This window comes from Ascaphus truei, chromosome 4 (assembly GCF_040206685.1).
Source record: "Ascaphus truei isolate aAscTru1 chromosome 4, aAscTru1.hap1, whole genome shotgun sequence".
In the NCBI taxonomy this organism is placed as follows: domain Eukaryota; kingdom Metazoa; phylum Chordata; class Amphibia; order Anura; family Ascaphidae; genus Ascaphus; species Ascaphus truei.
This window is the reverse complement of record NC_134486.1, coordinates 91,945,189-92,017,277: the sequence shown is the minus strand read 5'-3', so window position 1 is coordinate 92,017,277 and position 72,089 is coordinate 91,945,189.

Below are 72,089 nucleotides of genomic sequence, written 5' to 3'. Positions count from 1 at the left end.
TTAATGGGATTATTGAGTCCTTTGTCATTCCAGGTAACTATTTTGACTGGCATTGTTGTTTTGTTTTTTCTGTTACTTTATGTGGCTTTTACCTTTTTTGGTATGATAGCTGTTGTCTCCAGCTGCTACTTCTTTTATTTTGAGTCAATCTTGAGCTAACCAATGCTATCCTGAGAATTCTGGGTATTCTCAGAAGCCTTAACATTAACCTGAACAAAAATAATAACATAATATTAACATTTATATAAACAATAACTTTGTTAAACTTATCCTTATGCTGAACTTCACTTATTTCCAGAGGAGCGGCCTTCAGGGCCATTTTCCCATTGTCTATGTTTATTAATATTTTTAATGCCGTGCTCCTTTGGAGAATTGTTTACCTTGACTTATCCCATTGGTTCTGTTTATTATGGGTACTGAAATCGTACTGGTTTTTATTATTATTATTTTTTTTTTTTACATGTTGGCCCTTAGTATGGCGATTCATCTCACTGATATGTTATAACGATCTACAAATATGACCCCCACCCCCCAGCCCGCCGGCATCAAAATATCTCATATCTAAATTGAAAAGTTATTTCTACCTAGTCATACAGTATATCTGGCTGTGATTCCTACAGATGAATGTGTATCACCGCTGTTCCCTCAGGGTTCCTCCGGTTGAGCACTTCTCCAACCTCATCCGAGAACCTAACTAGGGGATTTTTGGACTGTTATTTATTTGTCTGGTAACTATCATTTTATTATTCAGCTCATGGGGAGAAGGGAGTAGGAGGGGGAAAGGGGAGGAGGGGGTTGAGGAGGGGAAGAGGAGGAGGAGGGAGATGAGAAAAGGGGAGGAGGCAGAGGGGGAGGAGGAAGGGGATAGGGGGAGGAGGATTTTTTTGCTATTTCAGAATTCTCCTTAGGAGCCAGCAGACCTACAGTACTCAGAAGCCTGCTTCACTGCTCTGGCGTCATCCCGGTAGTCCAATAAATAAAGTTTTACAGAAAATGTTTTTCACTAAGTACTTTACTGTAGTTATTGTTTAATTATTTTTTTAATTCTTGTGTTGCAGGTTGGTGGGCTGATGACAACACCGTGTTCATGCAGGAACCACACCCATCTATACTGCCAGGCAATGTCTGACACTTCTCCCTAAGGGGAGTAAGAGGGCTATGAGCCTTCCCCATTGCGGGGCAAGCATGCCGTTCTAAGCCGCTGGCCTAGACCATATCCAGAAAGAGTGCCCCAAGAGATGGAGTCTGCACCATCCCGAAGCCCGGCACTACGGGAGACTAAGAGGAGAAGTGTGGAGACAGAATGACAATAAAAGCTGCTTATTCATCAGACCTCTGCCTGGGTGTTGGTTACTGGGAAGGAGGATTATATGGGGCAGGGATGGGAGCTGACATCACACAGCCTTGGATCCTGTCACAGCTGGAGGTGCTGAACACTGGAGATCAACCCACGAATGCTACCCTTAAACTGGTCTTATGCCCTTACCACCGCGGTCACTCAGCCCTCCTGGAACCAACAATTATGCTAGTAACACACAAAGAGTAGTAACCAGAGCAGTTTTCCCCAAAGAAGCCATAGATGAGATTGGGAGGAGTGAAACAGGGTTACAATTGGAGGCGCTGTTGAGATCTGAGATAATCAGGACAGGCTTTTGGGTAGTATACAGCACAGCATGCAGAAAGGGGCCAGGGTCCTGAGGCTAAACCAGGGACCTTGGACACCCAGTTGTGTTAAGGAAGGGGGAGTCTCTCCAGTAGCTATACCAGGGAGGGGATCAGCCTAGACCCTTACCGAGAGAGACAGTGTTGGGGCATACCCTGAGGTGACACCAGGGCATGTGGTTACCCTTCTATAACCAGTTTGTACACAGTGGGACAGTCTATTAGACTGGGGTTAGTAGATGTTCCAGGCAGAGCGCTAGCCAGGGGTTAGTGTCTGTTCCAGATTCTATAGAGTTCATGCACACAAAGGGGGGCAGTGTATTAGCCAGGTGTTGGTACATGTCTCAGGGGTAGAGCATTAGCCCGGGGTTAGTGCTTACATCAGATTCTCTAAAATGGCTTCCACAGTGCAGGTGGGGGCATGTGCGTGAACTGCTGTCCAAGATGGTGTTCCCGCCAAGCGGGCGGGACCGCATGAGCTGTGGTGCAAAGGGTGCAGAGGTTTGCAAAAGAAAGTTGCAAGCTTCTGGCACCAAGCGACGGGCACCGACCAGTGAACTGATTGGTCAAGGACAAAGCCAAGTCACGCTGATGTAGTTCCAACCCCACTTCTGAGTTTCAACCAGGGATGAGCTGGAGAGTAAAAGCCAATGAGCAAGGCTGAACAGAATATGAGGAGTCTAAAGAGCAGACCGCACAGCTCATTCTGACTTGAGCCTGCCATGAGAGAAGAGCTATTGTGTTGTGAGGCTTCAGTGACATAGCTGCTCCTACTATTGATGAGAGTGCTGATTTGGAGGTGTCCAACTATGCCCTCCCAGGCGGATGCCTGGTGGGGAAGGTTGAAGGAAGGTATCACCTGAGATGCCTATATGCACACTGCAGCCTGCGGCCTGGAAGCGCAGATGATGTTGTGGCTGTCCGGATGTCGCCATGGGAGACAACGCTGGGCGTCCCTTACCTTGATTTGGGTGACCCATCCTGTTCTCCTGTTGCAGCAGTTCCGGTTGTGGCTTACTTGCCTGATGCTCCGGGCGTGGCCTCGTCCGGTGTGCAGCTCGGTGACGAACTTCCAGTCTCACTGGAAGTGATGTCATGAATGGCGCCGGGCGGTGGTTATACCAGATGTCTAGTGAGAATGGCGACCGGAAGTGACATCACAAACATGGCGCCTGCGGAGCTGGTTGCACCACCTCTGGGCTCTGAAGCGGTGCGTGTGGACCTGGCTCCACCAGAGATCGCCAGTCGAGTGAAAGGCCTCTCAAAAGGGAAGAAGAAAGTTCCTGCTCCAGTGCCCCCTCCTGCTGGACTGGGAAGGGGACACAGAGTAGAAGCCGCCATAAGTTCAAGAGGAAGAGGACATTCCCCAGTTACAATGGAGGTAAAACCTTGATGTTTGTGTAAATAAAAGTGTTTTTGAGCCCCATTTTTCGGCCCTAGTATTAAGTGACCCAACTGTCGCAGCCCCAGTACTGGACATTCAGGACTTTGCCCACATACATTCAGCCCTGGCCACTGCCTTATCTTCTGCTGGTAGTGTTCGCAGTGAGAAAAGGATTGATCCCCCTGTTTATGGGTTCGTACTAACAAAATTTCCTTCCAAGGGTTATTCTAGTAGGTGGTTGAGTGAGAGCTCAGAATCAGACGGGGAAGTACCTGTTTCCAGATGCATTAAGAGTCCAGGTAGTAGAGGCTCTGTTCAATCTTTCAGGAGTCCTCGGGGACGCCATCAGAGGCCTCCCTAGTGTTGTCACCATCTGGTTCAGCAACTGTAATGTCTCCAGTGCCGGTTGGATCAGAAAATACCGGATCTGAGTCCATGTCACTTGAGCCGTGTCCGTGGTGGTACCCTTTATCCCAGGGGTATGGCCCTGAGATGAAGTACACCTGCTTCATTTTACGCAGTGGCCCCATTGTAGATCATTGGTGGGAGGAAGGCAAATTCACTGTAAAGGAGTCTGCAGAAGCTCTCTTTAAGAGAGAGAGTGAGATTAAGATGAGGGTTCACATCCCTAACGGTTCCCCTAGTCTCAATCGCAAGGCCAATCCAAACAACCCTGGGTTTTGGGTGTTACCTGGAGAAGGAAAACAATACGGGGTAGTGAAGTTAAGTACGACTGACTGGTTTATCAGAATCAGGTTCCGGAAGTCCCATGGTTATTATTTCCCCTACGTTCCAGAGCCAATTTTCAACAGATAGATGAACATAGGCAGGAGTGGTTAAGATTAGAAGTAACAGGCTACCTAGAAAGGAAGACCAGTTATAAGGAGTTAATAACTGAATCTTGTATCTGCTCCATTATGGGTGAATGGATGATAGTTACGTGTATCTTCATGGATAGGTTGGAGATACGCCAGGAGTATGGTGTGCCTAAAGTTTACTCGGTATGGGTAAAGGATCGTGACGGCAGACCAGTTAAGAAGCCAAATCCCCGTTACTATAATTAGTTATTGGGTTTGCTGTGTTAATTTGTTATCATCACTGTTAACAGTGGATGGTACGTTCTGATATCTATGTATTATCATTGTATACTGATTGTGAATGTATTTGCTTTCGGTCATTCTGCAGGTGTCAGGATGACGGATGGTGCAACAAATTCGGACGCAAGCGGGATCGCTAGGATTTCCACCAAGGGGAGGAACAGGGTATGTCCCATCTTACCTGTTTTTCCCCACATAGGAAAACTACTACAATGTAAGCCCTGATAAATTCCAGGCAGTAGTGGGTTAATCTATAGGCAGTGACCCCCCCTCTTTTCTTTCCTAGAAGAGGAAGGAAGGAAGGTGTTGTCTCATGGCCTGTGTACAGCCCCTTGAAGGTGGAAACAGTCCATGAGCCCGCCCTTTCTAGATTCTTCTGGGGAGGATCTAAGTCAGTCTAGCTCTACCCTCCAAAGGGTGAGGAAGCAAAAGAGCCTTGAGCTATCCTCTGAAGAGAGAAGACATCTTGCTCTACCCTCCAGAGGGAGAGGGTGTGAAGTGAGTGGAAGAATGATGTCTGGCTCTTCTCCCTAAGGGGAGTAAGAGGGCTATGAGCCTTCCCCATTGTGGGGCAAGCATGCCATTCTAAGCCGGCTGGTTTAGACCATATCCAAACAAAACAAAGACAGGTGCATACTCTATAAAGAGATGGAAAGGGAGGATGATGGAACACAATCACTCAAACAATATTACCGTGTGTGATGGAAGCTCGTCACCCCACAAGGAGGTGACACGTACTGGAACATAGATTCCTACTGCTCAGACACCAATTTGGATCTATCCAAGATCCTTAGAACATGTGGAAAAAAGAGGAGAAAGGGGGAGCAAAGGACAAATCAGTAAATTCATCTGAGCTCACACTCAGTCTATAAACGTCTAGTGTAAGTACACCTTGATAAAAATAAACTCATGGGGCTATTCCCTGAAATAAAACCAGGGGATGTGTAGCAAGTGCTGATGGATATATAAAATAAAGGTATACGTATTACTTACACGGCCATGTGTAAGCACAGACACATAAGAAGTTCTTTAAGGTTAAATAGTTACATAGTTACATAGTAGATGAGGTTGAAAAAAGATGTACTGTAGGTCCATCAAGTTCAACCTATGCTAAATTTAAACAACAGATACTTTATCCTACTGCACCGACACACTTTATTCGAGCAAATACCCAGTATGTACCTGGCAGATACCTGGAATGCGCTGCTCCTCACCTCTGACAAGCCCCGTTGCATTTGCCTTCCCAGCCTGGGTTCATGCCTGGCTGACGGGCGGCTGATCTGTTAAATGATAATGATTAGGATTTAATAGGCTGCAATGCTTCGCGTGTCTACCAGATGGCATAAATTCATGAATTGTAATGCAGTATATATATATATATATATACTGTGCAGTATTGCAGCCAGCGGTAATAAAATGCTTCAATCCCTGCCTGGAAAATAACCCAATGCACTCAGGCAGAAAACAGTCATAAACCTCAATACACCCGGGTATACCCGAATTCGTGGGACTAGCCGAGCTCGAATAAAGTGTGTCGCCAGTGTATATCTGTTCTTACTTATTGATCCAGAGGAAGGCAAACAAAAAACCCCAGAGTCATATCCAATGATATCTCATAAGGGGAAAAATAAATTCCTTCCTGACTCCAAGAATTTGCAATCGAATTAATCCCTGGATCAACATCCTTCCCATGTATACTTATTTGGTATATCCCTGTATACCTTTCCCATCTAAAAAGATGTCCAACCTTTTTTTGAACAAATCTATTGTATCTGCCATCACAGTCTCCATGGGTAATGAATTCCACATTTTAACTGCCCTTACTGTAAAGAACCCTTTCCTTTGTGGCTGGTGAAATCTCCTTTCCTCCAACCTTAAGGGATGGCCCCGAGTCCTTTGTACTGCCCGTGGGATGAATAGTTCTTTTGAAAACTCCTTGTACTGTCCCCAAATATATTTGTATATAGTTATCATATCCCCTCTTAGACGCCTCTTTTCTAATGTAAATAAATCTAATTTAGCTAGCCTCTCCTCATAAGTTAGATTGTCCATCCCCTTTATTAATTTGGTGGCTCTTCTCTGCACTCTCTCTAGTTCCATAATGTCTTTTCTTAGGATTGGTGCCCAAAATTGTACTCCATATTCAAGGTGTGGTCTTACTAATGCTTTGTAAAGGGGCATAATTATGTTTACTTCCCTTCCATCCGTTGCCCGTTTGATGCAAGATAAGATCTTGTTTGCCTTTGCAGCTACTGCATGACATTGGGTACTATAGCTAAGCTTGCTGTCTACAAGCACTCCTAAATGCTTCTCCATCAAGGATTCCCTCAATATATCTCCATTTAGTTTGTAAGTCGCCTTTTTATTCTTGCATCCCAAATGCATAACCTTACATTATCTGTATTAAACCTCATCTGCCATTTACCTGCCCACATTTCCAGTCTCTCCAAGTCCTTCTGAAGAGAAATGACATCCTGCTCTGATTCTATTACCTTACACAATTTAGTATCATCAGAAAAGATGGAGACTTTGCTCTCGGCCCCAACCTCAAGGTCATTAATAAACAAGTTAAAAAGCAGGGGTCCCAGTACCTTTCCCTGATGTACTCCACTCACGACTTTAGCCCAACCTGAAAAAGTTCCATTTATGACAACCCTCTGTTGTCTGACCTTTAACAGTTTTCAATCCAGGTGCATTTATTATTACTGAGTCCAATTTGCTTTATTTTGTACACCAACCTCTTGTGTGAAACTGTATCAAAAGCCTTTGCAAAATCTAAGTAGACCACATCAGCTCCATTACTCTGGTCTAAATTCCTACTTACCTCCTCAAAGAAACAAATAAGGTTAGTTTGGCATGATCTATCCTTCATAAATCCATGCTGACTATTACTAATAATTTTATTTTCCATGAGGTATTCCTGAATATTATCCCGTATTAAACCTTCAAGAAGTTTCCCCACTATTGAAGTCAGGCTTACAGGTCTGTAATTCCCCGGTTGTGATCTAGCTCCCTTTTTAAATATAGGCACCACATCTGCTTTACGCCAATCTTGTGGTACTGAGTCTGTGAAAATGGAGTCCTTGAATATTAAATATAATGGTTTGGCTACTACTGAGCTTATCTCCTCGAGAACTCTTGGATGTATGCCATCGGGGCCAGGTGCCTAATTTACTTTAATTTTTTCAAGTCGCTTATGAACTTCTTCCTCAGTTAACCAATTGTTCATTAATATGGAGGTTGTGGCTTCCTCCTGTGGCACTACTATTGAACTTGATTCTTCCCTGGTAAACACAGAGGCAAAGAATTTGTTTAATACCTCTGCTTTTTCCTTATCTCCAATAATCTGCCTATCCATCTCACACTGAAAGGGTCCTATATTTTCTTTTCTCATTTTTTTGTTATTAAGGTACTTAAAGAACTTTTTAGGGTTGACCTTACTTTCTATTGCAATCCTTTTTTCATTATCCATTTTGCTAATTTGATTGCCCTTTTGCAATTTTTGTTACTTTCCTTATAATTCTGATACGATGTCTCTGTCCCTTCTGACTTAAAGAATCTAAACTCCTTCCTCTTCTTGTCCATTTCCTCCCCTACCTGTTTATTTAGCTACATTGGTTTTGACTTATTTCTTTTATACTTATTACCCAATGGTATACATTGATAAGTGTGCTTTTCTAGTAATGTTTTAAAGACTGCCCATTTATCTTCTACATTTTTTTCCTGCAAAAACATCATCCCAGTGTATTACCTGTAGATTAGACCTCAGTTTATTAAAAACGCGTTGGTGGGGGGCTCTGTACCCTGTAATGCTGCTGTTTTTTTGTAGTTTCCATTAAATTCATTTTTTAATGGGCACACGCTCCCTTGGATATCCCTCATTTTTTTGTTTCCTGAGTTACTGGTGCCTGCTTTTTCCTACTGTTTCTCTTACTTATAGATTAGACCTCAGTTTATTAAAATCTGCCTTTCTAAAGTTTAAGGTCTTTGTTGAACCCAAGTAATCTGTTTTTTGATCATTTATTTCAATTGAGACCATATTATGATCACTGTTACCCAAATGTTCCAGGACTTGAATATTTGTTATTACTTCTACATTGTTTGATATGACCAAATCCAGAACTGCCCCTCTCCTTGTTGGTTCCTCAATCATTTGGGTCATATAATTGTATTTAGGCACCCCCAAAAACTTGTTTCCTTTTGTTGTAATGCTAATCTCCTTGCCCCAGTCTATGTCTGGATAATTAAAATCCCCCATTATGCAAACATGACCCAGTTTTGATGCCTTCTCCATTTGCAAAAGTATTTTAGCTTCCTCAATCTCACAGATATTTGGTGGTCTATAGCATATTCCCACAAACATTTTCTTTATACTTTTACCTCCACTGCTAATTTCTATCCACAAAGTCTCTGCATTTTCATCATTCCCTTCATAGACATCATCCCTTATAATAGGTTTTAGATCCAGTTTAACATATAAACATACTCCACCTCCCCTTCTATTTGTTCGATCCTTCCGAAAAAGGGAATATCCCTCTAAATTAACTGTCCAGTCATGAGTTTCATCGCACCATGTTTCAGTAATGCCTATGATATACTGATACCTTGCAGCTATTAATTCAAGCTCCCCCATTTTATCTGTCAGGCTTCTTGCGTTAGCAAGCATGCATTTAAGTTTTTTTTCAGCCTGTACTATTATCTTATCTGCTCCTTCCTTTCTGTGCCCAGTTCGTTTGGTCTTTAGAAGTTTTCTAGTATTATCTGTATTTACTATGGGTGCCTCACTGCTTGTCAAACTCACACTTGCTCCCATTCTACCTCCATACCACCTTCTATCCTCCTCTATTCCATTTAGTTAATTATCTGTTTCATTCCCCTCCCCCCTCCATCCTAGTACCCACTGTGCTGGAGGAACTATTCCCCTGGCTGCTAGAGGAATTAGTCTCCCCCAGGCTTGCCATTTCTGCCCCAACTTTCCAATATCTTCAATCAACATAGCAAATCTTTTGGGATGTGTCAGCTCAGAAACGACCTGCCTCTCCCTATTGCCCCTGCTTCCCCTTCTAACTGTCACCAAGCTACCTACCTGCTCCTCACTAACAGCAACCAAGCTACCTACCTGCTCCTCACTAACAGCGCCACCATCTGCACAACTAGTTGAAGCAAGGGCCTGCTCAGTGAGCTCTAAACCCCTTTCAAGATTGCCAATGTCCCTCAATATTGCAAATTGCCTCTTCATATCAGCAATCTCTGACTCTAAAGAGACCACACGCTCACACTTCCCACAGCGGTATGCTCCTTGGAACAGCTGCTCCAAGTGCACATACATGTGTTAAGATCTGCATTGAGTGGCATTTTCAATCCTGCTCATTCTAGCAACTATGAAGTTTATAAGTACCAACAGTAAACTGTACTTCAATAAACTATACCTTGTTTAACCACTTCCTTGTTCAAACTGCTTCTGGTTCTAACTGCACACACTTTAAACAACCAGCACTTCAATTCAACCACACAGATCAGTCAGTATACACCTTCTGTTTTGTTTGCAAAGCTGATTTTGATACTATCCGTAGAACTTGATGTTCAAATAACGTGACATCAGGATGGCCTCACTCCCACGCAGTTCCCACAGCGTCAGAATAGGTATAAGGAGCGTGTTGTAGATTAACAGTAAAACATTTATTTATAATAATAACTTTTCCACTCACATATAGGAAAAGTCCTTGTCAGCAACAGAAGACATCCATGTATACTCACTCCCGCAGTAGACTTTCTCTGCTACCGCTTCTGGTGAAGAGAAATTGCGCAGCTGGTTCACGAGTAACACCAGGTATCAACGGAAGCCTCCACAGGACAATTTCTAAAACGATACGAGCAACGTGTTTCTTGTCTATGCGGCTTCTTCAGGCTCAATGATGTATCTTAGATATTGGTCCTCAGAATACAGTATTTAGGCAGTTAGCAATCATGTGATCAAAAACATGTTGTCCATAAAATGCAGAGTCCAGCTCAACAATTCAATGTTCTTGCCCGTGATAGGTTGGATTGCATGGTGACGTCACTCGAACATATAAATAAGTGGAAGAAATTGTAAACAAAAATTTCAATATAATAATTGCCAACATAGAGAATATGCATAACATATCCCAAAAATTATATGAAAAAATTACATGAACAATATATATATAATATATATTTTATATATTTTATGACTTTGTCTGAATTGAATTGTATTGCTCTTAACTTTGTTTATCTACCCATCAAGTCACATACAGATGAGGGCTGGTTATAATTTACATTTTATTAGTTGGACAGCCAATTTATACATAGCCTAGTGGTGTATAGAGCCCTATGGGGTATCCATCTGGGTTAGGACTTATTGTTTGTATATATATATATATATATATACAAACAATAAGTCCTAACCCAGATGGATACCCCATAGGGCTCTATACACCACTAGGCTATGTATAAATTGGCTGTCCAACTAATAAAATGTAAATTATAACCAGCCCTCATCTGTATGTGACTTGATGGGTAGATAAACAAAGTTAAGAGCAATACAATTCAATTCAGACAAAGTCATAAAATCCAATATTTACTATATAAAATAGCATATAAAAATAGCAAATAACGAATAACCAGACTAAATAAGGGAATAAAATCTTATGTATACACATAAATAATAAAGCTATAATATGGATATAACTAAACGAATCCTGATAAAATAATTATACCTAACTGATATTCTCAAATGACATCATAATGACATAATAACATAATGGTAGCTAAAATCCAAAATATAAAATATCATGGAAACCTCACACAAATAAGTCTAAAAAATGCATACTTAAACATACATAAAATTAAAATTAAATAAAAGCACAGATATCAATGTCAGTGTTCAATCCGTTTGGATCCAATGTTTTTAATTTATATATCCAATAGGTTTCCCTTTGGCAGAGTTTCCTAAGCCTGTCTCCCCCTCTCCAGTTCGCAGCGACGGCCTCAATCCCTCTATAAGTCAAATTCATTTGTTACCGTCATGTACTAAACTGAAATGTTTTGACACATTGTGTGTGGGGAAATGTTTTCTAATATTGCCCATGTGCTCCAGAATGCGGACTCTCAAAAGTCTTAAGGTGCGTCCAACATACTGAAGTCCACATGGGCATTCCAAAAGATAAACAACGAAGGACAACCTACAGTCTATGAACTTATTCAATTATAAACATTTCCTTTGTTTTATTAGATCAGAAACTTGTCTTGTCTTTCGCTGCCTGCTTACAGGCTTTACATGAAAAACAAAAAGCCCAATTGGTTTAGGCAGCCACTGTTGGGGACATTCCTCTCGTTCCTTTCGGAAAACATTGGGAGCTAGTTTTCCTTTGATGCTAGCTGCTATTTTTAAAAAGATCCTAGGGGCATCTGGATGGTGACCTTTAAATACTGGGTCTTTTTGTAATATGTGCCAATGCCGTCTTAGAATTTTGCCAATCTTCTGTGACACTCGGTTATATTGAGTCACAAATGGAACCACTTATTCACTATTCTCTATGGCCACCTTAGGTACCAGCAGCTCATTCCTCGTTAGTCTTGTAGTTTTACTTAATGCTTTTTCCAAGACCTCAGCATCATAGTTCTTTTCTAGAAATCTATCTTTTAATACTTCTGCTTGGTCTCTAAACACAGTGGAAGTGGGTGAATAGTTATCACAATACGGCACTCAAAATAATTAGTGCACTTTACGTGATTATAATAAAGCTTAAAGCAATATTCATTGCTTGTGAAAAGTATATTAAATGATTGGTGTTGATGATAGAAACAAATAGTTGAATACTGCTGTGACCCAATGGTGGATTGCTTTTTCAATCCGGTAAAGTATCAGAATTTTACATTCTAATCTGTTATGTAATCGGCAATATGTTGTAATTCAAATGCTATTAAAATTAACTTTTTGGGCCACCACATATGTGTATGTGGAGGTATTAGTTTGCATCATTTTAATTATATCCTATATACATCATAATTAAATGATTGTATTCACCCTGACTAATCTTAAATGAATGATGTCATTTTAAACCAATCCCTAGCAAGATTAGGGTATATAGCTTTGTCCAATTGCTAATGTCGGCACTCCTGATGAAGCCAGCTGTGGTGAAACGCGTAGAATGACGCTTCACGCTATGCACCGGAAACCCCTTGGATCTGCAGACGCCAAACATCCGGAGCCCTATAGACGGAGCAGTGAGGCGTGTGTCCAGCGGGAAGACAAAACCGAGGAGGTTAAACACTGCTTCAAGTTCCAGCAGCCGGTGTCGATCGCGTAGATCAAACTGCTTATATTACATTTTTACCATGTGAGTGTAATTTTCCATATACTTCCCATCATAAAGTTTTATTAGTCTGCATCATGTCCGGTCCTCTCTCTCATTCCTAAAGGGTAAAAGTGGATCTACACAATCCGGTTCCACCCTCAGCTAGATTGCGGTCTTAAAATCTACTATCCAAAGATAACTTTACGTGTATTTAGATCATCTTTCACTTGTGAGTACCCCACTCATAAGAATTAACGAGTCAACATCCATTTACACATTAGACAATACTGCACTATTGGATATCTGTTTTCTTGTTTCCACATGTGTTTGCCCTTCCCTACAATTTTGGACTCTTGGTCTCTAAACACCTCATTATCAGTACAGTTTCATCGAATTTGACTAAACTGTCCATAAGGTATGTTGTTCAGCCAGCTAGGATGATGGCAACTACTGTTAAGTAGAAAATTATTGGCATCGACTTCTTTAAAACAGGTCTTTATTTTAAAAACATTTTCCTCAATATAAATAGTCAAATCTAAAAAATTGATACTGTTTTTGCTTTCTTAGACGTAAACTCTAGATTCAAATCATTACAATTGATATACAAAAGAAACGATTCTAGTTCCGCGTCACTGCCTCGCCAAATAAAAAGCACATCATCGATGTACCTTTCCAGAGGACTAGGCCGGCGCCAAAGGGATTGCCCGACCAAATGTTCTCAGCTTCCCAGTCTGCCATGAACACATTGGCATGACTCGGCGTGAACCTAGTCCCCATCGTGGTCCCACATATCTGTAAGAACAGTGTACCTTCAAACCAGAAGACGTTATGAGTGAGGACAAACTTTATTGCTTTCTAATAAAAAAATCTTTCTGTTGTTTTAAAATTAATGGATCTCCCTCAAGAGCTTTCCTAGCTGCTTTATAGCCATCTTCATGTTCAATGCCGGTGTACTATGATGTAACATCCAAGTGACTAAAGTGTATTCCTCCTGCCACACTAAATTCGAAAGGATATTCAGGATTTGAGTCGTATCACTTAAATAAGATTTGGCAATAAGATTTATCGCATATTTTTGTAGGTATATATCTATATACTCAGAAAGATTCTGATTCAGGGAGCCGATCCCCAAAATGATCGGTCTCCCTGGGGGATTGGACAAATTTTTATGGACCTTAGGTAAAAAATAAAATACGGCCATCATTGGCTTACTATTCATAAGATATCCAAACTCCTTATCATCTAAAATACCCAGCTCCCTGCCTCTAGTATGTATATCCATTAGCTCGTCCATAAACTGTGATGGATCTCTTAGTAATTTCTGGTATGTCTGTTCATCATTCAGGATCCTCCCTGACTCTTTGAGGTAGTAGCTTCTCGTGGAAGGTGGAGGAGTGGTGGAAATGGATACCAGCAATTCATATCCAGACAGAGTGCTCCAAGAGATTGAGCCTGCACCATCCCTGACCTGTACTGCGGGAGACTAAGAGGAAAAGTGTGGAGGGAGAATGACAACAAAAGCTGCTTATTCATCAGACCTCTGCCTGGGTGTCAGTTACTGGGCAGGAGGATTATATTGTGCAGTGTTGGGTGCTGACATCCCATAGCCTGGGATCCTGTCACAGCTGGAGGCGCTGAACACTGGAGATCAACCACAAATGCTACCCTTAAACTGGTCCTATGCCCTTACCACCACGGCCATTCAGCCCTCCAGGAACCAACAGGTATGCTAGCACCACACAAAGAGTCATAACCAGAGTAGTTTTCCCCAAAGAAGTCCTAGATGAGATTGGGAGGGGGGGAACCGGGTTACATTAGTATTATAAAAATGCAAAAATTCCTATTGCGTCATTGTTTAATTCTTGTGTTCATTTATGTTTTGCAGGTTTAGCGTGCCGATTACAACATCGTCTTCATGCAGGAAATGCATCCAGCGACAGTGTCAGGTAATGTACAGCACTGTAATACATGCATCTACAGTATGTCAGGGGGTGGTTAAAGAAGATTGTATTATTGTAGAATTTCAAAATGCAAAGATGCATGTTGTAGTCATTGATGAATTCAATGATATGTACATGCGTTTTAACCAGGTTCCATAGAAACACGTATGCACACAACTTCAATTACATGAATTGAAACACATGCTTACTGTATCACACATGTAATTCATGCACTACACTACTGTAGTTCTTCGCAATTATTAATATAAAACATTCTCTCTTTACAGGTGAATATGTACAAGAGAAAAACAGACCAAAGAATATGCTCATTGAAGAAAATTGTACTTGGAAGAAGAGTGACGACATTTGTATTATTGTATTTTTCATAAAGTCATTTGCTGTAATTTAATTTAAAAAAATCATATTTTTAAATACTTGTTAGTCATCTGAAGTTTTTGGGGGAATAAGTGATGTCTTTCATTTAAATACCATTACATATCATATCGTATTGTACAAAATGAACAGGAATAAGGGACAGCTACATTGCATTTAGATTTTGAATATTTTGAACACACGCTAGTACACTAGTGACTACTATCATTTCTGTGGCGTATTGCAAGATATACTAAAAAGTAATTTTCCAGGCTGTGACGCATTAGCATGTCAGCCGCGTGCAGCCAAAAAATGTGCAGGGGGTGCATACACAACCCGCAAAGACAAATGTGCCAGTAAATCATTGTCCATCTGTATTTCATGGTTCTAGATTTCCGTTAGTATCATCAAAGATTATTTAAATTATTCCCGTATAACTGGAAAACTGTGACTAAGCTGCAACTTGTGTTGTGAAATAAAAAGGGACAATTTTGCAAGGTTCGGGAACTTGGGCAAAACTTGGTTGAACGCTTTACACACCTCTACTGCTGAACACTCTCTACTCCTTCAGATTCTAATTGTACACACTCTTGATATAAATAACATAGCTCTAGCCTGGTTATTTTCTTACAGTACCTTTCCTATTACTCATTTTAAGTTAGCCAAGGATGAGGTGTGGACAACAAAGCTTGGCGGTTGATAAAAAAAAATCACACTTTGAGGCCTATTCTAATAGCTTCAATGAGTTTGCTGCTACATCGCATGTTCCTGCTGAACAGTTTGTCATTTGTGTTATCACGGTATTCAGAAAAAATCTGAACTCCTCTTAAACCGTGCAGTAGGAAAATGCCAAAACCGTGTGTCATGGAAGCAAAGTCATCTGAGATTTTTTCCAAGTTCTCTCCAATGAGAGTTTATTGCAATCTGACCTGCACAGGGAGACCCGCCTCTCCCTGCACAGATCTCACAGGTGAACGCAGTGTTTTAACTTGAACACTAGTGTGCGGGATCAGGGCGTCTCCAAAGCAGAACAGCGTTGATTTCAGGTCTGTGGACCCCCTGATTCCCAAGATACAGGCACTTGTATGGGGTGCCAGTATCTCCTATGCATTGAAATGTCCCGGTCACGTGACGCGGGCAAATTAAACATTTCATGGATATACAGGCACCCAAAAATGGGGCCTGTATCTCGGGATGCAGGCGGTCCCCGGACCTGAAATTAACACGGTTCTGCTCCGGAGACCCTTTTCTAACACACTAGTATTAACATTTTAATAAAAATAGCTTTATTACCTTAGTGGTTAGCTGCTAATGCAATAAAGGGGTGAAACCTGAATAACCTGTTTATTGGGAGCAGACAGGGTGGATGAAGGGGGTAGATGGGGGATACCCCAGGATGGGTGGTTACGCCTAACGGGAAATTTGTAGGAGTGGTTAACCCCTTCACTACCATAGCCGTGGGAACTGCTATGGTAATGATGATGTTAACCACTCCCGCTAAACACCGGTTGGCCTAACCACCCACCCTTTGGGGCAAATACCCCTTCACTCAATTCCTGCAATAAACATTAAAAAACACAGCAACCTTAATACCCAACTCCTCTACCCCAACAACCCTCCCAACACATACAGTACAGTAATGGGCAAAATTACTATTATCCAGATCTGGCTAATTGCTCATTTGCCCATTCAAAATAAAACATTATCCATCAAGCATCAAGTAAATAAAACTTGCACTTACCTCTGCCAGGATGAAGGCCACCCTCATCACTATTCTCCATATCCATGTCCTCCGTTGACAGGAACACAACAATAACAAATACAATCTTATGGCCTTAACTCCTTTATCACCTTAGCAGTTAGTAACCGCTAATGTAGTTAAAGGGTTAACCCCCCTTCCCTGCTATCCACTCGGGCGCCTAACCACCCACCCCAGGGCAACTACCCCACCCTCTACCCATTGTGCATCATGCCCATATACTATGGGCATGACTAGCCACAATAGCAGTTAATGGGCAACCTAACAGAAATAACTGCACCAAAAAGACACAACAATAAAAAATACCCAAGCACCTAAACACCAGAACAATAAAATAAATCAAACCACTAAACAACACAACATTAAAAGAAATCAAACACCAAAACAACACAACATTAAAAGAAATAAAACACTAAAACACCAAAAGAATAAAAGTAATGAAAAGCCTAAACACCAGAACAATAAAATATGTAAACACCTAAACATTCCAATAATTTAATAAAAACAAGCCCTACAAATACATAATAATTAACTCCAAACAATAAACATAAAAAAAATACATAACCATTACTGTAATTAAAAACAGCCATTTGCCAAAAAATGCATTGCCTGTCACTGTATTTATCTATACCCTAAAGGGGCACAGATTACATTAGCAAACAATGGGCAAGCTCAAAAATAAAATTGATAAAATACAATTAAAAAAAACAGAAAAATGTAAATTACATACATTCAATGTTGTTCTTACCTTTAGATGTCTTCACCCTCCGAATCCCGGTGTATCAGGAAACTCGATTTGCGATGCCCTCCTCTGCGATCCTCAGCATTAGGTAAAAATCATCTTTCTTCAATCTTCTTTACTTGTAATCCATAGGGATATGTTGTCTCATCGGTTTCTTAATCTGGTCTCCATAGCTGATATTAATGTGTATCAGTTTCGGAGACTCCCAGCATCAATCCGATGCAGAAAAAAATGCATTTATCTTTCCAAGTCCTGCTCTCAGATCCCATCTCACCACCCTTGGGCTGGTGAGATAAATCTTTGACAAACAACACACAGAACCCTAGCAAGCTCATTTTAGGAACCCCTGACCCCCCACAAAATATATATGTATATAAGTGTCAAAAAGGAGAGCTATTGAGCGTGGCAAATGTATACAACAAGCAACAGAGAAGCCCAATGCTACATCCAATATAACAAAAAATACACAGTAAAATACTTATATATTCTCTTGAAAAAGGTAATTTATTTTAACCCTTTGGCCAAAGCATTGTAAGCCTGTGAGCCACGACAAGGCAGACCCTGTTCACAGGTCCTAACACTACCACATAAAACACTAATATATGTCTATTAGGATTAAAATTCTTTTTTACCTCTATTAGGAGGGAGAAAGACCAACATTGGATCTATATCCAGAAGAATGTAAAAGACCTGATGACTTGGGAAGTGGGGAGGGGTGAGCTTAAAACCTTGGGAAGGAGGAACCACTAACCTCCAACAGCTGAGACAACTGAAAATAAGTTAACAAACAACACAGAACTCCAGCAAGCTCATTTTAGGAAGCCCTGAGCCCCCACAAAATATATACTGTATGTATATAAGTGTCAAAAAGGAGAGCTGTTGAGCGTGGCAAATGTATACAACAAGCAACAGAGAAGCCCAATGCTACATCCAATATGACAAAAATACACAGTAAAATACTTATATATTCTTTTGAAAAATAGAAATAAATCTTTGATAAACTTGCAATTCTAGAGCTCTGATAATCTCATCGGAGCCACTAGAATACACTACCGACACACTTTATTAAAGTGTGGCCGGTACCGCAAGCCGGGAGATTTCCCGGCTTGCTAGTGGCCGCCCCTCGGCGTGCCGCGCGTCATAGACGCGCGGTCACGCGTCTTCGGGAGCCTGCGCCCCCTGCACGCGCGTCCAGGGCTCCCCGAGGGAGCCCTGGTGTCCCGCAATCGCGGGACGGCAGCAGGGGGTTCCGGGGGACCCGGCGGACCCGGCAGCGGTAGGGAGAGCGCCCCGATCGGAGGGCGCTCTTCCGCTGCTTCGGCGCGCGCCCGTCACCCTCGGGCGCGCGCCAGGCTACTGCTGCGGCCAAGAACGGGCAAATGCTCGAATAAACTTGGCCGCAGCAGTAGGTACTCTTGTGAAAAAAATGTGTGTCAGCTTTTTTGCAGCTCCCGTGCGATGTGTTTGGCCTGGAACCTGAACGGGAAAAACTCAGAGGCTTCCTGAATAGCTACCTACTGTAGCAAAATTTTGTGACAGTTGCTCAAAATCCTACATGAGTTTGTTATCGAAGCTACTAGAATAGGTCCCTTTATCTGTAAATGTACTACTGCAGATTCAAGAATGTGAAATACACAATCAATGGACTTCTACGGCATTAGAGGACTGTGTAATGGACTAATCAGTGAATTAAACTGATGACTGAAACATATATATTTTTAATACATACAGATTTTAATACAGTAATGTATTCTTTGTCATTGTTTAATAATTATTTTCATCTTTTTTGCAGGCTGTTCAACATCAACAACTTTTTAGTGTAGGAATCACATCCGTCGATAATGGATAATTAAAGTAATGTCAATTGGCAATGACAAATCTTACAACTATTTAACATTTTGTTTTTTGTCATTGTTTAGTCCTTGTTTTTATCCTTTTTTGCACATTCGACAGGCTGATCAACGTCAACAACTTGTTCTTGTAGGGAACACATCCTGCGATACTAGATAAATAAGGTAATGTATGCATTCCATGTAATTGGCAATATCTTGCATTTAGATTAAAGACACACTAGCACACTACCACCTAGTAGCATTACCGCAGAGTACTACACCGCAGCAAAATGCCATTTTGCCGCAGTGGCACAGTTGCAGTTATGGTGCCGCAACATGCAAATAAAAGCCAGGGATTTACAATTGGTTTTGCATGACACCAAAACCAGTAAGTCTTACTACAGTACTGTACTGTACATATGTATAAAGTGGGGAGAGGGATTGGAAAAAAGATGCGACCTAATACAAAAATGAATATTTCTTGTCATTGTAGCATATTGAAAATGTAATACCTTATCAACCTTTTATTTAGGATTTTATGGATTTCATAACATTTAAACTGCTATGGAAACTTTTGAAGTGTCATACAATACTGCAACAACAAAATGATATTTATTACCATCTCTATGAAACTTTATTGTTTGGTATTTTTTCAGGGTTCAAGCCACATAGGAAAACAGTGAACACATGTAGTTTTTATGGGTATTTAAAACCAAGTTTAAATTGGGAGAACACAGCAAACAAAAATACACATAACACAATAAACAATATGTATAGGTTTCTGTAGGAGCTCAAATGCTTGGTCCCTTATTGTCAATTCATGTATATAGTGTAAGGGCTAACTTACTTCCCCAGTGCCTCTCTGCAAGGCTGGGGGGTGGGGGAGAGGGGGAATCTCCTTACCCCTTCAGGTCAGTGGTGTCCGGGTAGGTGTCTGTTTGAGGGTCCAGGCATAGAGTTCTGGTCCCCTTTTGCTTTCTCTCAGAACACAGCCCTCCTTTTCCTTACGGCAGCTCCTTTGTGAGCTAAGGAACCTATTTTCTGTGTCTCGCATGACACTCTTTCACAGAGCTCTCATTAGGCAGGCAGAGTCTGGTCAATTGCCTGGCTGCACTTAACCAGCTCCCTGCTGGATTTAGAGGCAGTTTTTTCAACAGAGATAAGTCCCTGTTACACAGGTACTGTATATTATCTTTTTTGATACTGATGCAAAAAGACAGGGACATACAGTATTTTCATATAATGCAATATGGAATCAGTATTATCCTGATTATACTAAACCATACAAATATGATCTCTGTCTCTCAATTTCATATTGTAGAGTGATAACTTTCAGTTCAGAAGATTTAATATTCAAGCTGAAATATAAAGAAAGGTTACAATATTATTTTAATTTGTGCAGTCAGCAAAGTCTCTTAATAATTGATCATAATTGATTTAACCTGGTCAAAAAAGCATAACCAATCTTTTTTGTCCAGTAGGGATAACAGAACCTGCCCCCAACATACATCTTTTAAAACTCAAACATGAAAAGTAGATTAAATATTTAGTCTGCAAAAGCTGTGACCTCCTAATTGTAGCCAGTTTTGAACTTGAATTGATTTCCAACATGGCATCTGGGAGATGATTACAACAAAATGCACTATACTATACAATACTTTTATTTTAATATCCAGCAGCTTAACCTTTGGATAACAACAATTGTTTTAGATAAAATACAATTTTTACAGACTCCACACATGAATAACGGATGCATAGCCGATGCAGCTACAGTATACCGTACACACTTGAAACATTTTGATGTTTGCCAAACTTAATATAGAATACATTTCCAGGTTTGAATATATATTTTGTGGCCTGAAATTTTCAAAATAAAGTCAGTGATTGTGAACTCATCCCACTGTTACATATAAATTCCTCTCCTTTACAAGCAGCCCTCGTCAATAATGTGAATATACTGTATTTTAAATACTGATAGATTCAACGATTTTAATTATTTAAAAACCTACAAACTTAAGTCTTTTAATTGTTCAGCAAAATATGTGGTATATGGTGACGTACTTGTAGGATAAAATATATTGGAATTACTATTTGGATGTTTTAACAAGATATTTATGATAATGTGCATTCAATTAATGAAAACAATTGTGCATATGCTATAGCTGCACATACAGTATTGTATATGGTAAAAATATAATGGAGACTTAGGTTTTCTTAAATGTATTACTTTGGAAGGAGTATCAGGTGGCCCAAGAGGAGGCAACAGACTGAAAAAATATTACAGAGAAACCTTATGAATCATAATTTTAGATGTTTGAGATAAAAAGGGGCATAACAGAGAAATATAATTACCATCCATCTTAGATGAAGTATACATACCTCTATAACTAGAATACATGAATTATTTTAAATCACGTTACTTTTTTTGATTAGTATATTATTTACATGTGTAACAGGGTATGTCCCATAATACATCGCTTTCCCCATTGTATATCTGTTATGTAAGCCCCTAGTAAGTTCAGGGAATTAACAGGTTAATCTGTGCGCTATTAACCCCCCTTGTGCTCCTCCTTTGATGGACAGGAGTGTTGTGATGACTAATGGCCTGTGCGTAGCCTATCAGGGAAAGGTGCAGTCCATGGGCCCGCTCCTGCTTCCTGAGGAAGAGGAATATCCAAAAGTTAGTTTTGGCAGTCTTGCTCTGGAGAGAAAGGAGAGATCATGGGCTATCACCTGCGTGGACCACCCAGGGACACCTGTGGGGCCCCCTAAACACCGACAGGGACCACCCGAGGGCCCACAAACACCTACAGGGACCACCCGAGGGCCAACAGACACCCGTGTGGATGATATGGGGACCCCCAGAAACCCTTGGGGACCACTCGGGACCCTGTTTTGGCCCATGGACACCCGCAGGGACCACCTGGAGACTGACAGAGCCTAGAGGGACCACCTGAAGGCCCCAAACACCCATGGGAACACCCCCAGGTTGTACTGTGGAGCATGCGGACACCCGTGGGGACCCCTGATGGCCTATGGTATTAATCCTGGGTCTACAAATATAAATAATGGCTTTATGTGGGGGCACAGGGGCTGGGTTGTGTATGGGTGTTTATTATATATTGTTATGGTTATTGGGGGCCTAGGAGGTGGGTAGTAAGGCTATTGTGTGTGTTTGTGTTTATTGTGGGTAGCGGGGTGGGTGAAGGGGGTATTAGCCCCAAGAATAGGTGTTTAGGCCTACTGGGTGGTAGCGGGAGAGGTTACCCCTTCATTATGTTAGCGGTATTAACTGCTAAGGTTTTGAAGGGGTTAAGACATCCCGCAATCCCCCCGCAAGGCCTAAACACCCACCAAGGGCAAAATACCACCTTCACCCACCCCCGACACCCACAATAAGCATGGCAAGGATGTGATGTACCTCCCTTGCAGATGATGTCACATCCTTAACCAAAAAAAAAAGGCGGGCACACAACACAGCGTCCAATCTGATAGGAGCTGTACCATCTGACCTGAAAATGAGACGTCACAGGCCATATATAAGGCCTTGACGTCTCATTTACCTCAAGAAGTCGACAAGACAACATCGTGTTGTGAATTCACTATGGGGCTATGGATTGACAGATGAAGATAGAAGAAGATAAAAGAAAGAATGCCAGTTTTCTCATCTTTGTACCCTACTCAATATGGAGGGAAGTGGGGTAAGATGCAGTTAACAGGGCTCATATGCTCTCTGTCTTGTCTGCAAAGCAAAGTTGGAGGAAAAATAGTGAACTTTAGATAAAGGACTCAGAAATAAAGCTTTCCTTGTGTGATCGGATTCAGAAAGAGGGAATGTGGTGTGCAGCCTGCTCATCAGGTTTGGTAGAGCAGTAGAAATATTGTATTGTATTGTATGTCTTTATTTATATACCGCCATTAATGTACATAACGCTTCACAGTAGTAATACATGTGGTAATCAAATAAATGACAGATAATATAAATAACAGATCATGGGAATAAGTGCTTCAGACATAAAAGTAACATTAAGGAAGAGGAGTCCCTGCTCCGAGGAGCTTACAGTCTAATTGGTAGGTAGGGAAAACGTACAGAAACAGTAGGAGGGAGTTCTGGTAAGTGCGTCTGCAGGTGCCAAACTTTATGTATCATGTGTTCAGAATATCCACAGTGCTATTCATATGCTTCTTTAAGCAAGTGTGTCTTAAGGTGGGTCTTAAAGGTGGATAGAGAGGGTGCTAGTCGGGTACTGAGGGGAAGGGCATTCCAGAGGTGTGGGGCAGTCAGTGAAAAAGGTTTAAGGCGGGAGAGGGCTTTAGATACAAGGGGGTAGAAAGAAGACATCCTTGAGAAGAATGCAAGAGTCTGGATGGTGCATAACGAGAAATTAGGGCTGAGATGTAAGGAGGGGCAGAAGAGTGTAAAGCTTTAAAAGTGAGGAGAAAAATGGAGAGTGAGATGCGGGATTTGATCGGAAGTCAGGAGAGGGATTTCATGAGGGGAGATGCTGAGACGGATCTAGGAAAGAGTAGAGTGATTCTGGCAGCAGCGTTTAGGATAGATTGTAGGTGAAACAGGTGATAGGCAGGAAGGCCAGACAGCAGGAGGTTACAGTAATCAAGACATTAAGTAATGTGTACTGTAGACAACAGGACTTGTTTGACATTCATGGACCCTAAAATACTGGTTACTGGAAAGCATTAGCAGTCATCATCAGCCTCGTGCTTGAAAAAAATTGGCAAAAACATCCTCTGTGTCCAAAAAATGTAACTTATGGAGAGTGATATAGATGAATGTTTGTACTTTCTTTAATTTCTTATTTAAATATAAACTCAAGTAAAAGGCCAAATAACTCTAGTTACAAGGAGACAAAAAGGCAAACATTTTAATTGTCCATCACATATTGTACAGTATAAATTGTTACTGTTTTATCTCCACATTGTATGACCATCACAGGGATGGTAAGACTAAGAAGTCAGCAATGTATATATGAACGACGCCACAAAATTAATTTTTTGCCTTTTTGCTTTAGATCATTGGAAGGTATGCTCAATTCATTTGATCTTGTTCATGCATGGATTAGAAGGAGTTTGCTAGAGTCAGGACAAGAATCATTCACGATGTGCACTTGTACTTGTGTTGGGTTTTGGTACCTGTAGTTTTGGTCCTAAAAATGTCATTTAAGTGACATCACATCCTTTTGAACTAATGTAACATATCACATGGCACAGCAACCAATATGATTGTCTTCATTGGCTGCAATACCATGTGATAGAGCCATGTGGTTTTAATGATTTTATTTACCCCCCTTGGAGATGACATCACATCCTTAAAAAAAATTAAAAGAGGCGGGCACATGATACAGTATCCAATCATATTGAAACTGTCACATCTGACCTGAAAATGTGATGTCACAGTCCCTATATAAGGCCTGGACGCCTCATTTAACAGGAAGAAGATGACGAGACAACATCCGTTGGGACTTACCATGGGGTTGGAATGACAGATGAAGAAAGAAGATAGAAGATTAAAGAAAAGAACGAAATAATGACAGAAGAGGATAGAAAAAGTTGATAGAAGAATTTTGTTACGGATCTTCAAGGTGGATGGCGTTGGATTGACTTTGATGACGTCGCGGTATGAGAGCTTGCAGAATCACTGGGATTCGGAGGTTCAATGCTTCTAAAGGTAAAAAAAATATTGAATGTATGTAAATATCTTTTTTCAGGTTTTTTTATTGTATTTTTTTTTATATAGGTTTTTCAATGCACATTGACTGATAATATATTAATCTGTGGCCGTTTAGGGTACAGATAAATACAGTGACAGACAATGCATTTTTTGGTAAATGCGTTTTTTCTACTGTGTTATTTTTTATTTTTCTGTTTATTGTTTGACTTAAATTGTTTGTAATTTGGTGGTCTTGTTTTAATCTTATTTTCCGATTGTTTAGAGTTTTCATTTAATAATTTCTTTTGTTGGCTACTGGTTTTAATTGATGTGTTGCCTAGTGGTTTATTAATTAATTGATTTGTTGGCTAGGGGATTAAATGCATTCATTGTTTTGTTGGCTAGTGTTTACAATTGATTAATTGATTGGTTGGCTAGTGCTTTTATTTATTTAATTGGTTGGCTAGTGCTTTTATTTATTTAATTGGTTGGCTAGTGCTTTTATTTATTTAATTGGGGTGTTTAGGTGCTTGTGTATATGTTTTATTATTGTGTATTTTTGACCTTCATGCTTTTTGATTAGGGTCACTATTGGCTTCTATAGTGGCTTATGATACCCATATTATATGGGACTGATGTACCACTATTCCAATCAATGGGTACAGGGTGGGGATAGTGGTCCCGGGGTTGGTGGTTAGGCCTCCCAGGAGGGTAGTGGGGGAGGGGGAGTTAACCAATTAATTACTATAGCGGTTATTAACGCTAGGGGGATAAAGGGCTTAAGGGCCATTAGATTGTATTTTTTCTTGTATTCGTTCTGGCATCAGAAGATGGACCTGCAGTATGCTGACAAGGACACCCTTCATGATGGCAGGGGTATGTAGAAAAGTGTATTTACTTTATTTATGCTGGCTGTCTAATATCTGGATAATAGTTATTTTGCCCATTACTGTACTGTATGTGTTTGGAGTGGGAGTGTGTATTTATTGCAATGTAGCCCACATTATTTTTTTCAAATAGGATTTGTACCGAAGGCCAGCAAGGACCCTCCGGGACCACCGAGGGCCCCAGACACCCACGGGACCACCTGAGGACCCACAAAAACCCATGAAGACCATCCGGAGGCCCATGGATACCCATGTGGATCAACCAGGGACCCCCGCTGGCCTCTGGCATAAATCCTGTGCAGAAAAAAAATGTTTTTATGTGGGGGAACAGGGGGTAGGTGTATTGTGTTTTGGTGGTTAGTACATATTGTAATGTTTATTGGGGGCAGAGGGGGTGAATGAATGGTCAAGTACATGCTTCACTCACGCAATCTGTCCCCAATAAACCTGCTGCTGTTACTTAATCCTTTCATTGCCTTAGGGGCTATCTGCTATTGTAATGAAGCTGCTTTAATGTAATTTGGGTACAGGGTGGGAATAGTTTGTCCGGGGTGGGTGGTTAAGCCTCCCAGGTGATTAGCGGGGCAGGGTGGTTGACCCCTTAATTACAAAAGCGGTTATTAACTGCAAAGGTGATTAAGATTAGGCAGCCATTAGATTGTATTTTTTCATGTATTCTTGCTGGCATCAGAGGACATGGACCTGGAGTATGCTGATGAGGATGCCCTTCATGATGGCACGGGTAAGTTGAACATTTTATTTACTTTATTAATGCTGGCTGGCTAATGTTTGATTTTATAATGGGCAAATGAGCTATTATCCATATATGGATAATAGTAATTTTTCCCATTACAGTACTGTATGTGTTTGGTGGGCGTTGTTGGGGGTAGGGGAGGTGGGTAGTATGGGTGTTGTGTTTTAAAATATTTATTGTGGGTAGCAAGGATGGGTAAAGGTGGCATTTGTCCCTTGGTGGGTGTTTATGCCTAATGGGTTGGTAGTGGGAGGGGTTAACCCCTTCATTACCTTAGCGCTATTAACCGCTAAGGTAATTATAGGGGTTAACTCAACCCAAAGCCCACCCCCCTGCAAGGCCTAACAAACCACCAAGGGCCAAATACCACCTTCACCCACCCCCGCTACCACAATAAACACGGCAGTGGTAGTAAACCCCTTCATTGCCTTAGCGGCTAACCGCTAAGGCAATGAAGTTGATTGCAAATGCATTTTTATTGCATGGGATTCATGCCGGTGTCTCCGGTGCTAATATTAATGGGTATCAACTCTGGAGGCTCCGGAATTAATCTGATGCAGGAGAAAGCGAGGGCAGTCCTGAGGGAGCCGTGGAAGAAGGAGGTAGTGTCCAGGGAGAAGTCTGCTTCCTGGAGTAGACCTTACCTTGCCCCTAGGCCCCAAGTAGCCCCATTATCCGTAGTGGAGTGTGTGAGAGATTGGCCATACTGTAGGGATTACCCTATAGTGTGTCATATCCTTCGAGCAGGACAATTAACTGTGCTGTGAGGTGCTCTGGCTGGAGACAGCACCGGGTCCGTGGCCTGGATGAGAGGTTATTGCTGTCAGAGACCCCACACCGATTGACTCATCATCATCATCCTCTGGGAAGCATCTCCTGGCTAGAACTATACCAGCAAGGCAGAGTGCATCAACGATACACGAGGGTAGCGCTGCCCTCACCTACATACATTTGGGACAATGGAGGTTCTGATGGAAACAGTGCTACCAGTGCCCATGGTATTCTTAGTATTAGGTGGGAATAGTATCCTCATTCTCACTGTTGTCACTGTTATACTGGTATTGCAATTGCTGTGTTACATATTGTTCTCTTTGCTTCTGAAAAACCACAGTAAAGACCTTTGCTTACTTCTCTGTGAGTTTGATTGTTTGTGGGTATACTCTACAGGTATACCAGTTCCTGTGAGGGCCTATCCTGCCAACGCAGGGAACCTCACGGGTGGAGGAGCAGCACAATCATCCCAGGCTCCCCAAAAGCCGAGGCTTAGGCCTCCTGTACACCAAATAGGTAGCAGCATAGTGTATAACATCTGTGTTTCCCTTGGGGGTAGGGAAGGGGTGTTACATTTGATTATACTATGATTGGTGCGCTGCTATATTTTTCAATTTTTGTATCAAGCGGTTAATGTTTTTCCCACCATTAGATTTATAATAAAATATTATATAAACCTTAATATTTTTGCATTGCCCTTCCCTGCCCACATTGCATCGCTATCTTAATTTAACACCTAATTTCAGTTGAGTTATTTTTTCCCCCAGAACATCAGGTTGAATTAAGAAATATATTCATTGAGTTCAACCTATGCTAAATTTAGACAACATATACTCATCCTAAGTTTGTATTTACAGTATATTGATCCAGAGGAAGGCAAACAGCAGACCTCAGTGAAACATTATCTAATGATGTCTCATAAGGGGAAATATAAATTAATTCCTTACTCCAAATAATGGCAATTCGATTTCTCCATGGATCCACTTCTTTTTTTGTTATTTCCCTGTATAATGTACCTTTACTTTCTAAAAAGTAGTCTAACCTTTTCTTAAAAACATCCATTGTATCTGCCACCACAGTCTCCATTAGTATAGCTGTCATAATTTTAACTCAAAATCATACGCAGTAATTTATTATCGCAATGTCGACAATTTTGGCCATGAGAAAGGTACCCATAGGACTGAAACGTCAGCCCAAAATTATTTTGTACCTAGACACACAATATAATAATAAATTGTTTTTTTTAATCTTTGTCTTTTAGTGTTCTGCTATTTATTATTAGACTTATCTAAGTTTTAAGTCAGAAGTGGGTCTGAGTTTTATGCTGTATGACAACCTCAATTCTTTATATTCAACTTTTGTTTTTTATTTATATATCTTTCCATGTGCACATGATTCTGTTACTGTATATATGTTTAGAAGTACAGACACTGATGTTTTTCTTGTGATTACATTTGCCATAATATTCCAGTAAATACATGTATAATTTAAATTATACTGGCGCTATTTTAACTAGGGTGACCGGACGCCCCGGCGTAGCCTGAACAGTCCTGGTTTTTAGCTGTTTGTCCTGGATCTCAAATTTTCTGGCCACTGTCCCAGTTTTTATTTGTGCTGGCCGCGAATGTGCGATTGGCGCTTGTCGGCCACTCGTGTATGCGCGAACGGCACTTGTCATCTGCTCGTGCACATGCGTAATCAGAGCTTGCCAGCTGTTCGTGCACCAGCACAATCTTTGCTTGCCGAGCACACGTGCGACCGGCAAGCTCCCGTCACTTATGGGGAGAAGCAGTCGGCAAATGCAGATTGCGCATGCGCATAAACAGCCAGCAAATGCCAATCACGCATGCGCGACCAGCAAATGCTCATTGCGCATGCGCAGTTGGAGCTCGCAACTGCACATGCGCAACATTTGTCCCAGTTTTTCCCTGAACAAATATGGTCACCGTAATATTAACTTAGATTTAACAGTGTTTGCTTTATTTAGGTCTTAGGGTCTATTCTTGTACCCATCATAAGCCACTTAATGAGGCTTTTTAACTGTTATCAGCCAAAAATGCCTACAGCGATTCAGAAAGCCTCGATAAGTGGGCTGAATTGCCATTTTTGGCTCTCGTCCAAAACACATTGTCAGATGAATCGAGATAAGCCGCGATAAGCCCCTTATCACCAGTTTTGAAATTTGTGCAATTCTAGAAGACTCAATAAGGTTATCAAGGCTTATCGAGCCTCTAGAATTGCGATTTCCTCCCAAATTCCTCTCACCAGAAAAAGTTGGCGTAATGCTGGTAGGAAGCTTCAGAGGCAGCGGCGGGAATGCATTTTTCCTGCATCGGATTGATGCTGGGGGTGTCTGGATCTGATACACATGAATACCAGCACCACTGGCCCCTGACATGAATCAGATGCATGAAAAATGCATTTACAGGCAACTTCATTACCTTACCAGCTTACCGCTGAGAGAATAAAGGGGTTAACTACCGGTGCCATGTTTAATGTGGGTAGCGTGGGTGGGTGGGTGAAGGTGGTATTTGGCCCTTGGTGGGTGTTTAGGCCTTGCAGGGGGAAGGTTGCGGGTAGAGTTAACCCCTTCATGGGGTTAATACGGATAAGATAATGAAGGGGTTACCCACCCACTACCCACCCGGTAGGTATAAGCACCCACCCGGTAGGTATAAACACCAACCAAGGACCAGATGCCAACTTCACCCATCCCGGCTACCCACAATAAACATTCAGAAACACAACAACCCTACTACCCACCTCCTTTACTCCCAATAACCCCTTACAACGAGGGTGGGTATAGTGGGGTGGTTGGACCTCCCAGGTTGGTAGTGTGGGAAGGGTGTTAGCCCCTTAATTACTATAGCAGTAATTAACTGCTAAGGTGATTAAGGGGTTTGAAGCCATTAGATTGTATTTTTTCTTGTACTCTTGCTGCCAACGGAGGATATGGACCTGGAGTATGTTTATGAAGATGCCCTTCATCATGGCAGGGGTAAGTAGAAGTTATATTTACTTTATTTATGCTGGCTGGCTAATGTTTGACTTTAGAATGGGCAAATGAACTATTATCCATATGTGGATAATGGTAATTTTGCTCATTACTGTACTGTATGTGTTGGGGAGGGGGTATTGTTGGGGGTTGTTGGGGGGAGAGGAGGTGCATAGAAGGGTTGTTGAATTTAGTTTTGTTTCTTGGGGGTAGAGGGATTGGGTGAAGGGGGTAGTAGCCCCAAGGGTGGATGCTTATGCCTACCGGGGGGGGCTAGCGGGACTTGTTAACCATGGCGGTTCCCAACACTATGGTAGTGAAGGTAATGAAGCTATTTTAATAACAATTTTAATACTAGTTTACTTGAGCAGGGGGTCTCTGGAACAGAACCACATTTCCTGTCTTGCCTTCAAATACTTTCTGGGCAAGCTACCCATCTATCTGAACACGCTCCTCACCCCTACCACATGCAGCACTTATCATCTGAGATCAGACTCCAAAAGACTGTTCATAGTCCCAAGGCTCAACAAAGCATCCGGCCGTTCCTCCTTCTCTTACCATGCACCCCAAAACTGGAACAACCTACCGGAGACTCTCACATCCACCACCAGTTTAAGTTCTTTCAAAACTAAACCTGTCTCACATTTTAATCTGGTCTGTAACTGTTACATAAGCCTATAATATACATCTTCTTTAACTGTGCATGCAATGTATTGTATACCCTATTCATTTATTTCACTGTATTTGTAACCATGTATTATTTGTCATCTTAAATCTATGCCCAGGACATACTTGAAAACGAGAGGTAACTCTCAATGTATTACTTCCTGGTAAAACATTTTATAAATAAATAAAAATAAACATTGATTTCAGGTGCGGGGACTCCTTGATTTGCAAGATACAGGCCCCATTATGGGGTGCCAGAATCCCTATGCATTTAAATATCTCGAGTTACGTGACAGGACATTTAAATGCATTGGAAATACCAGAACCCCATAACGGGGCCTGTATCTCGGGAAGCAGAAATCCCTGAAGTCATGCGTTTCTGCTCCGGAGACCCCCTGCTCACGTAGACTAGTATTTAAATTGTTATTAAAACCCAGCAATCGGTGGCAAAATATGCACAGGCAAGATTGCAGTACATCGCTGCAAGTAGACGCATAAGGCCATTTAGAGAGGCGAACATCACATCGCTGGCTCCTCGCCAGTTTTGAAATTTTGCTATCGCCGGTCTTTAGAGTCTTTCTGAATACCGTGATAACTTCACTGATAAAACTGGTGGCGTAACAGGCCCAGCGAGATGTTTTATGACAACTACTAGAATAGGCCCCTTAATCTTTTCCAATTTTTTCAAGGTGTTAAAGAACAGTAAGTTCAATTTGGACCTTCATTATGTGGCACTGCTCCCTTTGAGACTCAATGACCAGTTACAAATACAATAAATTGAGTATAAACATTTCTATACTGTACCCGTATGATAAAAACTTACATACCAAAGTAGACAACACGCATCTATTTTCTGCTGTCCTGAAATTGTAAAATATTTGACATATAATAAATGCCATTGCATATTTCTTGATATCTTTTATAAACAAGCATTTCTAAGCAGAAGAAAAAGTTTCTCAGATCACATTTATATTCATTTTTCTTTTCTTCTTTAAACTTATCAAATCCACAACAAACATTATATGACTTCAAGCATCAAGTATTGATTTGCTAGGACAAATGAAAATTGTTGTCAATACATGCAATTTCTATCATTTGTAAAATGAATTCAAATCTTGCTGTCTTTCCATAATCATTTTCCATTCAATGAGTGACTGATAACATACAACATTCTCCTATTCTTTGCTAATCTTTTTATATTAACTTTGGCAAAATGTATTTTTGTTCATCTTTACATAGGAATGCATTTTTTATTTATAAGAGACTATGTGCCCTGATGTGATTACAATGATTCTGATTACAATACCGTATTTTCATAGTAACAAACTGGTAAAGACTTATCTGCCACTTACTGTAAACACATTGTAAACAATAAAAAAAAGTTAATGTATGTCATGACACGCTTAATATTACAGTCAATTTAAAATAGTTTGTGATAAAATAAAGTAATAGGCAGTTAAAAATAAAGGGCCATTTAGGAGCTTTTATAATAGAACATTTTGTAGTGTTCCCTACAGCAGTAAGAGCCCATTATGGAAACTTGTAGGCATTTGAATGTACTGTACAATTGAATTCATTAGATTGTTATTTATTGAGCATGAGGAGTGCCAATAGCAATTTGTGGGCTTGTAACAAATATAATCAACTACAACTAGCCCTTACTTTTCAACTTGTATGAAATATTTTTATCACAACATGTTATTTTTACAAAGCTCCTTATTATTTAAACAAATCTATGTATGGTTTGTGTCTTTCTGTCTCTTTATTTAGATATGTATTTTACTGTACTTGTAGTCTTTTAGTGTAAAGCAGGACAATGCCAGTTTTCTCATCTTTGTACCCTACTCAATATGGAGGGAAGTGGGGTAAGATGCAGTTAACAGGGCTCCTATGCTCTCTGTCTTGTCTGCCAAGCAAAGTTGGAGGAAAATTAGAGAACTTTAGATAAAGAACTCAGAAATAAAGCTTTCCTTGTGTGTAGTTGATCGGATTCAGAAAGAGGGAATGTGGTGTGCAGCCTGCTCATCAGGTTTGGTAGAGCAGTAGAAATATTGTATTGTATTGTATGTCTTTATTTATATAGCGCCATTAATGTACATACTGTAGCGCTTCACCAAGTAATACATGTGGTAATCAAATAAATGACAGATAATATAAATAACAGATCATGGGAATAAGTGCTTCAGACATAAAAGTAACATTAAGGAAGAGGAGTCCCTGCTCCGAGGAGCTTACAGTCTAATTGGTAGGTAGGGAGAACGTACAGAGACAGTAGGAGGGTGTTCTGATAAGTGCGTCTGCAGGGGCCAAACTTTATGTATCATGTGTTCTGAATATCCATAGTGCTATCCATATGCTTCTTTAAGCAAGTGTGTCTTAAGGTGGGTCTTAAAGGTGGATAGAGAGGATGCAAGTCGGGTACTGAGGGGAAGGGCATTCCAGAGGTGTGGGGCAGTCAGTGAAAAAGGTTTAAGGCGGGAGAGGGCTTTAGATACAAGGGGGTAGAAAGAAGACATCTTTGAGAAGAACACAAGAGTCTGGATGGTGCATAACAAGAAATTAGGGCTGAGATGTAAGGAGGGGCAGAAGAGTGTAAAGCCAGAGAGGGATTTCATGAGGGGAGATGCTGAGATGGATCTAGGACAGAGTAGAGTGATTCTGGCAGCAGCATTTAGGATAGATTGTAGGGGAACAGGAAAAGGAAAGGTTTGATAATCCATCCGCTCCGTGGAAAAAATGGTAGGAACTCACCAGCAAAGAAGTTAAAAAACTTATTTATTAAACTACATAAAAAACAACAGCACAAACTACTCTCCCACGTGTTTCACGCCCACTATGGCGCTTTCTCAAGGAGCCTCCATGCCATAGTGGGCGTGAAACGCGTGGGAGAGTAGTTTGTGCTGTTTGTTTTTTTGTTTTTTATGTGGTTTAATAAAGAAGTTTTTTAACATCTTTGCTGGTGAGTTCCTACCATTTTTTCCACGGAGCGGATGAATTATTGATCCTTACCTTTTCCTTTTGTCACGTGAGAGGATCAGCGTTCACCACCGGATGTCCAAGGGAGACGCTTCTGGCAGCATCAGGGCTGCAGCTGGAAGGAAGGGGAGCAAAGCGGTGTCCTTATTGTGAGTAGAGCGTACTCCACACCAGGCACAGCCGGGGCTAGGGAGACTGAGTGAGTTATTTTCACAATGTATTGTCCCAATTGTGTTAAGCCATCCTTGTTACCCCCATCATTATGTATTGAGTGTACAGCCCTTCAATCCACATGTTCCGGTGTCAACTCCTTTGAATATATATTATTCATTATTGCTTTTTCAGGCATCATTGACCAAAACTCTTGGAGCTTGTACACGGTTGTTTTTCTAGATTGTAGGTGAAACAGGTGATAGGCAGGAAGGCCAGACAGCAGGAGGTTACAGTAATCAAGACATTAAGTAATGTGTACTGTAGACAACGGGACTTGTTTGACATTCATGGACCTTAAAATACTGGTTATTGGAAAGCATTAGCAGTCATCATCAGCCTCGTGCTTGAAAAAAATTGGCAAAAACATCCTCTGTGTCCAAAAAATGTAACTTATGGAGAGTGATATAGATGAATGTTTGCACTTTCTTTAATTTCTTATTTAAATATAAACTCAAGTAAAAGGCCAAATAACTCTAGTTACAAGGAGACAAAAAGGCAAACATTTTAATTGTCCACCACATATTGTACAGTATAAATTGTTACTGTTTTATCTCCACGTTGTATGACCATCACATGGGATGGTAAGACTAAGAAGTCAGCAATGTATATATGAACGACGCCACAAAATTAATTTTTTGCCTTTTTGCTTTAGATCATTGGAAGGTATGCTCAATTCATTTGATCTTGTTCATGCATGGATTAGAAGGAGTTTGCTAGAGTCAGGACAAGAATCATTCATGATGTGCACTTGTACTTGTGTTGGGTTTTGGTACCTGTAGTTTTGGTCCTAAAAATGTCATTTCAGTGACATCACATCCTTTTGAACTAATGTAACCTATCACATGGCACAGCAACCAATAGGATTGTCTTCATTGGCTGCAATACCATGTGATATAGCCATGTGGTTTTAATGATGTTATGTACCCCCCTTGGAGATGACATCACATCCTTAAAAAAAATTAAAAGAGGCGGGCACATGATCCATCTGACCTGAAAATGTGATGTCACTTTCCCTATATAAGGCCTGGACGCCTCATTTAACAGGAAGAAGATGAAGAGACAACATTCGTTGGTACTTACCATGGGGTTGGATTGACAGATGAAGAAAGAAGATAGAAGATTAAAGAAAAGAACGAAATAATGACAGAAGAGGATAGAAAAAGGTGATAGAAGAATTTTGTTACTGATCTTCAAGGTGGATGGTGTTGGATTGATTTTGATGACGTCGCGGTATGAGAGCTTGCAGAAACGCCGGAACTCAGAGGGTCAACGCTTCTAAAGGTAAGAAAAAAATTGAATGTACTGTATGTAATTTTATTTTTACAGGTTTTTCTATTGTATTTTTTCTTTTTATGTTTATATTGCCCATTGAATGATATGTGCCCGTTTAGGGTACAGATAAATACAGTGACAGCCAAAGCATTTTTTGGCAAATGGTATTTTTTCTGTTGATTGTTGTTTTTTTTCTTTTTCTGTTTATTGTTTGGTTTAAATTGTTTGTAATTTGGATGGCTTGTTTTTATTTCATTTTCCGATTGTTTAGCGTTTTTAATTAATTATTTATTTTGTTGGCTACTGGTTTTAATTGATGTGTTGGCTAGTGGTTTTATTTCTTGAATAGTTTGCTTGGCTATGTGTTTATTGAATTATATCCTTATGTTTTTGAATAACAGATTTTTTTATTAATGTGCTGTTTTGGAGATAGAGAAATGTTATTGTTGTGGCTTACTATTAGGTTTTTTAGTTCTTTTATTGTTGGGGTGTTTAGGTGCTTGTGTATATATTTTATAATTGTGTATTTTTGGCCTTCATGCTTTTTGATTAGGTTACCCATTGACCGCTATGGTGGCTTATTATATATTATATGGACATGATAAACCACTGTACCAATCAGTGGGTACAGGGTGGGTATAGTTGGACATAGGGGCGTCGAGGGTCCCCCTTGCCAGATTTCCACCCCATTCCCAATACCAAGTTCAATTCCTCGTCTATTTATGAACACACACAGAAGTTCTATTCCCCAACTATATGTTGGTACATTTTGGTTTATGTCTTGGATATATGTTGGTACATTTCTGTTTGCTCCTTGAAAGATTCTTTGTGCATAGGTTGAGTGACAGGAGCCCAAATCGTCTCAGACAAGATGGATTCCTCTCTACGGTACAGCAAACCCATATCAGGGTCTTACCCAGGTGGATTCCAAATTGGGCAAGGTACGCGACATCCTCTTATCACACTTATCACGAAAATACCTAACTTCAGAACAACACAGAGTATAAGTCACCATATAGGTTTCCCATGGCTAATCTGAAATGCATTACCATAATATGAAAGGACTAAATACCCTCAACAAACGGATGAAAGCCATGAATAACTATAAAAAACAATGGGGCAAAGGGTGCAGGTTTGGGAGCAGATAATGTCAAAGGTGATAGATTCTTTGTGAAGGATACCCACAGAGATTAGCAACGGGACTCTCCTGAGTAAAACTGCCTGGAACAAGAGGTCTCACATTAATTGCGGTTACTGCCAAAGGAATTATTTTGGAACATAATGGAATTGCATGAGATGCTGCAAAGGCTTCGCCAGAGCAGCGCACCAGAGTTCACGAAGCCCTGTGTATATGTAGATGAAGTTCTCCAAGATATGTTGATAGGAATCAGGACAGGAGCCGTTTACAGGATCTTGGAGGAGGAATAGCTGAAACACGTAGAGAGAAATCTTGTACATTCTCTAGGCACTGGAGTTTCTCGACTAAGCAGGGCACTGCTGAGTGAAGTATCCCTCCCAAAACAGACAGAGACCGCTGATATATCTCCTATTCTTTTCCTGTTCTGACAACCTAATTCCAGCTAACTGTATGGGCTCTTCTTCAGCTGGCGGTGCCCAGAGAGAAGAAATATGGGTGTTCTGTGAGATCAATCTCACTCCATTTGATGTTGTCTAATACATCGATTCATGCATATACACAGAGCGATGAGATCCTCCAAATCAGTTGAACCGTCTCAACACATTTTCAGCACTGCAACAGCTAACCTTTTATTGCTTCCATTCCTCCTCCCCTTGCTCTGTTGGAGGGGTGTATAAAAGATATGGAACCGAGAGGGGTTGAGATTTACTCTTTGAAAAAGTCACATGCGAATCATATGTCAGGGTAAGTAGACGCCATTCTTGTCATGCATTAGCAACGTGCACTCTGATTACCCTATCAGCATGGCCAGTGAAGCTCCACGGAAGCAGAACAGAGGTCTCTCCACAGATCCAAAGCACATGTTGCAGCTTTTAGTAGTAAGAAAGCCTTTTGTTTGCTCAGTGTCACAACCTACCTAGGGAAGGCTCAGTCATAGCACTCAGGATTACCCTACCCGCTCCCTGCCCATCCCCTATATTGTAGGGTTATGTATATAGGTCTACACCATTTTCATAAATATTGTAGTTCAAACTGTTAAATCAGACCAGAAATTACTCTGCCTACTGTCTCTCACTTTCTGTAACAGCCATATTAATATCCGTTTTGCACAGTGCAGCAGGCATCTTTTCAGTATTCACAAACTGAAGGGCATTGCACAATACCTGCACACAACCCACTTGACAGCAAAACTGTCAGTAGTGTGGAATACATATTTTTGTTAGTGCATCACTGCAACTGTTACCCTGATCATGCCAGTCATTTGTTTGTACACACTTCAGTAGTTGTAATTCTTACTATGTGACTGCTCCATATGCTGTTCCAGCCTTAATGGTACCTTGCTGATAGCACGTGTAACCTAGTTACTGGGCCAGATAAGCAGCATATTGATATTCTTGGAAGCTGCACCTCCCTGTCCTGTTGCCATGACATATTTTATTGCTTTTAACAGGGCACTGATCGGTCACTCTTCTACAGTGCTTTGCGGCCATACTATGCCTTGTTGCAGTTACATACTGATCTATCCCCAGTACCTTTGCTCACGATGGAGTGCACACTCACTCCTATGCTACAGTGTTAAAAGCTATATCACGGATTACATTTTTTGTTTTTATCCCAGTGTATTTTTTCTTTAGTTACTATTAATATTATTTGTAAAACATACAGTTAGGTCCAGAAATAATTGGACATTGACACAATTTTCATAATTTTGGCTCTGTACACCACCGCAATGGATTTGAAATTAAACAACCGAGATGCAATAGAAGTGCAGACTTTCAGCTTTAATTCAAGGGGTTGAACAAAAATATTGTATGAAACGTTTAGGAATTGCAACCATTTTCATACACAGTTCCCTTATTTCAGGGGCTAAAAAGTAATTGAGCAAATTAACACAATCATAAATAAAATTTCAATTTTTAATACTTTGTCGAGAATCCTTTGCAGGCAATGACTGCTTGAAGTCTGGAACGCATGGACATCACCAAATGCTGGGTTTCCTCCTTTGTGATGCTTTGCCAGGCCTTTACTGCAGCTGTCTTCAGTTATTGTTTGTTCGTGGGTCTTTCTGTCTTCAGCAAGTGAAATGCATGCTTGATCGGGTTGAGATCAGGTGATTGACCTGGTCATTGCAGAATATTCCACTTCTTTGCCTTAAAAATCGCCTGGGTTGCTTTTGCAGTATGTTTTGGGTCATTGTCCACCTGTAATGTGAAGCGCCGTCCAATCAACTTTGCTGAATTTGGCTGAATCTGTGCAGACATTATATCCCTATACACTTCAGAATTCATCCTGCTGCTTCTGTCTTCTGTCACATCATCAATAAACACTAGTGACCCAGTGCCATTGTAAGCCATGCATGCCCATGCCATCACACTGCCTCCACCGTGTTTTACAGATGATGTGGTATGCTTTGTATCATGAGCCGTTCCAAGCCTTCTCCATACTTTTTTCTTCCCATCATTCTGGTACAGGTTGATCTTCGTTTCATCTGTCCAAAGAAGGCTGTTCCAGAACTGGGCTGGCTTTTTAAGATATTGTTTGGCAAAGTCTAATCTGGCCTTTCTATTCTTGAAGCTTATGAATAGTTTGCACCTTGTGGTGAACCCTCTGTATTTGCTCTCGTGAAGTCTTCTCTTTATGGTAGACTTGGATAATGATATGCCTACCTCCTGGAGAGTGTTCTTCACTTGGCTGGATGTTGTGAAGGGTTTTTTCTTTACCATGGAAAGGATCCTACGATTATCCACCACTGTTGTCTTCCATGGACTAATCAGGCTTTTTTGTGTTGCAGAGCTCACCAGTGCGTTCTTTTTTTCTCAGAATGTACCAAACTGTTGATTTGGCCACTCCTAATGTTCCTGCTATCTCTCTGATGGATTTACTTTTTTTTTTGCAGCCTAAGGATGCCCTGTTTCACTTGCATTGAGAGCTCCTTTGACCGCATGTTGTGGGTTCACAGCAACAGCTTATAAATGCGAATGCCACACCTGGAATCAACTCCAGATTTTTACCTGCTTAATTGATGATGAAATAATGAAGGAATAGCCCACACCTGTCCATGAAACAGCTTTTGAGTCAATTGTCCAATTACTTTTGGTCCCTTGAAAAAGAGGGGGCTACATATTAAAGAGATGTAATTCCTAAACCCTTCCTCCAATTTGGATGTGAATACCCTCATATTAAAGCTGATAGACTGCACTTTAAGCCTATATTCATTATTGAACTGTAACTTGAATTTATTTTTGTATTCAGACGAAATAACAAAACTTGTATCAGTGTCCAATTATTTCCGGACCTAACTGTATATTACTTATTTAATACTAGAAGGGAACCTTTGAACAGTTTAACCATACAAGTTACAATAATCAAGGTATACTCAGATAGAATGCATGTGTGCTGTACAGCCTGATCTCTACAAAATGTAAACTTTTTAATTATTGACTACACCTTGGAGTAACTGAGTGCATGCAATAGAGCCTATCCTGCCTATACTCCACTTAGTGGAGAAACTCTTGGAACTGGGCCCTCTTTCCTGACTTTTTAATCTATCAGAAAGCCTATTATATCCAAGGTTAAATCTCTAACAGCAAATTTATAACATTAATGTATGTTGATTTGTGTTTGTTATCTCCCTATGTTCAAGATTCCACATCTATTCATTATTCTAATTTATTCTAAATCATTTAAAGGAATTTAAATGGCAAGTTGGTTGTAGGCTACATGTGATGTTCAAACGTTAAACACATTTAGTAACTATCTAACATACTGTTGGAAAGCTATTAGAGAGGTTTTTTTAGTCACAAAATTATTCTTTACATACTTAATCATATTTTTTTTACTTCACTTTATCTTCACTCATATTTATATTACATTATGTTTTTAGATACCTTTTTTTTAAAATTGGCACTATGATGGGGACAAGATTTGCCCCTAGCTAAGCAAATGTATTTATGGGTAGCTGCAGAATTGTTCAATTTAAATCAGTGGAGAAGCAAATCTCAACAGATTCGCTCATCTCTGCCCTAAGCACTGGTTTTATTTCTGCTAGATATAAAATTAAGGACATTGTAACTAAACATTGGGCGGGCTTTATTATGGGGCCTCATTTTAAGTTCTTTCCTTCCCAGTAAATATGCTGTTTTTTTGGAAAGCGAGGCATTTTAATAGTATTCTACTGTAGCTCCATTGACTAGTGGTAACCGTGCAACCAAATGTAATTTCCTTAGAACCTAATGGTTGTTTCCCATGGAACTATTTGTATCACTTGGAAAAGGGTACCTAAAAGACCTTTAAAGAAAAGAATCCAACAACATACACGTAATATCACGAAAAGTCATTTATTACTGTATACAATCTCACATCTTTTTAAAAGATACCATTATCAAAACCCCTACCTTTTAAAATATAAATAGGCTGTGTTTTATTTCAATGGACAAGAGAGGGAGATATATTAAAAATATGACCAAAATAAGAAACTTTGCACATTTTTTAATTAAACAATATGGGGCATATCAATTTATTTTGTTTATTTATACAATATTTTACTAGGAAAAAAAATACATTAAGAGTTACGTCTCCTTTTCAAGCATTTCCTAGGCATATAATAATGTTGACAACATTAAAATGTATGGTTACAAACATGTTTAAAGTAGGATACAGCCAAAGTCTTGAAGTCATACTTAAACAGGAAGAGTATTTGAGAGACTCCGGTATATTGAGTTGTAAAGAACATCAAGGTTGTTGAGGTAAATTTGGGATGCTACACTATACACTATATCCCCATAGTAAATAATTGGCATTAGCATCTGCTGTTTATTTATAAAAGTTCTAACCAGGAAATAATACATTTAGAGATACCTCTCATTTTCATGTATGTCCTGGGCCCAGAGTTATAATTAAGATACATTGTTTCTTTCAATGTATAACCTCTGTTAATTTAATTTAAAGACATTGCAGGACATTTAGAGATAATATATTGTTACGGGTGTATGGACAGTAACAGATAAGATTAAAATGTGAGACAGCTGAAGTCTTGAAATTACGTTTTTGAGAGTCCCTGGTAAGTTGTTCCAGTCGTGAGGTGCATGGTAAGAGAAGGAGAAGCGACCAGATTCATTGTTGAACCTTGGAACAAGTCTTTTGGGGTCAGACCTCAGGTGAAAAGTGCTGTGTGTAATATGGGTGAGGATTTTATTCAGATACAGTAGGTAGGATATTTGAAGACAAAACAGGAAAAAATGTACGTTGCATCTGAACTCAAGGGATAGCCAATCTAGTTCTTGGTATAATTTCTCAGTAATGTGTGTTGTAGTTACATTGTAGGACAATGTAAGCAAATGCTGATCTGAGTGATTGATATTGCAATTGTGTTTCAAGTGCAGTTGTGTATTAAGTGTGGAGTTAGAACAAGAATGGAATACTGTGCATACTAGCAGTGGTGAATGAGCTTGGGGAAATGTACAGTGTATTCATTTATTATTAATTGTGTGGGAATTGAAAGTCTGTAGCAAACTTCTTTTTTTCTGTCTGGTTGAGCCTGCAGTGGGTGTGGTTTAGTTGAATGCTTGCCTGCCGTAACACACCTCTTTGGTGTGTGTGTCTGTCCTTAAACCAGAGGCTTGTAATGAATCCTGAGCTTGCAAATTATGATTAGTGTGACTTAAATTGCAATTGTGTTTCAAGTGCCGTTGTGTATTAAGTGTGGCGTTAAAAAAGAAGGTGTTGGAACAAGGAAAAATGGGGGAAAAGGTACAGAGACTTGTTAACACTGTATACTCCATGTGAAACCACGAGGAGGATTGAGAATGAGACTCAATGCACATCGTTCGACATGTACAGCCATGGCCCCTTTTATTCTCCAACATCTCCGAATTTTTCGGGATTTTTTTCCGAATGCCACGCCCTTCACTGCACTTCACCACGTTCATTTAGCATTCTGACCACATTTATACCGCATTCATGTTGCATTCACACCCGCAGTTAATTCGAGGTTGATGTGTTTATTGATAATGGTTCGGATTTAATTGGTTGCAATTCTTTGCGTATCCGCCAGATGGCAGATATTCATGAATTGTAATGCGCATGCGCTTCAGTAATGTTTCGACTTGCAGGTGTTTAAAAAAATACCACAGTGGTCCGTTGTAAATTGGCCTTGGGACTGAAGGAAGAAGTTACAATAATGTATCAATTTAGGCTTTTCATATTAAGAAAAGACAAGCACAGTTTCTGGTCCTGTTATTGTCCTGAGAGTCCCGCCATGAGTGCACAACTGCAGTCCGTGTTCCAAAAACCCGACAGAACGTACGCTTATTTAATATGGGCCGCGATTAATGCAACAGATGATAAGATGGCAACAGTTTTTCAAATTTACCAGTATTTTTTTTTTTGAAACTTTGGTTTTATTGGGTGCATTCAAACATACATGTTATCACTTCCCATTGGCTTCTATAATATCACCCTTACTTTTTTATTTTTAACAATCGACCAAAAACTAGACGTACTAGACTCACAGGACAAACACGGGGATTCGGAAACAGGGTAGACCAGGTGGGGGGGGGGGGGGGGTGGTGCAATAAAGACTTTCTTGCAGAAGCGGCACCGGCTTCGAGTTTTCCCAGTTCTCCTGTTGGGTGTGCTCCTCAGCGAGGATGTCGTGGGGTTATGTGTACACGCCTCTCTGCCTAGCGCCCTGTGGCTCCATGTGGTCTATCTCTGTCCCCTATTGTGGATGCTGATTGGCGTTATCACGCCCTCTCCCCATGCTATACTGTCAATCTGCCGTCATGGATCCCTTTCGTTACCGGAGAGCGCCTTTCTCAGCTATCATTGCAATATTGTGGTACTATCTATTCCCGGGATGTCCGTCTGTGCCAGCCAGGGCGACCAGACTTTTAGATAATTTTGGCCGGTGTCATTAACCAAACTTGTTAATTGTTCCATCCGGCAAACAAACCAAATTCTATTTCTAATCTTGGGGATGCATGGGAGGATTGGTTGTTTCCACAGTGCTGCAATCTCGCACCTGGTGGCAGTTGCCAAATGTGTGATTAGCTTATGTGAGGCGTTAGATAGTCCCTTGACCCGTCTGCCCAGCAGGAACAGCCATGGGTCCAGGGGGATCTCCACCTCCAACAAACGTTGAAGCCAGTCTCTAATTTCTGCCCAAATCGGCGCCACCTTTGTGCAAGACCACAGCATATGGCATAAGTCCGCTCTGTCTCCGCACTGTTTGGGGCAGAGCGGAGAGTAGCCTTTGACAAATTTAGATAATTTAGTGGGAGTATAATACCACCGCATCAGGACTTTATAGGCGTTCTCCTTTAACGTGGTACAGATAGAGCTTTTGGCTGCTGCCTGCAGGATCCTGTCCCAGTCCTCGTCTTCTAATGTCTCCCCTAAGTCTGTTTCCCACTGTCTCATGTAACTAAGTCTGGGGTGGACCTTCGGCTCCGGGCAGACTACCTCCCTGTACATTCTAGAGGTTAGTCCCCTTGTGTCCGTGTCTCTTGAACAGAGCTGCTCAAAATTTGTTCTCCGGGGCCGAATTGGAGCTTCGTTATAGAAAGCCCTGATCTGGAGGTACCTGAATAGTTCCGCGTTAGGAAGTGCTTTTTCTTCTTTTATGTGGGCAAATGACTTAATGTGCTGCCTAGCCTCCAGATCTTTTAGTCGGAGATACCCTGCTTGTATCCAGTTTGAGAAATTAGAGCTATCCAGTCCAGGAGCAAAATCTGGGTTCCCCCAAATTGGGGTCATTAGGGAGTTCGGAGATGTAAGGAAACATTTAAATTTGGTTGCCTCCCATATTTTCAAGGAGCTAGCCACCGCCTGCAGAGGCGTTCGTATGGTGGACCTATTCTTTTTGGCCAGCCAGATTAGACTATGGATTTCTATTGGTGTGCAGCACGCCTTCTCCAGCTCGACCCACCTTCGGAGACTTGGGTCTAAATGCCATTGCACAATCTGACTCAGCTGGGCTGCTTCGTGATAAGCGAACAAGCATGGCACCCCCAACCCTCCTCTCAAGGTCGGCCTCCTCAAGATTTCTTTTTTAATTCGTGGGCTTTTCTTCTCCCAGATAAACTTTGTTATTAGGGACTGTAACGCAAGGATATCATCTTTTACTAGGGGGATCGGTAGGGCCTGGAAAAGGTACAGCATCCGCGGGAGGAGATTCATTTTTATGCTATGAATGCGCCCTATCCACGAGATGCTGCACTCCGCCCAACGCCGGAGATCCTCACGCAAAGTCCGGAACAACCTGGGATAGTTTGCTTTGTACAAAGCTTTGTAGTCTTTCGTGATGTATACCCCTAGGTATTTAAGCGTGGAGGGTTGCCATTTAAAATTGAAATTTAGTCCAATTAATTTTTCCATCGGCTTTGAAAGATTAATATTGAGGGCTTCAGATTTGGCCTGATTAATTTTGAACCCCGATATTTGTTTGAAGGTCCCCAGAATTGAGAAGACATTGGGCAGGGAGGTAAGGGGTTTTGATAATGTCAGGATCACATCATCCGCGTAGAGCGCCACTTTGTGTGACTGCTCTTTTACAGATATTCCCGTAATATCCGGGTTGTTTCTTATATGCGCCGCCAGAGGTTCTACACACAAGGCGAACAGCAAGGGCGACAGCGGGCAGCCCTGACGAGTTCCGCTCTTTATTGGGAACTGTTCCGAGGGGAACCCCTGGTGCCGTACCCTTGCCGTTGGCCCCCCGTATAGGGCCATGATGGCCCCTAGGAGACGTCCTCTAAAGCCAAATGCTTCAAGCGTTCCTCTCAGATAGGGCCAATCAATCCGATCGAAGGCTTTTTCGGCGTCCAGACTCAACACCATTGACGGGGTGTTCTGTTTTTGTGCCAGATCAATCAAGTCAATTATACGCCTGGTATTGTCTGCCGCCTGCCTTCCTCCGATGAACCCTACCTGATCTGGATGAATCAACCTGGGAAGGACGATACCCACTCGATTGGCTAATAATTTGGAGAAAATTTTGAGATCTGTATTTATCAACGAGATGGGCCGGTAGCTCTTACAGTCTGCCGGGTCCTTGCCAGGTTTATGGATCAGGGAGATGGACGCCTGCAGCATCTGTGCTGGAAATGAGGCCCCCTGCATGACCGAATTAAACATTCTTAACAGGTGTGGGGCTAGAATTTTTAGGTATTTTTTGTAGTATAGATTGGAGAAGCCATCAGGGCCAGGCGCCTTGGCAGGCTTAAGTGACTTTACAACTGCCGTTAACTCTTCTAAAGAGAAGTCCGTCTGTAACGCTTCCCTTTCCACCCTGGTCAATGTTGGGAGTTTTGCTTCCCGTAGAAAATCCCTGAGATTGTCCCTCGTATTTTGATTATGTGTGACCTTCCCTCCATCGTAGAGCGCCTCGTAGTAGCTTTTAAATTCTGCCACGATCCGCTTAGGATTTGAGGTGAGGTCTCCCCCTTGTGTGCGGATGGCTTGTATGTGATAATTCGGAATTTTGTGACGGAGTCGATTAGCTAATAGGGTGTCCGGCTTGTTCGCCTTCTCAAAGTACCTGCGCTTTGTCCAGCTCATTTCTTTTTCTGCCTGGGAGGTTAGTACGATATTTAACTGCTGCTTTGTGTCTGAGAGTGCTTTGAAGGAGACTTCACTTTTATCTCTCTTATGTTCCTCTGTTTGGGCTGCCAATTTCTCGTGTAGGAGTTTTATCCGGCAGTCTTGCTCCCTCTTCCTTCTAGCTGCTAGGTTCATTAACGTTCCCCTTAGGGTGGCTTTATGGGCCTCCCAAAGTGTGGTATGTGATGTCACTGAACCTAAGTTATCCGAGAAAAATTCTGCTATTTTCTCTCCGATTTCCAAATGGGTATTAGGGATTTTCAGCAGCAGTTCGTTTAATCTCCAGTTTGCTCCTGGCCTGTCTAGTGAATTTAATGTGCACCGCAGCTCAATGGGTGCGTGGTCCGACCACGAAATATCGTGTATGCCCGAATGGGAGACCACTGGGACCAGTCTATTAGATACTAGGAAGTAGTCCAGCCGGCTGTAACGGTTATGGGGATGGGAAAAGAAGGTATAGTCTCTGCTCAGTGGGTGTTGCTCCCGCCAGATATCTACCAATTGGCAGTCCTTTAGGCCCTGAGTGATTTGTTGGATGTCTGGCTTTGGTGGGAGACCTGATTCGGTGCATCGATCTAGTTTGGGGTTTATTGTTCTGTTAAGATCTCCCGCTACTATCAGCGTTCCTTTTGCCTCTCTCCGTAATTTTCGGAAGAAAAGGGCGAAAAAGTCCCCTGACGTCTCACAAGGTGCGTATATGGATACCAATGTAAGAGGTTTCCCCTGGAGCGAGCCCACCAAGATGAGATATCTACCCTCTCTGTCAGTTACTTTCTTTTCTAACGTGAAGGCTAGTCGGTTGTGTATCGCTATGGCTACCCCCCTCTTTTTAACCTGTGCGGATGCTAAGTATACCGTTCGGAAATTTTTATCTAGGAATTTGGGGTAGCTGTCCCTGGAGAAGTGCGTCTCCTGGAGGAATAATAAATCCGCCTTGTGTCTTTTATAGTCTCTAAGGGCTAGTTTGCGTTTTGCTGGGCTATTCAGGCCTTTAACATTATGTGAGATGCACCTGACTTCAATACTCATGGTGTATTAAAATGAACCTGTCTCTTTCGGAGTCCTGCTGGGACATTCTGCTACCGCCAGGTAGTTGTAGATCTCGTCTTTGTCTTCTCCCGCTCTGTCGCCACTTCTTGCTCTTGCACCTCCAGGGAGGGGGGTAGGGGGGGGTGATACGGGAGGAAAGAACATAGGGGGAGACAAGAAAGGGAAAACATGAATACATGACAACATAAAACACCATGTCCTTAGCGCTAGGACACCCCAATCCCATAGCCAAGTCCAGTGCCTTTGGTCTGGGGATTCTCGCGGGTACTCCGTCGTACTCCCTGCCCCGTACCCAAAGGACTTTGCCCGGGTTAGGGGGCCCACCCCCCCCCCGGCCCATTCGAGACACATGCCGACCCCGAGGTAGTCCCCTTGGTACCCACCCCGTGTCCGCGCTCTGCTATCCTCCTGCCTTGACAAAACACACTGAAACCTCTACCTCTATATTGTGCCTTTTCCGCCCGTCAACTTTTGTTCCGGCATCTCCTACCGCCTGCCTTAACTACTGCTTACCCTCGGTGGCATTTCCCGACTGCGTCCCTCTGCTGTCCACCCTTTGGGGGTCGGATCTACAATTTCTGTGTTCCTTCGCTTTCACTGTCTTTCCGACACTTCTCCTTTACTAGCTGTCCACTCCCTTTTACTGTGCTTCTCCTTATCTTTAGCCCTTTCAAGTCCCTTACTCCGATAGCTTCGCCGCTTCTCTCTCCTCTCCTCCACCTGTCAACTCTCCTTTCTAACTTCCTTCCTGTCGCTCGATGACTTTCCCCTTGTCCAGCTAACCTGCATCACTTGCCTCAACCCACTGTCTTAAACCTTCCAACTTCCTTTACCTCCTCCGACTCGTTTCCTCCTTGCGCCGCCACTTATCGCCTTCCTCTCCTACATCCCCCTGCTTTCTACAACCTCCCCCTCCCTCCTGTTTTCCCTAACTAGCTCCGGCAACCTGTCAGGCTCTCATGCCACCTACGCTGTCTTATCCGCTCCCTCAATTCAAGGTGCCGGATTAATTTCCTCCCCCCGGTGCCCATGCTGCCTGTCTTCTCCACTAACTGCTCCCAGGGCTGGGTTCCGGAGCGATGGCAATGTCCCCTTGTGCTCCCGGCCGCTTCCGGCGCTTTGTGGCTCCCCTCGATGCCGTCAATGTCTGCAGCTTCCGGGCTAATTGCCCCCTCCAAGATGGCGTCGTCCGAAACGCCTCCGCCTGGTGACGACTTCCGGTTTCCTGTTTCCGACGGCCGCCATTTTGAGAGGTGATCTGCCACGAGGAGGAAGCGCGCGGATTCTTCCCGCCGGTGAGCTGTTTCCTGCTTCTGCGCCTCACGCTGGGCCGCTCCAATTCTCTCGAATGCCACCATCTTCCTCGGGTTGAAGGTAATCTCTGATCTCCCTTTTTTCCGCAGGGGTGCTTCGGGATGCCGACTCTTGCCTGGGGGTCCGCCAAGTAGTGACCGGGGCTCATTGTGGGAGCAGTTCTGCGGGGTGCCACCTCGTCGGTCATTTGTTTATGGGGTATTTAGTGTTGGCTGGCCAGAGACCTTCTGTAACTTGGACGTGCAGTCAAACAGGCAAAAAGTTTAAACTTGATCCGCGCATTAAACGGCGCAACCGGTCCTTAGCGCAACCGCGCGCTAGAGTGCGGGGGTAATATTAGCTTCTCAGCGCCTCTTCCCTTTCGTTTTGGGCGAGCCGCTGCTCCCACTCCATTCAGGCTCCAGCTCCTCGGCTCCTTCCGTGGCCCGCACGGGTGCCTCCCCTAGGCCTAGCTTAGCGAGGAACTCGGGACCCTCCGTGGGCTCCTTTATCGTGGTGGACCTCCCGTTCCTAGCCACCATCAATCCGAACGGGAAGGTCCACCTGTATCTCACATTATGATCCCTCAACACTCTCGTGATAGGAAGCAGGTTGCGGCGTCTGAGTAATGTAACCGGGGAGAGATCCTGGAAGATGAGCATTTTAATGCCTTCATGCTCCACCGTCGGCAGCGGCCTTGTTTGTCGTAGTATGGCTTCCTTAGTTGTAAAGAAGTGCAGCCTGATGATGATGTCGCGTGGCTGCTCATTCTGCACCGGTCTCGAGCGGAGGGCCCTGTGACAGCGATCTAGTGCTAGGGCGTCTTTGCTAAAGTCAGGGAGCAGGGTCTCCAGCCATTTTGCTATAAATTCTGAGCAGTCCCCAACCTCCTCCGTGACCCCCCGAATTCGCAGATTATTCCGCCTGTCGCGGTTCTCCGCATCCTCCTGCCTCTCCCTTAGTTCATCTATTTGTCGCTGCAGATCTCCTGTTTTTTTGTCCGTTTTTTTGACCACTTTAATTGTTTGATCCATTTTTTTTTCGAGATCATCTGTCCTGGAGCCAAGTTTAATTACGTCTTTTTTCACTTCTTTGATCTCTGCCTGCAGGAGTGACTTCAGGTCATTGTATAACCTTTCGAAATCGCACCTCCTGACAGGCAATAATCCCTGGCTCCCTCGGCTGTCTTCCTCTCCCTCTGCCTCGGTGTCTGTGTCAGGATTTGAAACCGGCGCCATTTCCTCCATTCCCCCGCTTGCACTGGTGCCTCCGAAATATGCTCTGACATCGGCTGATTTGGTTTTTTTAAGGGGACCTGATTTTTTCGGGGCCATCCCTGGATGATATGTGGGAGATGCCTTCAGTTTGGGGTCGGTTCCGTCGGTTTTCGGGTGCTTTTAATATGTTTTAATATGAGCGCGGCACGGAGCTAGCAGCCTATGCGACTCTCCTCGTGTACATCGCGCATGCGCCTCTCAATTTACCAGTATTTTATCGAAAACTATGACTTTTAAAAATTTTCGCCAGATGCTCATGTGTGGAAGCGTGCAATAAGGAAAAAGTTATGTTGCGATCCATGTTTTTTTCGTATTGATCCCGATGTTATTGGAGGGTATTGGTGTGTATCACCGGGTTTTTCCCATATCTATGATCATGGAGACTGCAAAAGGCGAAAGGTCGTGTTAAAACCAACTAAGAAACGTCAGTTGCTGGCAAGCAATGCGACAGCGACAGCGGCAGCTTCCAATAACGGTCCGACCATCAGTGAAAACCTGGTGACTGGCAACCCTTGCTGTCTGTCCCCGCTCGGATACCTGCAGCCTGAGCCGGATTTCGCGTACAGATTCAAGCAAGCTTGCATGTACCTAAGCGATTTCCAGCCTCATCAGCTGACTACAGGTGTAGTAGTCCCGCTGTCACCTGTCAACGATGTGTATGATCAAGAATACGGGACTGGCAGTGGCTCGGCGGCAGCTGATTGGGAAAGTCTATGGCGAGTAATGTTGCCGTATTTTATTCTTTTTTTTTTATTTTGAAAATATCAATATCAATGTGATTCAAAAGTCAAGCGATTCTCCTGTAAGCAATATCATTGGCTGAGCAGCTTCTACAGTAGATACTGCACAATTGGTGAAAAGCTAGGCGCATGCGCATTGGAACCTTCTTGAAACTCATATGCGTGTCATCACATCGACGGTAGGCGCATGCGCATGTGAACAGGAGACGCTCCCCGAGAAAATTATTGGTGGGACTGACTGTGGAAACTTCTTTAGGGGACTGACTGACCATTACCGTAAAAAATTTACCTTTTTTTTGTTCCTCAGAAAAGAAAACTTTGTCATCTCATGTGGAAAATGGCAAATGGAGGGATTTCGATAGATAATATCGGTTTGTGTTACAATGCCTGCACATTGCTGAATCTGAGTAAAAAAAAAACACATACCGGAGTCTACAGTTTAGTGGCCATTATTATTGATTAGGATAGAATACCTGAAACAGTATGCTGTTGTTTTCAGACCGTATACAATACTTTTTTTTATATATACTGTATAATAAACCCGAAAAAATTAAAACTATGCATTTATTCTACATGTATTCCAGTACATATGTGTATTCTATACCCGTACAGCGTGTATTGTTGTAATACTCTTGTGATGTACAGTACTGAGCATGCCTACAGTATACAGTACAGTATGATTGGACAGTACTATACAGTATGTTCTAGAAACACTGTATTTTGTTACAGTATAAAAGGAGGCAAAGGATCCATTTAAAACAAATCAAGATTTTCTTTTATTGGTGGAGTAAGTACAAAAACATTTATTTACAAATACAAAGAAATAAAATAACTGCGCCAACCGTATAAAAATGGGTTCGATTTTTCAGTCCCTCATAGAGTGTAGTCCTGCTGCCAGAGTCTCGTTCAGAGGTGATTCTCCAACCTCTGTATTAGTCACTGAATGGAGAAAGGGGGGGGGATCCTCCGGCGCTGTGCTTCACTCAAATTTCCAGGACACATGCAATGTAAAACAAACAAGGGACCACGATCAGGAAGGGTTAAATCACAGTAGGGTGCTATGGGTGAGATATGCAATAGACACACTTACATTTAACCACTAGATTCCCTCTTCTGTGCAGTATCTACTTCTTAATATAACCTCAGGAAAAGGGAGAGAACAGAGAAAACATAGTATAACACTGTTTATTGAACAAAATTGATTAAAAATATATAGATTTCCAACTCACAAGCGACCATTAAAAAATGGCATAGAGTGCAGAAGTTTCAGTCTCTGCCAGACTTCCTCCCAGATGGTTAGGTGTCCGCGCGGAGTCTGTCCCAGTCGATAAGATGGTGGTGCAGGGATATTGATGAAAATCGGGTGGTTCGCCCAAACTTGTGCACAGCCTGTTCTTCCTCCCGTCAGTCAGCCTCCTTGCAGTTCTTTCCACGTCCCGCGCATGCGCATGCGCTCCGGTGGTAGTGTGTATCAGAATGGGATTCTGCTTCTCTGTACGGTGGCTCGCGAGGACCAAAAGACCGTCAGACGCGTTTCGCTAAAAGCTTCCTCAGTGACCAGTGGTTGGAGTTTGGCAGGCAGGGAGACACCCATATTAAATACAGATAATACTAGAACATTTCTAAAGACTAAATCCAATTGGTGTAGAGAGGCAAAAATAGATAAGATAACAGTTGCACGGATTGGAAAAAAAATTACATGCATGCTTTCTAATGCAAGAAGCCTGATAGATTAAATGGGGGATCAATGGGCCGCCTACTATCCAGCCCCTCTACCCCCAACCCCCCCCCCCTACACCACACACACTAATGGGCAAAAGCCCTATTAGCCAGATCTGACAAAATGTTATTTTGCCCATTTAAAGGCAATCAATATCAGCCACTCTACAGTAAATAAAAGTAGTATTTACCCATGGCAGGATGAAGGTTGGCCTAGTTTTCCATGCAACTAACATTTACAGTAAAAAACTAGTTACTGGCCAGTAACCCTTAATTACCTTAGCAGCAAGCAACTGCTATGGTAATGAAAGTCAACCCTTTCACTCTTCCCAGCTGGAAGACTTTTCCACCCTCCCTGAGGAACCTGCCCCCATGACCCAACCCCTCTACACCAATTACCACACACACAAATGGACAAAAGCCTTATTAGCCAAACATTTGACAGACACATGGTACATCCACCAATCCGATTGGTGGATGTACCCTGTGATGTCTTCCATTATTTGGATGATTTGATGTCACATTAAAGAGAGGGAAGCATAACCAATCAAGTAGCATATGCTTCCCTCCCTTTAAGGTGACATCTCATCCCCGAAAAATGGGAAGGCATCACATGGTATTTCCACCAATCGGATTGGTGAATGTTCCATGCATCTGTAAAATGTGACATTGCAGGCCTTGTATAAAGCCTGTCACTTCTCATTTGACAGGAAGAAGATGGTATGGCAGCATCTGCTGGACTTGTTGAAGAACGAAGAAAAGATGAAAAGAAGGTCTACTCACCTTTGATTTCTCTTCAAGCAACGTAAGATCCTGGACTTCTGCACATTAAGATGTACTTCGAGTTGAGGATTATTGCTTCATGAGTCAAGAGTTAATTGGTGCTGCAGTTGGATGAGCAGGATGAGTCATCCCGGCAAGGGTAAAATACACATTTATTGTCTATAGGGTGCCCGCTGATTTTAAATGTGGCAATCTGTGCCCCATTGAGGGCAAAGGCAATCACAGTGACAATAAATGCATTCATTGCCGAATGTTTGATTGTCAATTTGGATATCTGTGTCCGTTGGCATAGATAAAAAATAGTGACAATCAATGGGTTATATTGCTAGTGATATTTTTATTGTATTGCAATCTGTATTTTATTTCATTGTAATGTGCAGTACTGTACAGTATATTTGAATGGGTGAAGCGCATTTAGGGGCTATTGACAATTGCTGTGTATGGTGTTGGCGGTAGAGAGAATGCGTGAATGGAGTAGTTGCCCCGGGTGGGTTGATAGGCCTCCCGGGTGGGCAGGGTTAATCCCTTAATTACCTTAGCGGTTACTACCTTTCGCAACCCACCTGGGAGGCCTAACCTACCACCCTTTGGCTACTACAGTACACTCTTCACCTCTCCTATTAAAACACAAGTAATCCCTTAATTACCTTAGCGGTAGTAACCGCTAAGGTAATTAATGGGTTACTTGTGGGGTTTTTTTGTAATTTAGATTTTATTAATTTTGAAAAGGTCATAAAGAAAAAAAAGCAATACATATGTTACAAGAGAATATTATTAACAAGTAGTCAAAAACACCAGATCAAATCTCAGCTCAAATAAACATTTCAAAATAAACTGCAGGGCGGAAAGAGGGATGGGGGGAAAGAGGGGAGGGGCGTTCATCCTTTGTTCTTAGTTAATGTTTCATGTGTCGTGGCTCACTCTGTCGTGGCCCAAGGGGTGGTTTCCCACAAAGGCCTGGTGCGCACTCTCTACCGCAAGACCCTACAGTCCTGAATTTTAACCATAGTTCCACCCGTCCGTCAACAGAGAACGCACTTCATTCCTATTAACGCTTAATCATGGCATTGTTCACCCCTGGAATGTCTGTCTGGGCCAGCCAAATGATTTGGAATTTAGTGCCAGTGTGTTACCAAACTTTTTAATTTTTCCATCTGGCATACAAACCAAATTCTATTTCTAATTTTAGGTACGGATGGAATTTCTTGCTATTTCCATAATGTTGCAATCTCACACCTCGTTGCTGTTGCAAAATGAGCAACCAATTTACATTCGACCCTGGAAAGGCCTTGCATTGGCCTGTTTAATAAAAATATCCACTGGTCTAAAGGAATTGTGAGGCCCAACATCCTCTGTAACTAATCTCAGACTGGCACCCAAAGGGGCATCAACCTAGGGCAAGACCATATGTAACAAATCTGCCTGCTCTCCAAATTGTTTTGAGCACAATGGTGAGTAACCTCGTACAAATGTTGATAATTTTAATGGGGTAAGATACCATCTCAGTAAAACTTTATATGCGTTCTTCCTTAATGTCGTACATATCGAGCTCTTAGCTGCTGCCATGAAAATTTTCTCCCAGTCATCCTCTTCTGGCACCTCTCCCAAATCCACTTCCCACTGGGACATAAACTGTCATTTTTTCACATAAACCAGGCCGGAACAGACCACTTCCTTGTACATTTGAGATGTGAGTCCACTTGTGTCTGTTTCCAAAACACAGAGCTTTTCGAAATTGGTTAAAGGGGGACAGGCTGGGTATTTGTTATAAAATGCTCGATCCTGGAGATATCCCAAAAGATCTGTATGTGATGTTTTTTTCTTTTTCCGACTTAATTTGTTCTAATGTTTTAATGCTATTTCTACCCTCAGATCTGTAAGTCTAGTGACTTCAATTCTCTTCCAAAAACCGAAATCTTTGCTATTCAGGCCTGGAGCGAAGTACGGGTTGTCAAATAAAGGGGTCATAAAGGAATTTGTAGTGGTCATTGAGCACCTAAATTTAGTCGACTCCCAAACTGCTGATGAGTTGATCATTGAGGATAGCGGTTCTCTGATAGATTTTATTATCCGATTTGGGGACCAGATTAAATTTTGCAGCTCCCTCGGTGCACATACTTCTTTTTCCAATGTAACACAGCTTTTAAGACTAGGGTCTATGTGCCATTGGGAAATTTGGCATAATTGAGCCACTTTATATTATGACAACAAGCAAGGTAACGCTAGTCCCCCCGCCAATGTTGTTCTTTTCAAGATCCTTCCCCTCACTCTCGGTCTTTGTAATTCCAAATAAACTTGGAGATCAATGCTTGGAGGGCTATGATAACCTTCCTTATTAACGGAATTGGTAAGGTCTGAAACAGATAAATGATACGGGGAAGAAGATTCATCTTGATACAATAGATTCTGCCAATCCAGGATACTGTATATTGTAAGTGGACCAAATTCTAATATCTTCTCATAACGTTTGTATAAGTTTGGGAAAATTTGCCTTGTATAAAGTTTTATAATCCTTTGTAATATAAATTCCTAAATATTTGATAGCCTTCGGTTGCTAAGTAAAATTGATCTCTATGAGTTTTTCCATTTCTTTTGGTAAATTTATATTCAAGGCTTCCGATTTAGTTTGGTTAATTTTGAAACCCGAAACTCTTTTGAATCTCTCTTATAAGCTAAATAGATTAGACAGAGAGGTGAGAGGTCATGACAGTGTCAAAAATACATCATCCTCGTAAAGCGCCACCTTGTGAATATGAGTATATATCTGGGTTCCCGCTGTGTCTTGATTATTCCGAATTTGCGCAACCAGGGTGTCACGGTAACTTTATGACAAGCTATAATATACACCAAAAATACCTGGGTTGAACTGAACACGACTAAGATATAAATAAATATAGTTTATTCCTTGAAAAAGTGAACACACATGATATACAAATAACAGACATAATATAGACACTTACTTAAAGATTTGGACAAGAAAGCCATCAGGATACAGGATGGGCCATTTCTTCCATAATTCAGGTTCAGATGTAGACATCACGAAAATACATGAAGACAACTGAGTATAGGACTGACACTGATTTATATGCAATTCCAGTCATAAATCAGTGGTGAGGTTGACAGTCTTACACCAGAGTAAAACTCCTCCCACCCCAGGACGTTTAAAAACTGCTTTTCCTATCTAAATAACTTCATAACTTCATTTCGGTAATACTTGCTGGCACGCGAGACATACAGTGGCGACCAACTTTATTCGAAGTTGGCTAGTTCCGCGAATTTCGGAATATCCCAGGGATGTGCGGTTTAGTAACGTTTTCTCCTGGAGTGTATTGCGTTATTTCGCACCCGTGATTTAAGCATTTTATTCCCGCTGGCTGCAATTCCGTGTAAAAACGCATGGGGGCGTTTGCGAGCTTTTGTCTCTGAAGTCTAATACCTTCGCGGTTCAACCTACAGTACACAGTCTGTGCGTGCGCGTGCAGTAATAGTAAAATTGCATATTTAATTTTATTTTAAAGTACAGTACTGCACTGTACATGCTCGGACCCTGTTGGGGTGAAGTGAGGGGGTTCCTAACATCTGGGGGAAAATTAATTTTAATTCTATGGTGAGTACTGTCTTGTTGCCGTATTATTTTGGTGGGGCTGGCTGGGTACTTCTTTAGGGGGCTGACCATTACTGTACATTAAAACTTTTCTTTTTGTTTTTTCTCAGTATACTGTGTAATAAACCCGAATAAATAAAACTATGCATTTATTCTACATGTTCAGTATCGTGTCATTATTTGTCTTCCACAGTATACTGTACAGTGGTATACAGTGCCTAACATCTATGGGCAAAAAGAATTTTGTTCCTAGGTGCCCTAGAACAGAAGTTCCCATGCCAATTGCCCGTGAACTTGACCGCGGCCCTAAGTAGTTCCCACGCCAATTGCGCGAATAAAATGTATAATAACCCGTTCTGTGGGTCTGAGCGGGTTGAAATTTACCTGGTCCTCATGCGGGGGGACCCTTGCCATAGTGGCAAAATATCAGCCTTCCAAGACCCCCGGAACCGGAGGTACAAAAAGACAGTTTAAAAGCACATTACCAAAGTGGCTTTTTTTCTGCCATGCAAGTCAATGGCAGAAACCTGAACTTTAACATCACCCTGACTCCGTTCTGTTGCCACGAGAGGGTCGCAATTTGCCATGCAATCCTGCCGCAACTAGGACTACATGGTGACCGAATCTGAGCCCTCTAGGTCGAACAGAACCGAAGTTGTGGGTTCCAGATTTCTGCTCATTCTGACTTAGCCGGTTCAAAGCTTTCTCTGCCATTTCGCTCAATGGTAGGACCCTCCTCGCCGGCGTGACCCTTTCTCGCCGCCATTACTGCTCGGACCCTGTTGGGGTCAAGTGAGGGGGTTCCTAACATCTAGGGGCCAAATAAATTTTCTTTCTAGGTGCCCTAAAACAGAAGTTCCCACGCCAATTGACCTAGTTCCCACGCCAATTGCCGTAGTTCCTACGCCAATTGCGCGACCAGCCAGCTAAAAAACAGTACAGCAAGCCGCTACCGTACATTTGTTACACTGGCAAAGGAGCAAATGGAAACAATTTGAGGCAATTCAACTTATTCTTTTATTGGTGGAGTCAGTACAAAAACATTTATTTACACATACAGTACAGTACTGTACAATGTTGAAACATTTAAAGTGCACAGCAATTCAAAACATCAACACACAATAATACATTCTACAGCCTTTATTAAATTCTTCTGCCACAAAACATTTTTGGTGCATGGGGCAAAGGGAGTTAAAGTGACTTGCTTTTTATGTGCTGTATTTGGGGGTTGTCTTTGGGGGTTTATTCATCCAATTATTATGATGAACTGCCTTTTGAAATTACACTGCTGTTAACTATTTCAGCCACACACCTCCAGAGTTTTTAATCCCTCCCTAGCCAAGCGTCAATCGGCTGAGTCACCCTAGCCTACAGTACCATCCCCCTCTCTCCACTGGGGAGTTGATCTGCTGCATATTGCCATTGTGTTCTTAATCCGCCCATAGCCGAGCTACAAACACTCAGCACGCCTGCTTCTTATCACACCATCCCCCTCCCCCAACCCTTAGAGGCCTGTTGTTTGAACGGTAATGCTTTGGAAAATCAACATGGTCTTTTATTGGTGGAGTCAGTACAAAAACATTTATTTACAAATACTGTGCAATGTTGAAACATTTAAAGTGCACAACAATTCTAACCATCCATACACAATAATACATTCTGCAGCCTTTATTAAATCTTCTGCCTGCCACAAAACATTTTTGGTGCATGGGGCACAGGTAGTTAAAGTGACTTGCTTTTTATGTACTGTATTTGGGGGTTGTCTTTGGGGGTTTATTCATCCAATTATTATGATGAACTGCCTTTTGAAATTACACTGCTGTTAACTATTTCAGCCACACACCTCCAGAGTTTTTAATCCCTCCCTAGCCAAGCATATTGCCATTGTGTTCTTAATCCGCCCATAGCCGAGCTACAAACACAGTATGCCTGCGTCTAATCACACCATCCCCCTCCCCCAACCCTTAGAGGCCTGTTGTTTGAAATGTAAATCTGATGTGCACAGCACTGTGAGAATTGAGAGTACACTGAGACAGTATTTCATCAGGGTGTGAAAATATTGGTCAGTCACTATGGTTTACAGTCACATGTTTTTAATACAATACAGTACATTCTTTAATATCTTTAAAATAAAAATATATAAATCCTCTATATACTGTAAGTCCATAGTGGCAAAATATCAGCCTTCCAAGACCCCCGGAACCGGAGGTACAAAAAGACAGTTTAAAAGTACATTACCAAAGTGGCTTTTTTTCTGCCATGCAAGTCAATGGCAGAAACCTGAACTTTAACATCATCCTGACTCCGTTCTGTTGCCACGAGAGGGTCGCAATTTGCCATGCAATCCTGCCGCAACTAGGACTACATGGTGACCGAATCTGAGCCCTCTAGGTCGAACAGAACCGAAGTTGTGGGTTCCAGGTTTCTGCTCATTCTGACTTAGCCGGTTCAAAGCTTTCTCCGCCATTGCGCTCAATGGTAGGACCCTCCTCGCCGGTGTGACCCTTTCTCGCCACCATTACTGCTCGGACCCTGTTGGGGTCAAGTGAGGGGGTTCCTAACATCTAGGGGCCAAATAAATTTTCTTTCTAGGTGCCCTAAAACAGAAGTTCCCATGCCAATTGACCTAGTTCCCACGCCAATTGCCGTAGTTCCTACGCCAATTGCGCGACCAGCCAGTTAAAAAACAGTGCAGCAAGTCGCTACAGTACATTTGTTACACTGGCAAAGGAGCAAATGGAAACAATTTGAGGCAATTCAACTTATTCTTTTATTGGTGGAGTCAGTACAAAAACATTTATTTACACATACAGTTCAGTACTGTACAATGTTGAAACATTTCTAGTGCACAGCAATTCAAAACATCAACACACAATAATACATTCTACAGCCTTTATTAAATTCTTCTGCCACAAAACATTTTTGGTGCATGGGGCAAAGGGAGTTAAAGTGACTTGCTTTTTATGTGCTGTATTTGGGGGTTGTCTTTGGGGGTTTATTCATCCAATTATTATGATGAACTGCCTTTTGAAATTACACTGCTGTTAACTATTTCAGCCACACACCTCCAGAGTTTTTAATCCCTCCCTAGCCAAGCGTCAATCGGCTGAGTCACCCTAGCCTACAGTACCATCCCCCTCTCTCCACTGGGGAGTTGATCTGCTGCATTTTGCCATTGTGTTCTTAATCCGCCCATAGCCCAACATACAAACACAGTACGCCTGCCTCTAATCACACCATCCCCCTCCCCCAACCCTTAGAGGCCTGTTGTTTGAAATGTAAATCTGATGTGCACAGCACTGTGAGAATTGAGAGTACACTGAAACAGTATTTCATCAGGGTGTGAAAATATTGGTCAGTCACTATGGTTTACAGTCACATGTTTTTAATACAATACAGTACATTCTTTAATATCTTTAAAATAAAAATATATAAATCCTGGTATAAATCCTGGTAAAATATTTTATAAATAAATAAATAAATAAAATAATTCATTGGTGCACTGTAGGGGTGGCTGTCAATGATTATGATTCGCAGGAAAGTGAATAAATATATTTTTTATTTTATCAGGAACCAAAAATACAAATATAAAAATAATCAGGAATAATACATACAGTAATGCAGTCTTTATTAAGTTATTTTGGCAGCTTCAAATTGTATAACCATTTGTTAAAACTTTGTAAAACATGGGGAAACATGAGTAATGCACATTTATAAGAATATTATTTAATACTACAGTATATACAGTACAGTACTGTAATGTATTGTATAATATACTGTACTGTATATACTGTATAGTAAAATTAATTTTTCTTTAGTCTTTATCTTTTCCTCATTCTGTCTGCAGTACAGTAGTTCATTGAGAGAGGAGAGGTTTTGTGTACATCATTGCTGCTGTTTATATACTGTACATTTGACTGTACAAGCAGATTTGACTGGACACAACGCCCCCATCCCCCTAGGCCACCGTTTTTCCTGGAACGACAAGAAAACCAAAAATGTGTGCAGTTACTATACTGTATTATGGCAGAACTACTGTAGGTGGCTGGTGCAGCTTTGTCTGGAAAGAAAAAAAATGGGGCAGTTACTGTAGTAGGCAGTTACTGTAGTACTGTCAAACTAGTGTACTGAACTACTGTACTGTATACTCTGACTACTGGTAAATTCTATGTACTGTAACCTGATGGCTGGTGCTGCTCTCTCTGTAAAGAAAAAACTAACTACTGTATACAGTACTAGTACTCTTACTATCTGGAAAGAAAAAATCTTTGCCATACTTACCTGTAACATACTGTACTTTCAATACTACAGCACAGTACTACTTTCCTGATGCTTGCCCATTACGCGCGATGACAATGGGCAACACAGTGGCAATATGGTCTATATATTTATTGCAGCGTTACACGGTGAGTACATCGTTCCAAAAACTCAGTATGCCTTTCAACAACTCCTCCTTTTTGGAGGGTTTCACCACTTTCCGGATATGGTCCTTCAGCTGATGCCAGACCATTTCGATCGGATTGAAGTCTGGCGACCTGTCATTGGAAAGAAAGGACAATTGGTTTAAGAGCTAAAAACAGTGAGGAACAAAAATGAGACACGGTCTACTGCACTTACTCCGCTTGCGTCTTCACCCAGTTGATGCCGCGCTCAAGGATATGCGCCGTTGACGCAGTGTGCTTGGGATCGTTGTCCTGGTAGAAGCGGTGACCATGGGGAAAGTCGCGAGTGATGTATTGCACTATCTCGGGCACAATGTTTTCTTGGAAGAAAGCTTTATTCATGATTCCTATAGCAAGAAAAGAAAAGTGCTCAAAAAATTGCACAATAGTACAGTACAGTGCATACGGTAAGGCAACACTAGTCAAGTACAGTGTATTAGGCGACATTATATTTGATAAATTTTACCTTCAAAGATGACAATGCATCCTGGTCCACGCCTAGAAATGGCACCCCACACATGCAGCTTCACATGGTGTTTTGGCCGCTGCTTCAAAGATAAGCGGCCTTTTTTGTGGAACGCAAATCGTGCAAATCTCTCCAGCGACACAGTAGACTCATCAATGAAGATGCAATCCTGGAAAGTCTCCCCACTGTCGATCCATGCCTGGGCCTGGAGCACTCTTTTGATTTTGTTTGCGTCCCGTATCATGGGGTACACTCTGTAATGACAAGGAATAAAAATTTTTTTTAGCGGCACAGTGCAGTACAGTTTGCTAAACAACACTTTTACCTCCTGTACTGTCCAGTACTAACCTCACACGTCCATATTTCCATCCAATGCTGCGTCTCATCTTCTTTATGCTGGTTTCGGATAAATTCAGATTGTGCTTTTCCTTCAGAGTATTTTTAACCCTTAATGCACTCCTCTTATCATTCTCCTCACTTATTTTGTCCACCAGAAGAGTTGTTTCCCTACAATGTAAAGAAAATATATTGTTTTATTAATATGCAGCAATATAAAATGTATATACTGTAAATATAATGTTGTAATATTAAATCAATTGAAATACACAAAAAATATAGACTGCTGTACTATAAATATAAATATACACAATAAATATACTGTTGTAATATAAATATAAATGGAAAAATAGGGTAACCCCAATTATCGAGGCCACTACCAGGCACTATGGAGTGTGTTTTAGGAAACAAGGTTTGACGCCGGTATACAGGTGATGCAGGTAATAAGGCAATATTGGGGTATCTCCGATACTAACAAGGGGAGTGGGGTACTGGAAAACCGGTTAGAGGTACAAGGGGACACCTCCCAAGGGGGCGCCCCCAAGTAAATCACGGCCCGGCTACCAATATATCCTCACCTGTCTCCCCTGTGTATCGCGTGGAGGTCCCTTGAAAGCCGTTCCTGTTTGCGGCTGCAAGCTTGATCCTGGAGGCTCTGTGTGCTGGGATTCTGCTTGCTGGCGTCTGCGTGCCCCAACCGGATATGACGTCACAGGTGAAAAAAATGGAAATTGCTTCCGAGGTTCACAGCACCTTCACTCAGCCAGTTGTATGAATATAAAAAACTTTATTAGTAACCAGTAATGTACAACAGCATGAACACTCTTACGCGTTTCGTCCAAGCCAGGACTTTTTCAAAGAGTGCTGTTCATTCACAATGTCCCAGTTTATATAGGGAGAGAGTTAGATCAACAGCCAATCATTTCTAAGGTCAGATAAATCTACCACTGCGGAAATCAATTAAGTGATTCGCTATACTATACACTGGCGACACACTTTATTGAAGTGTGGCCAGTTCCGCAAGCCGGGAGATTTCCCGGCTTGCAAGTGGGATCCCCTCGGCGTGCCGCGCGTCACCGATGCGCGGTCACGCGTCATCGGGTGCCTGCGCCCCCTGCACGCGCGTCCAGGGCTCCCCGAGGGAGCCCTGGTGTCCCGCGATGTGGGGGACGGCGGCAGGGGGTTCCGGGGGACCCGGCGGACCCGGAGAGGAGAGGGGGAAGCCGCGATCGGCAGGCCTCTCCTCCGCTGCTTCGGCGCGCGCCCGGCACCCTCCGGCGCGCGCCAGGTAACTGCAGCGGCCGAGAACGGGCAAATGCTCGAATAAACTCGGCCGCAGCAGTAGGACTGTTTATATCACATCGCTCTATACATGAAGGGACATACAGAGATGCAAATATTGCATACATTGTTAACAATGTTAAAATGACAGCCTAATGCTGTATAAAATTTAAATTAAAATCATACAAAGCATTATGTTCAAATACTGGTATAAATAAAACATTAATAAATTATTTAATAATTAATTAATAAATTCGATCTGAAAGAAAGTGGATAGGAATTGTAACTTACATAATCATAGAAATAAATGAATAATGTAACATAGAATTAATTCTCAAAACTTAATAAATGTTATAATACACAGTGTGGATATTTTGAATTAACATTATATTAATGATTTTTCTATAATGGGTAATGATACCCAAATAGACATAATTTGGACAGTAAGCACACCCTGAACACCTTTCATACCTGGCCATCACCCCACCAAGAAGTGCTTGAGCTCCCAGTCTTGGTTGATTCCAGCCGGATGGAGTGTGTTCAGGGTGTACACCCAGTACATTTCTTGTTTATTCAATACACCTTCCCTATGTCCTCCTCTAGCATGACAAGGTATATGCTCAATAGCAGTATAGGAGAAATTATTTATACCTCCTTTGGGGCATCTAGAGAAGTGTCTAGGGACAGGGTGGGTAGTATCATTTCTTTTGATAAGTCTTACATGTTCTGCTATGCGAGTTTTAACAGGTCTAATTGTGCGTCCTACATACATTTTGTTATAGCCACATCTTTAAAAGATATATAGTAAAGGACGTATTGCAATTTAGAAACTCCTTAATAAAATGTTTTTTTGCGTTAGATTCCGATTTTACATATTTGGTACTGTGGACATACCTAGGTGCCAGGTGTGATGCTAAAGTTTTAGCCTTCCTAAATGTGAATCTTGGCCCATTTTTTATATACTCTACAATATCCCTGTCAAGTGACAGAGTATGCCAATGTTTATGTATGATATCACATATTTGTTTAGATTGTCGATTATATGTGGTAACAAAAAATGGACTCAAATCACTTAGTTCAGGGACAGGTTTTGTTTGATCCATAAAACGTTTCTTTTTCTTATATTTTTCCAGGAGTACAGGACGATCCAAAGATCTTGCATGTTCAAATGCCGTTTGGATATCCCTGCTGTTATAGCCTCTGGCCTGAAATCTTTGAAACAATGCTTTTGATTGTGAATAAAAATTCTCATCATTTGAACGTACGTCTTAACCATATAAATTGAGCTTTAGGGATGCCTTTGAGTAATGATTGGGGGTGGCAACTTTTTGCTGACAGTAATGTATTCCTAGAATTGGGTTTACGGAATATATCAGTTTGGATTTTTTGATCATGGTCGATGTACAGGAGCAGGTCTAGATAATTTATACAATTAATATTATGCTCATAAGTAAATTTAATATTTCTGTCATTAGAATTAAGTAGATTGATAAATGTAAGAAGTGATGATTCATCGCCGTCCCATACTATGATGAGATCGTCGATGAATCTTTTGAAATAAATTATTTGTGAACGATAGATATTATTGCTGTGATAAATATATGTGCTTCCCATAAACCCATAAATAAGTTTGCATATGATGGTGCAAAACTCATGCCCATTGCAGTGCCTAACAACTGTAAATAAAATTGTGAATCAAACATAAAATAATTGTGAGTTAGTAAAAATTTAATAGATTCTAAAAAAAAGTGCAAAGTGACGTGGATAATTGTGATAATTGTAAAAAATGTGCAATTGCTGTCAACCCGTGATCGTGATGCATAATTGAATAAAGAGAAATCACATCAAGTGTGACCCATCTGTATTCTTTCTTCCAGACCAGGTCCTGTACATCGACCATGAGATCCGAAGAATCCTTTATAAAAGATGGCAATGAGCAAACAAGGGGTTGTAAATATGAGTCCACAAAGCGTGATAAACCATCTCCCAAAGATCCAATTCCTGCCACTATAGGACGACCAGGCGGGTTGACCAGTGACTTGTGGATCTTTGGGAGATGGTGGAACACCGGAATCACGGGATGTGGGTTACTTAGAAAATCAATTTCCTGTTTGTTCAGTGTACATAGAATTTTACCAAATTCAATAAGTTCCTTATACTGCAAAATAAATTCAGCTGTAGGATCTTTTTTCAATAATCTGTAATGTTGTGGGTTCCCCAACTGTCTCAGTGCTTCCTGTCTGTATTGTGTAGTTGATAAAACAACAAGGGCCCCCCCTTTGTCAGCATTTCTAAACATAATGTCTTTGTTACTTTTCAGGACATCAAGCTCCTGGACCTCTGTGTATGTCAGATTATTGGCATGCACAGAAGAACATGAAAAGCCTTTTGCTAGTATTTGCAAGTCCCTTTCTACCAACCTTTCGAATGCCGTGATGAACGGTCCCGTACTATTATTTGGGCAAAAGATGGACTTCCTTTTTAAACCAGATGATTGGGTACCGAAGAAAGGTTGGGAGAAGGCATTAATTTCTTCACCTTGCAGTTCAAGTAATGCATCCAAATCTGACAATACACAGGTTTCCTGGAAAGTATGAAGTGAAATATTAGACATAACCTCATTATCTACATTAGAAACAGTATTGGATAAATCAATATCACATGTGTCAGGGATATCTATTTCAGGCGCATTAACAGTGTGGAATTGGCTTCTGGAAGAAAAAAACTTTTTAAGTGATAGTCTACGTGTGAAACGTTGTAGATCAATGACCGTCTGGAATAGATGGAAATCCTGGACTGGGGCAAAGCCCAATCCTTTGTTGAGTAATGTCAGCTGAGAATATGACAAATCCATTCCAGAGAGATTAATCACATTATTAACAGTGTCCTCTACATCTATTTCTTTCTCTTCGTTCGCCCGCGTGTGTCTGCGTTTCCGCTGTGATCGTCTGGTTCGTGGCGTGTTCTTGTTCCTGTTGATAAAAAAGAAGAAGAGGAGGAGGGTGCCTGTTCCTGTATCTTAGATCTGGCTCCCGAGGTTATAATGGAGGATCTGCTGTCACTCCTTGACCTCCCCTGATTGTCCCGTATACTTTCAGTGGAACCTTCAAAGGATAATGAGTGGGATCTGAAATCACCTTCTGAGTAATCTGACTCTGCACCTGACATATCAGTAGATCCCCCTTTTAGGATGGATTTATTTTAATTATTTCAGCCAACGTATGTTTTTTTATCATTATAAAAACATTACATTTATATATTTTTTCATTAAACCTTTTTTATTTTTATTTTTTCATATTGTTTACCTCAATTGAGAATACTATATAGCTTGGAGATGGAAGAAGTGGATATAGAACTGGAAACTATATGTGTGGATACATTTGTCAATGCTTGTGGGGACAATACTAAAAGGTCTAAAAAAGCTGCTCATTTGTTTGATGAAAGCACGGAGGTTATTTGTGAGGAGTCCTCAGACCTCACACATTATTTTGTTAAATTGGAAAGACTTTTGGTGTCCAATATACGCTTATGGTGGGATATCACATCATTAAATAATTACATCAGGTGTAAGAGAATACCACGAGGACTGCGTATTAAAAAAACTCCAACATTTGGTTTTACTACCATGCAGTTCGAACAGGATTGGACGGACACTTTAAATCAATGTTCAAACAAACTGATGGAATTAATAATACAGCAGAAAACCAAACAGAAGGAGCAATTAATGCTTGAAATAAACCTTCTTAGAAATAATTTGAAACCATTCACCAAAATGGACCAATTTATTAATAATGACAAAACACTGCTGGCTAACATTGAGAGTATAGAGGACTCAATAAGTGAGAAAAAACACAGCAAATTTGAACGTGACCGTGCAGACTACATCAAAGGCCAAGTGTATTGCTGGCAGAAACCCCAGAATTGAGAAAATATGGGACCAAATGTACAAAGAGGCCCTAAAAACCAACAGAAAGGGTGGTCTAAAATAATTCAAATAAACATATTTTCATGTTGCAGCAAGGTAAAAAACACATTACTGGACCACAGTCCAGTTAACCCCTTGCTTCCCAAGTGAGAGCAGGGGGTGGCCAAATGGGGTGTAACCCCTTTAATACCGGGCCAAACCCCTTCTCCCATGTCACAGGGGTTCCATACATTTCATACGTTTCTGTTGCTGTGCTTTGCCCTATGTTTAGTGTGTTTTCCTTCTTTATATTGCTTAGGGTAACAGAGCCAACATCTTAGTCTACCATCACCACAGCCGCCGCACTGGTGTTTTAATGGTTGAGCATCGGCCCTTTCTGCAATGTTGGTAAGGAAGAACAGAAGGAGGAAGGCCTTCATCCTGGCAGGAGTAAAAAAAAAACATTTTTTAATGTTATTTTTGTTTTATTGTACTGTACTCTATATTTGAATGGTCAAAAGCGCTATTAGCCATATTTGGCTAATAGGGCTATTGATCATTCCTGTGTGTGGTGGTAGAGGAAGTGGGTGAAGGGGGTAGTTGCCCCTGAGTGGGTGGTTAGGCTTCTTGGCGGGTAAATTTGAGGGGTTATCACCTTAATTACCTTAACTATGCTAAGTAAGGGATTAACCTCTCCCACAACCAGCAACCAGCCCGGGAGGCCTAACAACCCACCCTGTGGCAACTACAACCTTCACCTACCCCCTCTACAACCAACAAACTGGATGCAGTACTTCTGTTTAACCCCTTGATTGTCTTAGTGATTAGCCACTTAGGTAATGAAGCTCTGCTTTTATTTTATTTTTATTACATTTGATTGAAGCATGGGATCTTCGGAGCTGAACTGCATCACTTTCAAGTCTGGAGATCCCCTGCTTTCTGAGGTACAGACCCCAAAAGGGGTGCTGGTACTCCTGCAAGTTTAAATGTCCGGTCACGGGGATTATGATGCGGGACATTTAAATTTGCAGGAGATACCGGCACCCGATAAGAGTCCTGTACTTCGGAATGCAGCAGGTCCCTGAACCTGAAAGTAATGCGTTTCAGCTTCAGAGACCCCATGATTAAATTCTATGTAATAAAACTTTAAATAAAACAAGCGTGATTGCCTGTAAGAGCTGTGCAGGGAGATGCAGAGAGAGAGGGACAGCTTCTCTCTGCTCAGCTCTCCCAGACTGATGTGGCCTGGTAGGATTAACACAGAGTGAGTCCCATTCAGAAACAGGGACCCCTGCCATGTTAATCCTTGTGGGAAATTCCCCTTGCACTGCTCTTGGCTGAAATCAGGCCACATTTGGGCCGTGATCCACCCGCTCTAAGTGACAGACAGGATTTCCAAAGGACAAACAAATGAGCAAAATATTTAAAGAAAAAATGATTCCATTAGAAAGTATGATCAACTCCAAAAAGTTGAGTTGAGTTGTATCTAAAATCTGAAGTGTGATTGAAGAAGAAGAAGAAACAAACAAGAAACAAACAAACAAACAAACAAAAGGTTTACAATATGGAATTGATACTTACTTTCCTATTTGTTTCTTCTTTCTTCAATCTCACCTCAGAATTTAGATGCAACTCAACACATCTTTATCGAGTGGATCTAGATTGATTTCACTGATTATAATGTATCTGTCTTATTGTGGCATTACATTATTATATATTATTAGAGTTTTGTCATATAATTTTTATTTTTACTTTTAGTAATTTATTCATATCAATGTAATTTATGACCAGATTATCCAACAGTTTGAAGAGTATGCAATTAGCTTTACAGAGCACATACATATTATCTGTTGGTTTACACACACATACACGCAGAGTCGTGTGCATGCGGAATTCACAGTTAGTATAAATATATTAGTGCGTTCTAAGTCAAAATTCTTTGTGCTTTGTCACTGAAATTGTGTTTTGATTTTTAATTAAAACATCACCATCACAAATACAATTTGTGTGACAAAAGACAAAGAAGTTTCACTTAAAATGCACGTGCTCGGCACACACACCCTTTTTTTTTTTTTACAGTACTTCACTATACAGATGCAGCGGCCGTTATTCGAATATATCACAGAGCCGTTTTCGTGTGCGCTGCTGTACTCCACGCGACCAATCAGACGATTGATTTGTTTGAATTTCAGGAAGTAGGGGGTCCCCGAGGCTGAAACCAATGCGGTTCAGCTCAGGAGACCCCCCGCTCATCTAAACTATTAACAACATTTAAATTTATACACATACATTTCAAGCGAGATTTGCACAGGGAGAGACGGCTCTATCAGAGCAGATCTCTCTGTTGCAGATACAACTCGCCGGGCAAGGCGTTTTCAGAGGGTTGTTCATCAGATCACCGGCTAATCGCCCATTTTGTGAATTTTGCTATGACAGGTAATCAAGGTTTCTGAATACCGTGATAGCAACGCTCATAAAGACGGTGATTTCAATGGCTCGGCGATTGTTTTTATGAACCTTTAGTACACAGGCCCCTAATTGTTTTTTCTTTGTAAAATATATATATATATTAATACCAGTGACACGGACCTATCTGACACCCAGGACAACACCACTACTGAACCTTTTTTAGCAAAACCACAGAATCTCGGCAAGAAACCACCGTTACCAGATTCAGACGCCGGGGACCAATCCGGAGGGGCGGTTGGAAATCAAAGGTCTCTACCACGAGAGTCGAAGACGAAAGGGGCGAGGGGAAGAACACAGAATCGGTAATCTTTAATTTATCGGACTATACCCTCACCCCGGCAGAGGTGGCGGTACTCCATAAAGGGCTCTCTTTTGTTCCCACTAACGCACAATAGCCCTTTGACTGGGAAGTAGACCTATACAGGATGCACCGTCAGCTGAAATTGAAAGACTTTTTCTGCAAGAGAGATGAGTCTGCTACCACTGGCAGAGGATTGAGCGTCTATTCGGATACTAAGAAATTCAGACCCAGAAGTGTTTTTGATCCGCAGATTACTAATCATAGCATTTCCACCTTCATGGGACTGGTTGAATCAAATACTAAACCACGAGTTATGAACCGTCAGATTAGCTATCACAATCTCACCAAGAGTGAGCGTCTGGCATTAAGATCCCTTAACAACAGAAGGGAAATTATCATCAAGCCTGCGGACAAAGGGGGAGGCATTGTAATAATGCCATACTCCTATTACCGCAATGAGATTCTGGGTCAACTCGCCCACCAGGACCATTATAAAAAGCTAACCGCAGATCCTACAGCGGTATATAAGCGTGAGGTGGATTCAATTATCACAATGGGACTAAATAATGGCTGGATCTCAGAGGATTTGGCTAAATTCTTGACCACTGACTTTCCGATTATGCCTGTACTCTACACCTTGCCTAAGGTACATAAATCTCTCATAGCACCGCCGGGTAGACCAATAATCTCGGCGCGGTCATCACTATGCCACCCACTGTCACAGTTTGTTGATTTTCACCTACAGCCTATGGTCCTACAGATGTCATCATATATTAAAGATACTACGGACTTCATAACTAAACTGTCAGCACTAACATTGGATTTAACAGATGTCCTGCTTGTGACACTTGACGTGTCAAGCTTGTACACTAACATCCCTCACCAGGAGGGGATGGAAGCTGTCAGGAGCCATCTACACAGTACCGGCCGAGGAGATGGTCCTCCATCAGAGTTCCTTATGACTCTCATAGATCTTATATTACATAAGAATTACTTCAGATTCGAACGGACGTACTATCTCCAACTCATGGGAACTGCTATGGGGTCTAATATGGCCCCATCTTATGCGAATATCTATATGGACACATATGAGCAGACACACCTTCTACATGATTCTCCACACGCTGAGTCTATTTTATATTATGCTAGATTCATCGATGATGTGTTCCTCCTGTGGGGTGGGGGCGAACATGATCTGTTGGAATTTATTCATTATGTGAATCTCATACCATCAAACATACGCTTCACGTACCAGTACAGTGCCACTAATATAGTGTTCCTGGATACCGTGGTATACAAGGAAAATAATGTATTGTGTACTAGAATACATACAAAGGACACAGATAAGAATACTCTCTTAGACGCTCAGAGTCATCACCCTCCCCCTCTAAAGAGGGGACTCCCCTTTTCACAAATGCTCCGGGTACGGAGAATTACAAGCGATCCTACGCATGTTGAAGCAGCTTTACAGAAAATGGCAGATCGCTTCAGAGAGAGGGGCTACGATCGGACAGAAATTGATCAAGCATTAGCCAAAGCACGTTTACCAACAAGGGGTGATCTACTGAAACCTACGGTGACAACCATTGAAAATGATCGGTTTCACATAGTAACAACATATAGTACTGCCTCAAGCCAGATACAACGCAGTATAAAGCAAAACTGGCACATTTTGGCGAATGATAAACGTATCGGAAAACATTTTGAGTCCCCACCCCTCTTTTGCTATCGGCGGGGTCGGAATGTGGGGGATTACCTCATAAAGGCGGACCCAGTGGATAAATATGCAGCGAAAACGACCTGGCTAACAAAAGCTCCGGGGGTGCACAAGTGTAGAGGTTGTGTAAATTGCCAGTATTTAATGCTGGGCAACACTTTTATGCATCCGCATAAAGGTTATCCAATTAAAATTTTGGATTTTCTCAATTGTGACTCAAAATTTGTAGTCTACATTATCAAATGCCCCTGTGGGCTTCTTTACGTGGGCAAGACATTGCGTATGCTTAAGGAACGAATAGCAATGCATCGTTCCACAATACGCAAGGCCCTTACTGACCCCACCAATTCTGATGATCTTAAGCTGTTACCAGTGGCAAAGCACTTTAAGCTTAAACAGCACAGCTTAGCCACCTTTCGTTGTATGCCCGTTGTACAAGCCCATACTCCAACCAGGGGAGGAAATAGACACAGGCTTTTGCTCCAGCTTGAGGCGAGGATGATTCACAGACTGGATTCTATGGCCCCCAAAGGCCTGAATGAGGACATGAACTTGGGTTGTTTTTTGTAATTTTTTGTAATTATTACTGTTCAACATCAACTGTATGTATACATGGATCAGCGTAGTTCAAAATGATTATGTAAAAGGCATTTATTATACA